The sequence below is a fragment of the Balaenoptera physalus genome (genome assembly GCF_965194825.1).
Source record: "Balaenoptera physalus genome assembly, chromosome: 20".
NCBI lineage: Eukaryota > Metazoa > Chordata > Mammalia > Artiodactyla > Balaenopteridae > Balaenoptera > Balaenoptera physalus.
Genome location: NC_138901.1, coordinates 12411165 through 12475830, shown reverse-complemented (window position 1 = coordinate 12475830; position 64666 = coordinate 12411165). Strand labels below are relative to the sequence as shown.

The window sequence follows — 64666 nt, the reverse complement described above, 5'->3', positions numbered from 1 at the left end:
TGTCCCCCCGCCAAGAAGGAGCAGAGGGCAGCCCTTCGAGGCGTGTGGCCTGCCGGTCTGCACCCCGGCTGGGTGCAGAGGTGGGCAGCCCCTCCCCATGAGGATCTCCAGCGATGCTTGGGTGCCCGGCCTGGCCTCCCTGGGGGCAGAGCCCCCACGGGTCCCTTTGAAAGTGTACCTTTCATGAATGTCATCTTGTTTATCAGGTTTTCAGGCTTTGATCTCTGTGGAATGAGGGAAGATCAAAATTTACACAGGCATATTGATGTCCTAACCACAGATGCACTGCTCATCCTGGGCGCAGTGCTTGGGGAGCTGCGGAGGCAATGGCAGGTCACTTCTGATGTGCCAGGAAGGAGCACGCTGGGAACAGCTTTGCTGCCGGGTGGCAGGGGTCTGTGTGCTCTGCTGTGTCTGGCATGTGGCCCTTTAAGTGAGGTGTTGCCATGACTTCCTTTAGATGAAAAAGTGAGGAGAGATGCCCTGTTGCTTTCCCTAGAAGCACTTCAGAGTCCATGAGTCTCCAGCCCTCTGTGGTGCAAACAAGGGTCTCAATCCCAGCCACCCAGCCTGTAATCGTCCCATCACCTGGGGTCCTGGCAGGCTGCAGTAAGCAGAGCCCCACTGACCAGCAGGAAGTGAGCCTAGGAAAGCTTAAGACACCAGGAGTTGGGGACTTCCCTGGTGGTCTAGTGGGTAAGACTCCATGCTCCCAATGCAGGGGGCCTGGGTTTGATCCCTGGTGGGGGGACTAGATCCTGCATGCCGATCCCGCATGCCACAACAAAGATTCCGAGTGCCACAACTGAAACCCGGCGCAGCCTAAATAAATAAATATTTTTAAATAAATAAGACGTGATCTTTAAAAAAAAAGACACCAAGGTTTGAGGGTGTTTGTGCAGCACGGTCCAGCCTCTCCTGGTCCAGGTTACCAGGTGTCTGAAAAGCTCTTAAGTAGGAAGGAAAAGAAAATCCCACAGAAAGGTTGTTCGGGACAGCAATTCAGCTGTGGGATCTCGGGGCCCTCTCTCCCCTTTTCCTGTCCTGCCCTTTATTCCACAGTGTGCGAACCAGAAGCCCCCAATGATGAAGCCAAGGGGAAGAATAGAGCAGGGAGTATGGAGCTGCCCTGGGACTACCTGGGGGCCTAGGGAGCACTGTGTGTGTGTGTCGAGGTGGGGGAGGGGCGGCGTGTGGCCACGTGAAGCCATGTTTTCTGGTTTGATGTGCCAGTCCCGTTCTGTGTTGTTCCTGAACATCCGCGGACAGTGCCACACTCCACTGACAGCCCCTGAGCTTCCGAGGGCAAGGCAAGAGGGGTTGCCAAGGAGCCAGGCGAGGAGCGCAGCATCGTTTGATTTCAAGACAATGAGGCTGCGGGGCACTAGCCCCAGGGAACTGCCAGGGCTCCTCTGGCCTCACAAGGGTCTGTCTGTGGCCCCAGAAGGTAGCCAGGGCGGTGCAGGGCGTGGCCACCAGGCTGGGAGGGCCGTCTTCCTGGACTCTCACTTGACCCCAAGACGGGATGTCTGTTTCTTTTTGGTCTGGAAGTTAAGGGTTTTTTGTAAATTCGGTAAACATTTGAGCAGGGGAATTACAAAGGAGGGCGCGCCGGTGAGCGGAGACGCAGAGTTCCGCCGGTGCGTGTGCGCGCCCGCGGGTGAGAATGGCCACGTGCGCGCGCGAGTGCCTCTGCCCAGGGAGAATCCTTTGTTCAAATCACACCAAGAGGTGTCCGTACAGAGCCCGCTCGCCAGATGGCCGCGCCCCGTCCCCGCAGCCGGCTGCGGGGAGCCCCCGCCCGGCCTCGGGAGCGTCCCCCCGGTTCCCGCGCCCGCCTTGCGAATTTGGGAGGCGAGGCAGGGAGGACCAGCCGCGCTGCGCTGCGGTGACCGGCAGTAACCCCGCGCGGGGCGCCCTCGGCCGGGTCAACGACCGCCCTCGCCCGCTGCGGCCCGCGCAGCACCAGAGGCCGCCCGGCCCATCACCCTATCGCCTAGCAACGCCCACTCGCGCGCCGCCATTGGTCCAGCGCGCACGCCCCCGGCCCCCGATTGGCTGCGGCTGCAGAGCGAGCCACGCCCCCGGCCCGGCTTTGCTCGGCCCGGACGCCGGCCCTTCAGTCCTTAGGCCCGGGGGTCCGTCCGGCCCCCAGTGTGGCCCCAGTATAACCCCCAGAGTGACCCAAGCAAGCCCCGTCCCGTTTCCACTGCGCGCCGTGCACACGTGTCCCCCGAGGCCCCCGGGGTGGGGGCGGCCCCGGGAGGCGTGGGGCGCAGAAGGGAAGTCGTGGGGCGGGGGTGACGCTGCGCCCCGCCCCGGCGCCCCCAGAGTCCCGGGGTCCCCAGCCCGGCGCCCCCCTGGCGCGCCCCCGCGCAGAGTCCCGGCGTCCGGCGGCGGCGCGCGGCATCACCCCACTGGCGGCGGCGCGCCTGGTCCCGGGGCGCAGCCCTGACGCTCATTGGCCTGGGCGGCGCAGCCAAGCTGTCAGCCCATGTGGCGTGTCCGCGCGGGGACGGCAGCGGTTAAATAGCGCCGGCGCGGGCCTAGAGGGAGCCAGAGAGACGGAAGCGGCCCGGCCTCCCCTCCGCCGCGCGCTCCATCCTCGCTCTCCCTCCGCCGCCCACGCCACCGCCCGCGCCCAGACCAGGTACGAGCGGCCAGGCCGGGCCGGGGTCTGGAGTTGGTTGCCGGGGACCGGAGTCCTGGGGCCGGGCAGGGGCCGGGGCGTGGGTGGTGCGGTCAGGCTCGAGGGGGCGCCGCCGGCCCTCATCTTCCGGCCTTGGGCGCGCGTCCTCTGGCGCGCCAGTGGTGAGGGGTCGCCCCGCACAGCCTGCCCTGGTCTCGGGGTCCGATCCCCCGGTCTGGATATTCGAGCCCCACGGGGCGCCCGAGGCCGGGCGGCGAAAGGCCCTCGCGGCATGCCCCAGGCCCGGCGGGGCAGGTGGGCGGATGGCGAGGGGCGGACGCCCAAGAGAGCCGCGAACAGCCATTTTGGTCTTGGGCTGGGCCGGGCGGCTGCGGACCCTCGAGGGCCTGTAGGAGCCCCCAGCCTCCCGTTGTGCGCCCAGCTCCCGCCGCCCACAAGGGCCTCGTTTTGGGCCAGGCCGCCGAGCCACTCCATCCGCGGCGTCCCCCCACCTCCGGGTGCGGGATAGCCGAGTCTCAGCCGACCGGAGGGCCTAAGAAGAAAGGAGGGTGGTGGGTGGAGGAAGCGCGGGGCCGGATGAGGACGGCTTCCCCACCACGTGGGCTCCGTTTGGAGCCCCGAGCCCCCGAAGTTCTGGGGGGAGAGCGGCTCCTGCCCCGTACAGCCTCGCGGCGGCGCATGCGAGGCCGTGCGCTCTGCAGGGGTCTCCACCCCCTTGCGTCGTCCCGCCGGACTCCGCGTGAATAGCAAGTAGGGGGAGAACAGAGCGGGCGCTTTCTGGAGAAGCAGGCGCCCCGGGAGCTGGTGCCTCTGGGGCGGCAAAGGGCTCTTTATTTGGCGCTGGGGGAGGGGGCTCCCTCTCTGCCGGGACAGCAGGGCGATCAGGGCACCCAAGGAAGACGCTCTCTCCACTTGCTTGTGCTTTCCCTTGCTCAGAGAGACGCTGGAGGGCCGCTGGTTGGCGAGTCCAGCGGTCATTAGCGCCATGAGGCCCTGGAGCCTTGGCGGAAGTGTGCAGGATCAACCCTGGCCTTGCCCCCTTCCTCAGGGGCTGTACAGGAGCCTCCATCCTGGACCCACAGTCTCAGGGTAGCCTAGGCTCCCTCGTTGGCGCCTTGGGGACCTGGGTCTGGGTAGGCAGGCAGGCTGCCTGGAGGTTGGCAAGCAGGACTCTGAGGCCTCAACCTGTGCAGGTGTGTGGGTCTGGGTAGCACTTGCCTGGCACCTGACCAGGAGTAGTTCTCCAGGTCGGAGCTCACTGGAGCGGCCATACAGGCTGGGTCTGTCCACTGTGGGGCAGGGACCAATTTTGCTCCAGAGCCCCATCAGGCCTTGGCACTCTCAGTGCCCGAGCCGTTGGCCCCAGCATGGAGGACAGTGTGGGGTGCTGAGTGCAGAGTCGGCCAGTCAGCGTGGGCGCCCCTTCTCACCCCCATGTTTGCCCTTTCTCCTTCACCTGCTAAATTCCCTTAGCCAGCTGTTAATAGGTTGACGGCCAGGCAGCCCCTTCCTAGGAAGGGTTTGGGCCCTTCTCTGGGCTGGCCCTGCCTGCCTCCCACTGTGAGGCCCCCTCCTGGGACCACTGCAGCAGGGAGTTGCAGCAGGGCCGTTTTGGGGTCATCCCAGGCCAGGGCCAATGCCCAGAGAGCCCAACACTCCCAGTGAGAGGTGCAGGCAGGCTGGACCAGAGTGGACTCCCCGCCTCCCAACCACCGTACACATACTTCACCCAGGGCATCCGTCCCGGCTGGCACACAGCGCAGGAGCTGGCCATGTGGATCTTTGTTGTGGGGCTTTCTGAGCTGCTGTTCTCAGACCCTTGGGTGGGCCAGATGGAGGAGGGGGGTCAGGAAGCTGGGGCCGGGGGAGCAGCTGGGCCTCCAGTGAGGCTGCAGACTGGGAATGTGGGAGCTGAGGTTGACCAGTGTCCAGACCCCCACACCACCCTCCCTGCAGAGAGAGCAACCATGGAGGAGGTGGTGATCGCTGGCATGTCCGGGAAGCTGCCTGAGTCGGAGAACTTGGAGGAGTTCTGGGCCAATCTCATCGGCGGTGTGGACATGGTGACGGATGATGACAGGCGGTGGAAGGCAGGTAAGTGGGCCTGGGTTCTCCTCTCGCTGCCGCTGGGTACACAGTCTCCAAGCTACCAGGACAGGCCCGCTCTGGCCTGAGCTCCCGTCCCACCTGCAGAGCCAACGGTCACCCAAGGTGAGGCCACGCTGCGGGCTCTTCCTGCGAGATGGTGCCAGGAGAAGGCTCAGGGCGAGAGAGAAACTGGGGCCTCTGGCCGGTGGGCTAGGGACTGAACTCCAGTCCGCAGGAGACTGAGGGCTGGCCCTGGGCATGGTCTTTGCCCACTTCACAGATGAGCTAGGTAAGCTGCTAGGGGGCAGATCCAGGGCCAGGCCAGGTGGGTGAGCACCTCCGGCCCCACTGCCCACCACCTGGTCCCTGCAGAGCCTGGCCAGCCACTGCTGGCCCACGTGTCCCAAACTGTCAGATAAGACATCAGGCTCTCCCAGGAAGCTGGTTTGACTCCCTCACGCCCAGTAGGTTCTTCTGCAGAGCGGCTCTACCTGATCTACGAGATGTGAGTCAGTGTGGCGGAGCCTGGCCTGGCCTCAGCCTCTGGGGCCAGTGGCAGGCCAGGCAGGGGGTCTCCAGCCGGGACAGGACAGTGGTGGGTAGGAGGAGGGGGCACTCCCCCCCCAGTGCTGTGCTCTGGGGCACCACCCATGAGGCTGCCCCTAGGGCCCCCTCTCAGAAGTGGGCCCACTCATCCCAGGGAGCCTTGGCTCCCTGTTGCCGCAGGGACGCCACTGTCAGTCACTCGGGGCTGTGAGGTTCTGTGGCTGGCCCCTCCATCTGCACGTGTTCCACAGGACTGTATGGCCTGCCCCGGCGGTTAGGCAAGCTGAAGGACCTGTCCCGGTTTGACGCCTCCTTCTTTGGGGTCCACCCCAAGCAGGCGAACACAATGGATCCCCAGCTGCGCTTGCTTCTGGAGGTCACCTATGAGGCCATTGTGGACGGAGGTGGGTCATCAGGAGGCTGACAGCCAACCTGGGACTTCTGAGGGCCCATCCCTGGGGTTCCTGCTGCCCCTCTTGAAAGCGTTTCTCCATTTTGCTTCTAAGAGCAGCACGTGTTCATAACAAAACATCCAAAACATAGAAGCTGTTGAGGAGGGAGCGGAGTCCTGGTCTGGGGCCGATGGGCTGGGGAGGCATTTGCCTTGGGCAGGTCACGTTTCACAAGTGCACACCAGAGGTGTCCCAGGCTTGTCCTAATGCCCCAGTTACCTCACTGCCCATTGCATGGCTGATCTTGGGGGCGAGGGCAGGGTGCCAGGCAGAGTAGGAGGTGAGATTTGGCCCCAGGACTCTTGCCCTCCACACTGTCCTCCGCCAGGTTGTGTCTGGCCTTGGACAAGTGCCTCGAGGCCAGCTGCCCCTTGTCCTGGGGCACAGACTTGTCCCAGGGACACCAGGGACATAGAAGTCCTGCCAGGTGGGAGAGGGGAGGCTGCCATGTGGGTGAGGCCCCTCAGTAGGTGAGTGGTGAGAGCTCAGCTCTGAGGGGGAACCTGGGGCCTGCCTGCTCCCACCTGTGGTCCACAGGGTGGGTATCCTGACCTTGCAGTCTCTTGTCCTGCAGCAGATGCTAAGTAGTCTCTGGGGTTGACACTGAGCGTGACGGGGTCATGGACACGTGCTGCCTGGGGTGGAGTGGAGGGGAGGTGAGAGGACCCTGGTAGGGGAAAGTGGAGGCCTTTCCACTGCCCAGGCCCCACCGGGAGACCTTGGATGCTGCTCCCCAGGGGCTGGCCAGTGTCCCTCCCTCCTTCCCAAGCCTGGACACTCGGCCTTTGTCTCTCTCTGTCTTCTTATCTTGGCCCGCCCAGGGCAGGCCGCCCTCAGGGCTCACCAGACCCTGCCAGCAACACCAGGGGCCAGGGGAGTAGCCTAGGGACAATGCTGCCCTCTGTCCCCACCTCCAGCTGTCTCTGGCCGCTGCCTGACCCAGAGCCTGGAGCCTCACCTGGCACCCCGCCCGTGCCTGGGCCCCGGTTCCTTGTGACCTGGTTATCCATTCTCAGCCCTACCTGGGCTGGCCGCCCCACTGTGGCTCTGCTCTCTTTTCCCTGGCCCACCTCGTCCCCTCCAGGGTCAGGCTGAGATGGAGCCTCCTCTCACCCAAGCCAGAGAGGCTGAGAGACAAGGCCTCACCTCCCAGAGCTGGGTGGTGGACTGGGTGCGTCACAGCAGCTAGGGCTGACCTCTGTCTCCTACAGGCATCAACCCAGCTTCCCTTCGTGGGACGAACACCGGTGTCTGGGTGGGTGTGAGCAGCTCTGAGGCCTCAGAGGCTCTGAGTCGAGACCCTGAGACCCTCATGGGCTACAGTATGGTGGGCTGCCAGCGCGCCATGATGGCCAACCGCCTGTCCTTTTTCTTCGACTTCAAAGGTGGGTGCACACACAGCTCCTCTGGGCCTCAGACTGGGGCAGGGTGGGGCCGGACGGCAACTGAGACCTTCCAGACTCTGACCTCCCCTCTCCGAGGAAGGCCTGCAGGGGCGAGGTCCCGGTGTCATAGGCTCCACATGGAGGGCACCTGCTAAAGCTGCCAGGGCCCCAAGGTTGGGGGAGTCCCACAGCTGCACTATGCCCTTGCCTGCAGGGCCCAGCGTTGCCCTGGACACAGCCTGCTCCTCCAGCCTGCTGGCCCTGCAGAGCGCCTACCAGGCCATCCGCAGTGGAGAGTGCCCCGCGGCCGTTGTGGGGGGCATCAACATCCTGCTGAAGCCCAACACCTCGGTGCAGTTCATGAAGTTGGGCATGCTCAGCCCTGAGGGCTCCTGCAAGTCCTTTGATGCAGCAGGTGAGGGCGGAGGGCGTGGGAGCACAGGATAGCACCCCCAGCCCCCGTTTCACCCTACACCAGCCCCTGAGCTCTGCCCTGAGCTCCTAGGCCTGAGGTGCCCTCTGCCCCCAGGGGACGGCTACTGCCGTGCAGAGGCTGTGGTGGCCGTCTTGCTGACCAAGAAGTCCCTGGCCCGACGGGTGTATGCCACCATCCTCAATGCTGGCACCAACACTGACGGCTTCAAAGAGCAAGGTGGGAGCGGGCCCGGGCAGGGTGAGGGTGGGGCTGCAGACGGTTAGGTGATTGGTGGTGTGCTGAGGCCTGGCCCCGCCCATAGGAGTCACCTTCCCCTCTGGAGAGGTGCAGGAGCAGCTCATCCGCTCCCTGTACGAGTCTGCTGGGCTGACCCCTGAGTCCCTGGAGTATATCGAAGCCCACGGCACTGGCACCAAGGTGAGAGCCCTGCCTGGCCCTGTGCACACCCCACACCCCATGCCAGAGAGGCGCCGGGGTGGAGTCCTGACGTCCCTGAGTCCCCCACAGGTGGGCGACCCCCAGGAGCTGAACAGCATCACGCGGGCCCTGTGTGCCACCCGCCAGGACCCCCTGCTGATCGGGTCCACCAAGTCAAACATGGGGCACGCGGAGCCCGCCTCGGGGCTTGCAGCACTGGTCAAGGTAGGCGGGCGGGTCTGGGGCCATCCTGCCCCTGCCTCCTCAGCTTCCTGCTGCCCGGTCGGGGGAGGATCCCCACAGGCTGTGCTGTGGAGCGTGGGCCACTGAGACCCAGAGAGCAGGGTGCCAGCATGTAGCCATTCCCTGCCTTAGTTCACCAGGCCAGACATTTTGCCCAGTACTGCTCCACAAGAGACCAAGCCAGAGGGTGCGGAAGCAGCGGGGCGGCCCCACCTCTCCGGGGCTGCCCTTCCCCATGGCCTGCTGACCAACTGGTAACCCAGAGCATCCCAGTCACCACTGCTCAGGCTCCCTGGGTCACTGTAGCCACCTGTCCGCAGCTCTTAGATCGGGACCTGGGGTGGGCTCTGGCTGAGGGACCTTTGTGTCTAGATCCACGGTCATTAGTCTGGAGGTGGCAGGGGCCCTAGGTGAGGCCCAAGGCCGAGAGGGGAAGGGGCCTGCGGCTTGGTCACCAGACCACTGCACTGGGGCTGGGCAAGGCTTGGGGGAAGGAAGTCTGTTGTAGTGGGCAGGTGGCCCTCAGAGTGTCCTCAGGAAGGGAAGTACCTGAAGCCCACCCTGACCAGCAGGGCAGGGAGCCCGGGGCTGGCCACCCCACTGACCATTAGGCACCCATAGGTGCTGCTGTCCCTGGAGCATGGGGTCTGGGCCCCCAACCTGCACTTCCACAGCCCGAACCCCCAGATCCCAGCACTGCAAGACGGGCAGCTGCAGGTAGTGGACCGGCCTTTGCCCGTTCTCGGGGGCAATGTGGGCATCAACTCCTTCGGCTTCGGCGGCTCCAACGTGCATGTCATCCTCCGGCCCAACTCCCAGCTGCCCCCGCCGCCTGCCCCGCACTCTGCCCTGCCCCGTCTGCTGCGGGCCAGCGGGCGCACCCTTGAGGCTGTGCAGGGCCTGCTGGAGCAGGGCCTCCAGCACAGCCAGGACCTGGCCTTCGTGAGCATGCTCAACGACATCGCAGCCACCCCCATGGCCACCATGCCCTTTCGTGGCTACGCTGTGCTGGGCGGCCAGGGCGGCGACCAGGAGGTGCACCAGGTGCCGGTTGGCAAGCGCCCGCTCTGGTTCATCTGCTCCGGTGAGCCCCTGGCTCCCCAGGTTGTCCCCGAGGGCAGTGGGGGCAGGGCCGCGCAGCCCTGCCCTGACGCCTCTCACTGGGACAGGGATGGGCGCACAGTGGCGCGGGATGGGGCTGAGCCTCATGCGCCTGGACAGCTTCCGCGACTCCATCCTGCGCTCAGACGAGGCCGTGAAGCCTTTGGGACTGCAGGTGTCGGACCTGTTGCTGAGCACAGATGAGGCCACCTTTGATGACACCGTCCAGTCCTTCGTGAGCCTCACTGCCATCCAGGTGCACCCCTGGGGTCTGGGGTGAGCGGGCCGGCAGGGCGGTCAGCCTGGCATCCCTGGGACTGGCATGACGTACCCTGTTCCCCCAGATTGCCCTCATAGACCTGCTGACCTCCATGGGCCTGCGGCCTGACGGCATCATTGGGCACTCCCTGGGCGAGGTAGCCTGCGGCTACGCCGACGGCTGCCTCTCTCAGGAGGAGGCTGTCCTCGCTGCCTACTGGAGGGCCCAGTGCATCAAGGAGGCCAACATCCCGCCCGGGGCCATGGCAGCTGTGGGTAGGTGTTGCCCTGTGCTCCCCCACCCCACTCCACCCATGGGCCTGAGGGTCTCCGTGGGAGGGGACGTCTACGCTGGCACCTTCGACATTGGTGCTGGGCAGAGGCAAGGTCCTGGAGTGACTCGCCAGCCACCGTCCTCCTCACTTCAGGGTGAGAGCGACCCTGCCAGCCTGTTCCAGTGTGCCCTGTATGGCCTCCCTGAGCCTGATGGCCTTGGTGCTCGGCACACTTGCCCATGGGCATCAGTAGAGGCCAGCCTGGTTTTCCCATGAGCCTGAGCTAAACCCCTAGGGGGCTGCAGGGGAAGGAGTGGGCCTGTTCGCACTTCAGGCAGACAGGGCTGGGGATGGGAGGACACCCGAGAAAGCCTGAGGGACTGGCAGGAGAGTGAGGCCAAGGTCCTCTGTGGTTGGTCAGACGTAGGAGCCTTTGGCGTCAGTACCGAGCCGAAACTGGCTCCCGCCTGTGGGGTAGCATTAACGACACCTCTGCCTGAGATCAGACACGGCAGGGGTGAAAGCGCCTCGTAAAGGTGCCGCTCTCTGTCGTTAGGGCCACCCCGGCAGCGTCTTCCTCCCCCTGGGGAGGGGCCGAGTGAGGGTGCCAGCTCCCTGTGGCCACTTTCTGAGGCTGTCTCTGCCCTCAGGCTTGTCCTGGGAAGAGTGTAAGCGGCGCTGCCCCCCTGGTATCGTGCCTGCCTGCCACAACTCCGAGGACTCTGTGACCATCTCTGGACCTCAGGTGGGCCCTGGGAGGCGAGGCCTCATCCCCAAGTCCCCTCCTATCCCTCAGGGTGAGCTCTGCATGGGGAGGCGGGCACAGGCCTAGGACTGCTCGTCCAGCGCCCCTGCCCCCTCCCCGCCCCCACCCCAGGCCGCAATGTCCGAGTTCGTGCAGCAGCTGAAGCAGGAGGGTGTGTTTGCCAAGGAGGTGCGGACAGGTGGCATAGCGTTCCACTCCTACTTCATGGACTCCATCGCCCCTGCGCTGCTGCAGGCCCTCAAGAAGGTGGGTTGCTGCCCCACGGGCTGCCTGGCGGGGGCTTCCCGGAGGACAGGCAGGCAGGCGGGCCCAAGCTCCCTCACGCCGACCCAGCCTGGCCATATGCGCAGGTGATCCGGGAGCCACGGCCCCGCTCCGCGTGCTGGCTCAGTACCTCCATCCCCGAGGGCCAGTGGCAGGGCCGCCTGGCCCGCACGTTCTCAGCTGAGTACAACGTTAACAACTTGGTGAGCCCCGTGCTATTCCAAGAGGCACTGAGGCACGTGCCTGAGCACGCCGTGGTGCTGGAGATCGCCCCCCATGCCCTGCTGCAGGTGCGCGCTGGTGGGGCAGGATGGTCAGGTCCGGGAGGGATGGCGGTTGGGGGCATGGCAGGGAGGCAGGCTGGCCGGGCTCTGTGTGGCCTTGTGGGGGTGGGTGGGAGCTAGTCAGAGGGAGGCCCAGCCTGTCTCTGCCTCGCAGGCTATCCTGAAGAGAGGCCTCAAGTCCAGCTGCACCGTCATCCCGCTGATGAAGAAGGACCACAGGGACAACCTGGAGTTCTTCCTCGGCAACGTGGGCAGGCTCCACCTGATGGGGTGTGTCCCCTCTCCCTGCTTGACCCCTGGGAGCCCCTCAGCCACAGGCTGGCCTTGAGATCGTCCCCAGGAAGTGGGCCTGTGGGTGCTGGGCCACCGTCACACCCTCGCTGCAGCCCCCACCCCACCCTGTCTCGGTCATCCCTGGGCTCGTAGGGGAGAAGGGTTGGCAGTGGGTCGGCAGTGGGTATAGCAGGGTGGTCCCGGGGACACGTGTGCTCCTCACATCTCCCCTCTCCACCCTCCAGCATTGACATCAACCCCAACGGTCTGTTCCCACCCGTGGAGTTCCCGGCTCCCCGGGGGACCCCCCTCATTTCCCCCCACATCAAGTGGGACCACAGCCAGACTTGGGATGTGCCCGCCGTGGAGGACTTCCCCAGCGGCTCCAGCTGCTCCTCTGTCACTGTTTATAAGATCGGTGAGTGAGATGCGGGCAGGCGGGGGCGGCTCCTTCCTCCTGGTCGCTGGCACTAAGGCCCATGCCCCACAGATGCCAGCCCTGAGACCCCTGACCACTACCTGTTGGATCACTGCATCGACGGCCGTGTAATCTTCCCCGCCACTGGCTACCTATTCCTGGTCTGGAAGACGCTGGCACGAGCCCTGGACCAAAACATGGAGCAGGTGCCTGTGGTGTTCGAGGACGTGACGCTACACCAGGCCACCATCCTGCCCAAGACAGGTGAGGCAGGCGGCTCAGGATGCGGGGCGGGAGTGCTGCCTGCTGACCCCTGCTGCTGACCTCTGACCCTGCTGCCTGCAGGGACCGTGGCCCTGGAAGTGCGGCTTCTGGAGGCTTCGTGCACCTTCGAGGTGTCTGAGAGCGGCAACCTGATCGTGAGCGGTGAGCAGGGGCACCCGCCCAGGCTGAAGAGTCCCTGGTGGGGGTCTCTGGGTGGACCCTGGCTGCCAGCTCAGCCCGGCCCTGCCCTCAGGCCCTTCTGCCACCCCTGCCCACAGGGCAGATACACCAGTGGAAGGACCCCGATCCCAGGCTCTTTGACAACCAGTATGGCATGGACCCCACACCTGTAGACCCCACTGCTGCGATCCACCTGAGCCAGAGCGACGTGTACAAGGAGCTGCGGCTGCGGGGCTACAACTACGGCCCCCACTTCCAGGGCATCCTCGAGGCCAACCTCGAAGGTGGGTGCAAGGAGGCCGCACTTTATACCCAGGAACGTGCTTTGGGGCTAACTCCTGCTGCCCAGCGTTAGATGCCCAAGCCGGGTGAAGGGAAGGCAGTTGCTGGTGTGAGGCGGCCACATGCAGGAGAGGGCCCAATGGGGGAGAGACCCAACCTGGCCGAGCTGACGGTCCCTCCATCCCAGGTAACACAGGCCGGCTGCTGTGGAAGGACAACTGGGTGACCTTCCTGGATACCATGCTGCAAATGTCCCTCCTGGTCCCGGGCCATCGCAACCTGCGCCTGCCCACGCGCATCACCGCCATCCACATCAACCCCACCACCCACCGGCAGAAGCTGTATGCGCTGCAGGGCGAGACACAAGGTAGCCCTGCCCTGGCCCCGCACACTTGTGTCCCTGCGCCAGGTGCTGCCCACACTTACCCAGCATATCCCCGCAGTGGCCGACGTGGTAGTGAACAGGTGTCTGAACAGCATAGTGGCCGGCAGCGTCCACATCTCGAGGCTCCATGCCTCGGTGGCCCCTCGGCGACAGCAGGAGCAGCTGGCACCCATCCTGGAAAAGTTCTGCTTCACACCGCACGTGGAGAGCGGGTGCCTGGCTGGGAGCCTGGCCCTGCAGGAGGAGCTGCAGCTGTGCAGGGGTGAGGCCTGCGCCCACCCCCTTCATCCCGGGGTCCAACTCCCAGTTCCTGTGCCCAGTCTGGCAAAGGGGAGCTCATCACCTCCCCTCATCGCCCCGTCACAGCCCCTCCTTCATGTGGAGCCCACATCTGCCTTCCCCTCATGAGTGCCCCCAGGCCTGGCTCCCCCCGCCCAGAGCTGATGTCTTCAGAGGAGGCCTAGGACACATAGGTGACAGATTTGTTCCCTCCTATCTGTGCCCCCAGCCAGCCGCACAGGCGTAATGCCATGAGACAGCTCCCTACACAGGGCTCACACCCAAGCTGATGGGTGGGGGGAGCTGGGGAGGGGCAGCAGGGCTGTCAAGGCACTGAACCCGCCCTCTGCAGAATCCACCCTCTGTGGGGCTCACACCTGGGTGGGAGGCAGAGCAGCCCTTCACCCACCTAGTGGTCCCGATGGTTGATGCCAGTTTCTAGCCCTGGAGGACCGGACTGCCCACTCCATCCCTCTATTTGCTGTCAGTGGGCAGAGCCGGGCGGTGGGTCCTGCTTACCTCCGAGTCCCTGCTCCAGGCAGACACCAGTTGCTGGGGGACCTTCAGGAACCCCAGCCCAGCTGAGGCTCTTCCCTAGCACCCGTCTCTCTCCTCCGCAGGGCTGGCACAGGCACTGCAGACAAAGGTGGCCCAGCAGGGGATGAAGATGGTGGTGCCCGGGCTGGACAGTGCCCAGGCTCCCAGGGAGGCCCCGCAGCAGGGCCTGCCTCGGCTGCTGGCCACCGCCTGCCAACTGCAACTCAATGGGAACCTACAGCAGGAACTGGGCCAGGTCCTGGCCCAGGAGAGGCCCCTGCTGTGTGACGACCCCCTGCTCAGCGGCCTCCTCGACTCCCCAGCACTCAAGGCGTGCGTGGACACTGCCCTGGAGAACACGGCCAGCCTCAGAATGAAGGTGGTGGAGGTGGGTGCCGAGCGCAGAGGCAAGCACTGTGCATGTGGACCCAGACGCAGGCAGCCCCAAGCATAAGGAGGGCCGGGGCCCCTCTGATACGAGGTTGCCCAGCTTGAGATGGTGCTGAGGCCGCTCAGACACTGAAGGGGAAGGGGCACAGAGAAGGGACTGAGGTGGGCTCCGCGGGTGCTGTGGACAGGGCAGCGCTGGCCAGTGGCCTCAGCGGAGTTGGTGGGTGGGTCTTTCTGGGAGACGCCCAGCTGAGGGGGTGGGTGCGCCTGCCCCGTGGCAGCTGATCCAAGAAGCTGTTCCACCCCAGGTGCTGGCTGGTGACGGCCGACTGTATTCCCGCATCCCGGCGCTGCTTAACACCCAGCCCCTGATGCAGCTGGACTACATAGCCACTGACCGCCACCCCCAGGCCCTGGAGGCTGCCCAAGCCAAGCTGCAGCAGCTCGACCTGACCCAGGGCCAGTGGGACCCTGTGGACCCGGCCCCCAGCAGCCTGGGCAGGGCTGATCTCCTGGTGTGCAACTGTGCCCTGGCCACCCTTGGTGACCCGGCCACGGCCGTCGGCAACATGGCGGCTACCCTGAAGGAGGGAGGCTTCCTGCTGCTGCACACGCTGCTCGGAGGTTACTCCCTGGGGGAGACTGTCGCCTTTCTCACCTGCTCTGAGCCGCATCAAGGGGGGCAGCACCTCCTGAGCCAGGTGTGGGGCGGGGCCGGGATGGGGAGGGGCTGGGATGGGGAGGGGCCAGGAGGCTGCTGAGCACTGACCCCCCCTGCAACGCACAGGACGAGTGGGAGAGCCTATTTACCGGGGCATCCCTGCACCTGGTGGCCCTGAAGAGGTCCTTCTACGGCTCTGTGCTCTTCCTGTGCCGCCGGCCGGCCCCGCAGGACAGCCCAGTCTTCCTGTCCGTGGAGGACGCCAGCTTCGGATGGGTCGACTCACTGAAGGTCAGTCCCTCCCAGCCCTGGCCAGGCCTGACTGACGCAGCTCTAACGCTGGGGCCTGGGGAGCCCCCAGAAGCCAACCCCTCCCTCGTTCTACAGAACATCCTGGCTGACGACTCCTCCCGGCCCGTGTGGCTCATGGCCATTGGCTGCACTACCTCAGGTGTCGTGGGCATGGTGAACTGTCTCCGAAAAGAGCCTGGCGGGCACCAGATTCGGTGAGATGCCCACTGAGCTGCATGCCCCTTGCTCCTGCCCTCCAAGCCCCCCCCAGCTTCCCCTCACCTGTCTGGCTGCCCATAGGTGCGTCCTGGTGTCCAACCTCAGTAGCACATCCCCCATCCCTGAGATGGACCCAAACTCCTTGGAGCTGCAGAAGGTGCTGCAGGGGGACCTGGTGATGAACGTCTACCGGGACGGGGCCTGGGGGGCGTTCCGCCACTTCCCACTGGAAAAGGGTGAGCCCCCAATGTGCCACCCTGCCCCCCCAGGCTCCTCACCTCGCAGCTGGGTGGGCTGAGAAGGAGAGGGCAGGGGGACCCTGGCCGGAAGCCCTGCCCAGCCCAGGGCTGCACGTGACCCTGTGGCAGCTCCACTTTCTGTCACCCACAGAGCGGCCAGAGGAGCAGACGGAGCACGCCTTTGTAAACATCCTCACCCGAGGGGACCTCTCCTCCATCCGCTGGGTCTGCTCTCCTCTGCGCCACGCCCAGCCCACTGGCTCTGGAGTCCAGCTCTGTACCATCTATTATGCCTCCCTCAACTTCCGAGACATCATGCTGGCCACGGGCAAGCTGTCCCCCGATGCCATCCCAGGTACAGGCAGCACACAGTGGAGGGACCAGAACAGAGACCTTCGGGGCCAGGACCTGGGAAGAGGGGGTCCTCACCCCGCAATGCTCAGGAACCTGAGAGGCTCCTCGAACCCAAGCTCACACACTGGGGTCCTCCTGGGGAGATAAGGGCCTCATCCGCCATCTGCCCCCAGGAAAATGGGTCGCTCGAGACTGCATGCTGGGCATGGAGTTCTCCGGCCGAGATGCCAGAGGCAAGCGTGTGATGGGGCTGGTGCCCGCCGAAGGCCTGGCCACCTCCATTCTGGTGTCTCAGGACTTCCTGTGGGACGTGCCTTCCAACTGGTGAGTCAGTCAGGGCTGTGACCTGGGGCCCAACATGGATGTGGCCAGGGGTCAGGCCAGAACTGACCCCTGCGCTGTGCCCATAGGACCCTGGAGGAGGCAGCTTCAGTGCCCGTCGTCTATACCACAGCCTATTACGCATTGGTAGTGCGCGGACGCATGCAGCCTGGGGAGACAGTGCTCATCCACTCGGGCTCGGGCGGTGTGGGTCAGGCCGCCATTGCCATCGCGCTCAGCCTGGGCTGCCGCGTCTTCACCACCGTGGGTAAGCCTACAGCCCTTCCCAGAGCCCAGGACTGCCCCTCCAACGCCTGACGCCCAGACTTACCAGCAGCGTCTCTCCCCACCAGGGTCAGCTGAAAAGCGGGCATACCTCCAGGCCAGGTTCCCACAGCTCAACGAAGCCAGCTTTGCCAACTCCCGGGACACGTCCTTCGAGCAGCACGTGCTTTGGCACACGGCCGGGAAGGGTGAGTGGCTCCCATCACTAGCCAACCACCATCCACCCATATTCTCAGCCCCTTCCTTCTTCCTCCCATCCCCCCCTCTCCGGCCAAGCTGGAGGAGACACCGGCCCAGGCAGGGACAGGGTCTGGCCTTCCGGACTTGTGCCACGTTGGCTGGGCAGTGGTCTTGACTGTGAGGACCCCTCTTGCCCCCCAACCCCAAGGTGTTGACCTCGTCCTGAATTCCCTGGCGGAAGAGAAGCTGCAGGCCAGCGTGCGGTGCCTGGCCCAGCATGGTCGATTCCTGGAAATTGGCAAATTTGACCTTTCCAACAACCACCCCCTGGGTGAGGCTGGGCAGCAGGCCGGGTGGGCAGGGGGCTGTTGGGCAGAGCGGGGGTCCACAGGGTGGGCTGTCAGCTGAGTGGTGAGGCCCCCACGTGCCCACCTGTCCAGGCATGGCCATCTTCCTGAAGAACGTGACTTTCCACGGGATCCTGCTGGACGCAATCTTTGATGAAGACAGCGCCACCTGGCGGGAGGTGTCGGCGCTGCTGCAGGCGGGCATCCGGGACGGCGTGGTGCAGCCCCTCAAGCGCACCGTGTTCCCCAAGACCCAGGTGGAGGACGCCTTCCGCTACATGGCCCAGGGCAAACACATCGGCAAAGTGGTCCTCCAGGTGAGTAGGGGGCCCCAGGCACCCCCAGCTCCGGCCCCTGCCGGCAGTGTGTGAACAGGGATGCTGCTTGGGCTGCAGGTGCGCGAGGAGGAGCAGGAGGCGGTGCTGCAAGGGACCAAGCCCACCCTGACGGCGGCCTTGTCCAAGACCTACTGCGCAGCCCACAAGACCTACATCATCACAGGGGGCCTGGGTGGCTTCGGCCTAGAGCTGTCCCAGTGGCTCATGCTGCGAGGGGCCCAGAAGCTGGTGCTGACCTCCCGCTCCGGGATCCGCACAGGTGACCGGCCCCAGGGAGCACGAGGGTGGGGCGGTGGGAGAGGCCTCAGTCAGCTCCCCCTCATGTTGCTCTCTGGGCACCTGGGCTTAGGGCCAGAGCCCTGATTTGCCCATCCCCACCATCTGTGTCCCGCAGGCTACCAGGCCAGGCAGGTCCGTGAGTGGAGACGCCAGGGTGTGCAGGTCCTGGTGTCCACCAGCAACGCCAACTCGCTGGATGGTGCCCGGAGCCTTATCACTGAGGCCACCCAGCTTGGGCCTGTAGGAGGCGTCTTCAACCTGGCCATGGTGAGGACGGCTCTGAAGGGGCTGGAGCCAGCTGCCCAGGGAAGCCCCCCGCCCCGAGCAAGCCCTCCAAAGCCCTGGGGCAAAGGCAGGTGCTAAGATCCCCTCACCCCAGGTCCTGAGAGACGCCATGCTGGAGAACCAGACCCCTGAGTTCTTCCAGGACGTCAACAAACCCAAGTACAGTGGCACCCTGAACTTGGACAGGTGGGCTCCTCCCTTCTCTCTCTCCTTCTCCCAGCCCTCCCCCACACGGCCCTCACACTGCTGTCCAGAGACCAGGCCACAGGCCTCTGCCGGGGTCTGAACCAAGGGTCCGGGGAAGTGGAGGCGGTTTGGCAGGCGAGCCAGGGATCCTGCGCATGTCGGCCGGTGGGCTGGGGAGGCCGGCTGGGGGTGACTCAAGAACCCACAGGGTGACCCGCGAGGCATGCCCCGAGCTGGACTACTTCGTGGTCTTCTCCTCGGTGAGCTGCGGGCGTGGCAACGCCAGCCAGACCAACTACGGGTTCGCCAACTCCGCCATGGAGCGCATATGTGAGAAGCGCCGGCATGACGGCCTCCCAGGTGGGCCTGCCCGCCCCTCCTCCCCCACTCCTGCGGTGCCACCCTCACTTGTGCCCCTTCTCACCCCAGCCCCCCACCCTCCCTCACCCGCAGGCCTCGCCGTGCAGTGGGGCGCCATTGGCGATGTGGGCGTCGTGCTGGAGACCATGGGTACCAACGACACAGTCATTGGCGGGACGCTGCCCCAACGCATCATCTCTTGCATGGAGGTGCTGGACCTCTTCCTGAACCAGCCCCACCCCGTCCTGAGCAGCTTTGTGCTGGCGGAGAAGAAGGCCGCAGCCCACGGTGACGGCGGCAGCCAGCAGGACCTGGTGAAGGCTGTGGCTCACATCCTGGGTGAGGAAGCACCCTGCACCCCCCACTGGCAGACACTCAGCTCCCCTGAGTCTGGTCTCCCTGGCCGCGGAAGGGGGCATGCCGGCTTGCTCGTGGAGGGAGAGACACAGGTGGTCTGTGCAGAGCTGGGTGGGTGCTGCGTGCCGTGACCATAGTGATGATGGTTTGTGAAGACCCAGCCACCAGGGTAGAGTACCCACCAAGGCCCATCCCCCATTGCCAACTGAGTGCCTCTCCCCAGGCATCCGTGACTTGGCCACTGTCAACTTGGACAGCTCACTGGCAGACCTGGGCCTAGATTCACTCATGGGCGTGGAGGTGCGCCAGATGCTGGAGCGAGAACATGACCGGGTGCTGTCCATGCGCGAAATCCAGCAGCTCACACTCCGGAAGCTGCAGGAACTTTCCTCGCAGGCTGGCACAGCTGATGGTAGGTGTGGAGAGGGGTATCCCCGAAGCAGCACAGGTCCTCTCAGTGCTGCTGGCCTGTGAGCAGCCTGGACCGTCCCCAGGTCAGGGCTCGTCCATCGGGCCCCGTCCTGAGAGACCCTCAGTGGGAGCCCAGTGCCCCCACCCACCTCCTGCCCTAGCCACCAGCAGCCCCAGTCAGGTGTGTGCGTGTATATGTGTGCATGCTGGGGGTTTGTAGCAGGGGACCCCATGTGGCCCCAGCCCTCCCTGGCATCTGCCCCTCTTCACAGAGCTGGTGGCCCCCACACCCAAGGAGGACAGCCCGGCCCGGCAGCAGGCCCAGCTGAACCTGAGCACCCTGCTGGTGAACCCTGAGGGCCCGACCTTGACTCCGCTCAACTCTGTGCAGAGCTCCGAGCGGCCCCTATTCCTGGTGCACCCCATCGAGGGCTCCATCACGGTGTTCCACAGCCTGGCTGCCAAGCTCAGCATTCCCACCTACGGCCTGCAGTGCACGGGAGGTGTGTCAGGGTCCCGCGGGGCCGTCCCCACAGCGGGCCTCCTCCGTCCCCCAGTGGGTTGGGGGTGACGTGCACGTCCAGACGAGGGCTAAGCCTCGTGCTGTCCCTGCAGCTGCACCCCTGGACAGCATCCAGAGCCTGGCCACCTACTACATCGAGTGCATCAGGCAGGTGCAGCCCGAGGGGCCCTACCGCATCGCTGGCTACTCCTATGGGGCCTGCGTGGCCTTCGAGATGTGCTCACAGCTGCAGGCACAGCAGAGCGCCGGCCCCACGAACAATAGCCTCTTCCTGTTCGATGGCTCGCACACCTACGTGCTGGCCTACACGCAGGTGAGGGCGGCAACGGCGCCCCTGGGGCCAGGTCTGGAGTCCCAGCCCCTTGTGCCGCCACTGCAGCAGCCCCTCCTCCCTTTGCAGAGCTACCGCGCCAAGATGACCCCTGGCTGCGAGGCGGAGGCCGAGGCCGAGGCCATGTGCTTCTTCGTACAGCAGTTCACTGACGCGGAGCACGGCAGGGTGAGTCTGCAGATACCGCGTGGCCGGGCCTCCCGACACCCCTGCCCCCCATTCATGTGCCTGGCGCCACTCATTGTCCTGTCCTCCAGGTGCTGGAGGCGCTACTGCCCCTCGAGGGCCTGGAGGAGCGCGTGGCGGCCGCCGTGGAGCTGATCGCACAGAGCCATGCGGGCCTGGACCGCCATGCCGTCCGCTTCGCGGCGCGCTCCTTCTACCAGAAGCTGCGGGCGGCCGAGAAGTACACACCACAGGCCACCTACCATGGCAACGTGACACTGCTGCGTGCCAAGACAGGCGGCACCTACGGCGAGGACCTGGGCGCTGACTACAACCTGTCCCAGGTGTGCGACGGCAAGGTGTCCGTGCACGTCATTGAGGGTGACCACCGCACGCTGCTGGAGGGCAGCGGCCTGGAATCCATCCTCAGCATCATCCACAGCTCCCTGGCCGAGCCACGTGTCAGCGTGCGGGAGGGCTAGGCCAGAGGGTCCTGCATGTGGGACCCACCCCGCCGGCCCCCGCACCCCACGTGCAGCCACCAGTAGGACCAGCGCCCTCCGCTCTCCCACCCCCCACCCCGGCTGCCCTGGGCGCGGGGCTGGGACCCGCGCCGCCGACTCGGAGACCTGCCCGGTCTGTGAAGAGTCGGCTGAGCCGCCAGCCAGGCCGAGCTTCCTGAATCGCGCGGGCTCTGCCATGCAGGTCCATTTGTCGTTTCTCCGTTTGGATTCTCCTATTTATTGGGTCGCCAGGGAGACGCCGGTTGGTCCACCTGTGAGGCCGGCGCACGGGAGCCGGGCCGGGGCCCCATGATGCCGGCAGTGGAGCGGAGCAGCCCCGGGCACTGGGCACCCACCCTATTCGTCTGTGTTCATTTTTCAAGAAACAACATTCAAACTGCTGCTTGGATTTTGAAATTTACTGTAATTGTCTGTGTAAAGAACCATGTCTGGACCCTGTTTCATTTTTACACCAACCTGGTAGAAATGTTGTCTACTCTGGAGCCTCCCCACGATTAAACCGCACGTGCGCTCTGGCCTCTGGGCATCCTTTCTTCCCTCCTCCCTGACCAGCGCTGTGAGCCTGCGCTGTCCTGGCCAAGTCCTGGTGGCCTGGAGGAGACCACCCTCTGCTCCCAGCAGGAGGGAGGGGGCAACGCCTGGCTTCTGAAAGCAGGCTGGACACCTTGAGGCAGGGGCCCCTCTATCAGGGAAGCTTGACCAGGAGGAGACAGGTATGCAGTCTGATAATCCACTGGCCTAATTGTGGGGTACCCCCTAGGGTACCCTTGCCAGATTTCCATATCCCTCAGGGAAACCTCAGGTTTTCTCTCCTGGGCCTCAACTGAGTGGAGGATGCCCACCCACATTATTGAGAGTAAACTTTATTTGAAGTCACCTGATCATAGACGTGAAGCACACGGACCAAATACCTTCACAGCAACACCTAGGTGAGTGTTTGCTTAACTGGCCTAGTCCAGCGGGAGACTGACCATCACACAGGTTTAGGCAGAAGGAATGAAGGCTGCATGGAAGGAAGTAGTGGGGCAGGGAGGCCCCTGAGCATCAACCTCACCAAGCCGAGGGATGAGGTGGACACACTGGGCTGGAAGCTTCTGGGCCAACAGCAGAGGTGAGCTGGAGCAGGGAGAGAGGTGGGCCCTGCAATGGGCCAGGACTGAATCTGGGGCCAGGGGAGCAGGCCCACTGCTAGACTTCTAGAAGGATGTGTTGAACCCAGAACATCCAGGGGCCCTTATATGTTCCTCAGAAAGTTCAACATAGAATTACCACGTGAGCCAGTAATTCCACTCCTAGGTATAACTCAAAAGAATTGGAAACGGACTCAGATACTTGTACACCAATGCTCATAGTAAGCAGTGTTACTCATCTACAACTGCTGAAAGGTGGAAATAATTCAAGAGTCTGTGAACAGATGAATGAATATACAAATGTGGTCTACCCACATAATGGATATTATTCAGCCTTAAAAAGGAATGAAGTTCTGATACATGCTACAACATGTATCAGAATATAGTGAAAAGGTTTCTGGAGCACGTATGTTAATATCAGAAAAAGGTTTCGGAGCAAAGAATAGGTTAGATATAAAGGATCATTTCATAATGATAAAAGTGTCAACTAATCCAAAGGACGTGAGAACTCGTACTCCTATAACAGAGCTCCAAATTACAGAAAGTAAAAGATCTGGAAGAAGAATCGGAATTCCCTGGCAGTCCCGTGATTAGGACTCCATGCTCCCACTGCAGGGGGTGTGGGTTCAATCCCCGGTCAGGGAATTAAGATCCTGCATGCTGCATGGTGCAGCCAAAAAAAAATCAGGCAACCTACAATTACAGTTGGAGATTTTCAAAACCCTTCTCAATAAGTGAACAAGTAGAAAATCAGTGAGGATATGTAAGACTTGAGCAATACAATCAACCAACTGACATTTATAGACCAGCCAACAATAGCAGAATGTACATTCTTTTCAGATTCACATAGAACATCTACTAAGATGGTTCACATTCTGTGTCATAAAACCAGTCTCAATAAGTTGAAAAGAGCTCAGCTTCTATAAAATATTTTCTTTGACCACAATTGAATAAAATTAGAATCAATAGCAAAAACATCTCTAGAATATCCTCAAATATTTAGAAACCAAATAACATACTTCCAATGACCCATGGGTTGAAGAAGAAATCAAAATCAGAAAATATTTTGAACTGACTGAAAATGAAGACGGCATGCCAAAATTTGTAGTATACAGCTAAAGCAGTGTAGGGGAAATACATAACAATAAAGGCCTATGTCAAAAAAGAAGAAATTTCTCAAATTAATGACTTCAAATTCTGCCTTAAGAAACTAAAAAAGGAGCAAATGAAACCCAAACTAAGCAGAATAGAGGAAATAATACAAACCAGAGTGAAAGTCAAATAGGAAACAGAAAAGCAGAAAATGAAATTAAAGTCTTCTTTGAGAAGACCAGTAATTCATAAACCTTAAAACAGATTGAGCTGGGAAAAAAAAATAGAAAAAACACAAATTACCAATGGTACCAGGAACGACAGAGGTGACATCACTAAGATTCTACATATATTAAAAGGCTACTAAGGGAATATTATGAACAACTTTATGCCAAACAATTGGACAACTTAGAAATGAACAAATCCCACACAAAACACAAAGTCAAGAAGAAATAGACAACCCAAATAACCCTACATCTATTGAAGAAAATGAGTTTGTAGTTAAAAACCTTTCCACAAAGAAAACTCCAGTCCTGAATGGCAAATTCTACCCACTATTTAACAGGAAAATGTTACCAATTCTACTCAAACTCTCAGAATTTTAGAAAGGAAACGAGTCTCGGTAAGTTCAAAAGAATTCAACTTATATAAAATATTTTTGGGATGTCTTCACCTGCTCAGACAGCCATAACAGAATACCATAGACTGAGTGGCTTAACAGGAATTTGTCTTCTCACAATTCTAGAGGCTGGGAAGTCCAAGATCAAGGTTCCTGCCCATCTGATTCCTGGTGAGAACACCTCTTCCTGGTCTTCAGACGGCTGCCTTTTTGCCTCGCTGTGTCCTTTGGCAGAGTGAGCACAAGCCCTAGTGTCTCTCCCTCTTCTGGTAAGGACGTCCATCGTGTTGGGTCAGGACTCCACCCTTATGACCTTTTGACCTCATTTAACCTTTTTACCTCCTGATAGGCCTCATCTCTAAATAGTCACATTCCACATGAATGGAGAGGGGGACGCAATTCAGTCCATAGCAAGGGGATAATTTACCACTCTTCTGTGAGACCAGCATTACTTTTGATACCAAAACCTGACAAAGACATTACAGGAAAACTACCAATATCTATCATGATCATATATGCAAAAATTCAAAAAAAATTTTAGCAAATAGAATCATATAGTATAAAACATTATGACAAAATGGGGTTTTCCTAGGAATGCAAGGCTGGTTTAACATTCAAAAATCAATCAATATAACTCACCGTATTAATAATAAAAAAAAATGATCGTCTTGGGACTTCCCTGGTGGCACAGTGGTTAAGAATCTGCCTGCCAATGCAGGGGACACAGGTTCGAGCCCTGGTCCAGGAAGATCCCGCATGCCACAGAGCAACTAAGCCCATGTGCCACAACTACTTAGCCTGCACTCTAGAGCCCATGAGCCACAACTACTGAGCCCACGTGCCACAACTACTGAAGCCTGCACACCTAGAGCCTATGCTCTACAACAAGAGAAGCCACCGCAGTGAGAAGCCATGCACCGCAACGAAGAGTAGACCCTGCTCACCGCAACTAGAGAAAGCCCACGCACAGCAATGAAGACCCAACGCAGACAAAAATTTTTTTAAAAAATGATCATCTCAGTGGATGTAGAAAGCAGGATCTATTGAACACAGATACACAAATCCACCACCCATTTATGAGAAAAACTCTCAACCAACTAGGAATAGAAGGAAACTCCCTCAACCTGATAAGACTTCTATGAAAAACATACAGCTATCATCAAACTTAATGGTGAAAGATGACATGTTGTCCAAGATCAGGAACAAAACAGAGATTTCTAGTGTCACCATTTCTACTCAACATTGTATCAGAAGTTCTAGCCAGTGCAGTAAACCCAAGAAAGGAAATAAAAGGCATACAGATTAGAAAGGAAGAAATAAAACTTCCCCTATTTGCAAATGACATAATTGTCTTTGTAGAAAAGCTGATGAAATCTACAAAATCTACTAGAACTAATGAGTGTGTTTAGGAAGATTGCAGGAGAGATCAAAATATAAAACCCAATTATATAGTTATGTGCAGGGAATGAACAAGCAGAAATTGATATTTTAAAAATCAACACCATTTACAACAGCAACAAAAAATAAGAAATGATAAATACAATAAAAGATGTGTAAGACTACACTGAAAACTATAATACATCACTGAAAAAAATTAAAGAAGGCCCAAGTAAATAGATACACTGTATTCATGGATTAGAAAATTCAATATTGGGACTTCTCTGGTGGTCCAGTGGTAAAGAATCGCCTTACAGTGCAGAGGACTCAGGTTCAATCCCTGGTCAGAGAACTAAGATCCCACATGCTGTGGGGCAACTAAGCCTGCGTGCCGCAACTACTGAGTTCACGCGCCTCAACTAGAGAGCCTGCATGCCACAAACTACAGAGCCCATATGCTCTGGAACCCGCGCGCCACAACTACAGAGCCCACGCGCCCTGGAGCCTGTGCGCCACAACTAGAGAAGAGAAAAACCCGCACACCACAACTAGAGAGAAACCCACACGACACAACGAAGAGCCTGCATGCTGCAACTAAGACCTGATGCAGCCAAAAATAAATAAATAAAAATAATAAATCTTTTAAAGTAAATAACAGCCCAGAAATTGATAAAAATTGATTTTTAAAAAAAGAAAATTCAATATTAAGATGTAAATTCTTCCCAAATTGATCTATAGATTCAATGCAATCTCTATCAACTTCCCAACGGGCTTTCTGTAGGAATTGACAAGCTGATTCTAAAATCCCTATGGCAATACAAAGGACCTAGGATGGACAATACAACTTGATGTAGAGCAACAAATCTGGAGACATTGCATTGATTGATTTCAAGGTTTTTCAAGATTTATTATAAAGCTACAATAATCAAGTCAGTGTGTTATAGATATCAAGATACCTAAGTAGATCAATGGAACGAAGCAGTAAAGGAATAGATTCACACATGTATGGATAACCGATTTTCAACAAAGATGAAAAGGCAATTCCATGTAGAAAGGATTGTCTTTTCAACAAATGGTTCTGGAATTGGCTATCCATATGCAAAAGAAAAAAAAAAAGGAAAAAGAACTTAGGTCAGTCCCTCACAACACATACAAAAATTAATTCAAAATGGATCATAGACTTAAATGTGAATCTTAAAACTATAAAACTTCTAGAAGTAAATATAGGAAAAAATCTTTGTTAACTTGGGTTAGGCAAAGATTTCTTAGATATGACACTGAAAGCACAATAAATAAGAGAGTAAATTGTTAGATTGGATTTCATCAAAGTTTGATCATTTCTACTCTTTGAAAAACACTGTTAAAAGACTTAAAAATAAGTCACAGATTGTTAGAAAGTACTTGCAAATCACATATCTGATAAAGGACTCTCAAAATTCAACATAAAGAGAACAGTTTAATTTTTTTTTAATGGGCAGAAGATTTGAAACACATTTTAGCAATGAAAGTATACAGAGAGCAAATAAGCACATAAAGAGATGGCATTATTAGTCATAGAGAAATGAAAATTAAAAGCACGTTGAGTGGAACCTCCCCGGTGGTCCAGTGGTTAAGAATCCGTCTTGCAATGCAGGGGACGCTGGCTCGATACCCGGTTGGGGAACTTAGATCCCGCAGGCCACAGGGCAACTCTAGAGAGCCTGCGTGCCTCAGCGAAAGATCCTTCGAGCCGCAACAAAGACCCGATGCAGCCAAAAAAAACAAAACCAAAAAGCACATTGAGGGACTTCCTTGGTGGTCCAGTGGTTAAGACTCCGCGCTCCCAATGCAGGGGACCCAGGTTGGATCCCTGGTTAGAGAACTAGATCCCGCATGCCGCAACTAAAAGATCCCACGAGCCGCAACTAAGACATGGCACAGCCAAATAAATAAATATATATTTTTTAAAAGCACACTGAGATATCGCACACGTATTTGCATGGCTAAAATTAAGAATACTAAGTGTTGGTGAGGATGTGGAGAAACTGGAACTTTTCTACATTGCTGGTGGGAATGCAAAATGGTGGAACCACACTGGAAAACAGTTTGGCAATCTCTTTGAAAGGTTAAACACGCACCTACCATATGCCCCAGCCATTCCACTCCTAGGCATTTACCCGAGAGAAACGGAGCATATGTCCACACAAAGACTTGTCCGTGAATGTTTCCTGGAGCTTTATTTGGAATAGCCAAAAACTAGAAACAACAATCCTTCACAGGTGAATAGGCAGACAAATTGTGGTTCATTTCTGAAATGGAATACCACTCCACAATAAAAAGGAATGAACTACTACTGATACACACAGAAGCATGGATGAATCTCAAAATAATTATGCTGAGTGAAAGACACCAGACCAGAGAAGAGCACAGCTTTTCCTTGACTTACGATGGGATTATGCCCAATAAACCCATCATAAATTGAAAATGCCGTGAGCTGAAAATGCATTTGCTATACCTAAACTACCGAACATCACAGCTGAGCCTCGCCCACCTCAAATGTGCTCAGAACACCAACATCAGTGGGCAGTGAGGCAAAATCATCTAACACAAGCTCTATTTTATAATAAAGTGTTGACTATCTCACGTAACGGATTAAATACCGTACTGACAGTGAAAATCAGAATGGTTGTCTGGGTCCAGGATGCTTGTTCACCCGCGTATCGCGGGCTGACTGGGGACTGCGCTCGCTGCCGCTGCCCAACATCACGGGAGAGGACCAGACTGCATATTGCTAACCTGGAAAAGAGCAACATTCAAAATTTGAAATATGGTTCCTACTGAATGTGTATTGCTTTCACACCATCATAAAGTAAAAAAATCGTAAGTTGACGCATCATAAGTTGGGGACCATCTGTCCATGTAATATGACTCCATTTATACAAAGTTCTAGAAAGGCAAACTAATCTGCAACAGAAAATGGATCAGTGCTTGCTAGGGATAGGAGGGGTGAGGGGAGGGAGGACTTACAAAGGGGTAGAGGAAGCATGGGGGATAATAAATATTTCCATTATTTTGATTGTGGTAGTTTTACTGTTTACATACATGTCAAAACTTATTTCATTGTCACCTTATGTGCCGTTTTAAACTGTTAATTATACCTCAATAAAGCTGTTAAAAAGTTTATATATATATATACCAAATAAAAGTCACTTAGACACCTAACATATAATAAGACACTTCTCTCATTCTAAGAGAAATGCAAATGACAACCACACTGAGCTATCTCATACCTTACCCATCAGACAGGCACAAATTGAGAGCACCGCCTACATCCTCTGATGGTGAGGCCGTGGGGAGACAGGGACTCGTGCGCTGCTGGTGGCAATGCAAAAGAGCACAAATCCTCTGGAAGGAATTTGGCAATCTGCAGAAAGATTACCTATGCATTCCCATGTCTTGTAATTTATCCTAAATGTATATCTACAGCAATTTTTGTAAAAAACCGTACCACGCATACACAAGCAGATTCATTGCAGCATCATTATTATTATTATTATTATTTTTGGCCGTGTTGGGTCTTCGTTGCCGCGCACAGGGTTTCTCTAGTTGTGGCGAGTGGGGGCTACTCTTCGTTGAAGTGCACGGGCTTCTCATTGCGGTGGCTTCTCCCGTTGTGGAGCACGGGCTCCAGGCACACGGGCTTCAGCAGTTGTGGCACATGGGCTCAGTAGTTGTGGCTCGCAGGCTCTAGAGTACAGGCTCAGTAGTTGTGGTGCATGGGCTTAGTTGCTCCGCGGCATGTGGGATCCTCCCAGAACAGGACTCGAACCCGTGTCCCCTGCGTTGGCAGGCGGACTCCCAACCACCGTGCCACCAGGGAAGTCCCTATACCATTTTAAGATAATTATCTATGTAATTATCTTTACTGGTGTTCCTTTTATCTTCATGTGGATTCATGGCACCATCTGATGTCATTTCCTTTATCCTAAAAGACTTCCTTTAGTATTTTATGTAAGGCAGGTCTGCTAGCAACACATTCTCTCCATCTCTGTTTATCTGGGAATATCTTTATTTTGCCTTCATTTTTGAAAGATAATTTTGCTGGATGTAGAATTATTGCTTGACTGTTTTTTTTTTCAGAATTTTAATTACTCCTCTTCTCTTTGATATCCATTATTTTACGAGAAGTCATCTTTTATCTTACTGCAGTTCTCTTGTATCTGATGAGTTGCTTTCTCCTACTACTTTCAAGATTCTGTTTGTCTTTCAGCAGTTTGACTGTAATGTGTCTAGGTGTGAATATATTTGTATTTATCCTATTAAGATTCTTGGATTGGTAAATTAATGTTTTTCATCAAATTTGGAAAGTTTGGGACCATTACTTTTTCAAAACCCTTTTTCCTGCTCCTCTTTCTCTTTCCTTTCTTCTGGATGTGAATGTATTGTATGTGTATGCTTGATGGTATCCCGTGGGTCTCTGAGGTACTGTTCATTTTTCTTTATGCTTTTTCCTTTCTGTTCTTCAGATTGGATAATATTTACTGATCTATCCTCAAGTTCACTAATTCTTCCTTTTTCCAGTTCATATCTGCTGTTGAGGCTCTCTAGTGAAATTTTCATTGTAGTTATTGTGTTTTTCCACTCTTAATTTCCATTGGCTTTTTTTATACTTTATTTTTTAAACTATTTATTTATTTATTTATTTATTTATTTGGTTGCACCTGGTCTTAGTTACGGCAGGTGGGCTCCTTAGTTGTGGCTCCAAGGCTTCTTAGCTGTGGCATGTGAATTCTTAGTTGTGGCATGCATGTGGGATCTAGTTCCCTGACCAGGGATCAAACCCGGGCCCCCTGTATTGGGAACACGGAGTCTTATCCACTGCACCACCAGGGAAGTCCCTCCATTGGCTTTTTAAAATCATTTCTTTTTATTGATAATCTTAACTTGATGAGTCATTGTCATATATATTTTTTAAATCTTTAAACATGGTTTCTTTTTGTCCTTTGAACATATTTACAACAGCTGCTTTAATTCTTTGTCTGCTAAACCCATCATCTGAGCCCCCTCAGGGACAGTTTCTAGGAACCACTTTTTTCCCTGTGTATGGCTTAAATTTCTATTTCCTTGACTGTCTCATACTTTCTTATTAAATACTGGGCATTTATAATATGTTGTAGAAACTCTGGATTCTGACCCCCTTCCTACCTTACTGGATGTTTTTATTGATGCTAGTATTTGTTTGCTCAGTACCTGGCCTGGATGAATTCTGTAGAGTCTGTCCCCTCTGCAGTGTGTGGTCACTGATAACTCTACTAGATTTTTTTTCTTTTTGGACACGCTGCATGGCATGTGGGGTCTTAGTACCTCGACCAGGGATTGAACCCTTGCCCCCTGCGTTGGAAGTGCAGAGTCTTAACCACTGGACCGCCAGGGAAGTCCTCTACTAGATTTTTTTTTAATCTTTTTTTTAGGGAATTCCCCGTCAGTCCAGTGGTTAGGACTCTGTACTCTCACTGCGGAGGGCCCAGGTTCAATCCCTGGTTGGGGAACTAAGATCCCACAAGCCATGCGGCGTGGCCAAAAAAAAAAAATAATCTTTTTTTATATGTAAGCTTGGCTTCCCAAGACTTGCCCCTGGGTCATTATAGTTTAATGGCCAGCCAGTTATTGGTTAGAGATTATGCTTAAGTCTACTGAACCAGTAAGGCCTCCACCCTTTGCTGACAGCTATGTGTATGGGTTGGTTTAAGCAGTTTACAATTTGGGCCTGGCTTTTTCCTTGCACAAAGCCTCATATTCAGCCAGAGAGGAGTATATAGCTGGGGCATCTCTGGTCTTTCCTTACTACATGCACAGCCTCGCAGACCACTATCTTATCAAGGCCCACCATGGCTATCTCATTTACTGAATTTCCTTGTTAAATTTCTGGCTGGACTATTGCTTGCTGCAACCACTATCATGGCCGCGGGTAGCTGAGATACAGGCCTCTACCCAGTTGTTTGCTACTGTGATTGCAATTGTTCTTTGGGGCTTTCCCCCTCCCCCAATCAAGCCAGCTCTCTCCAGTGTCTGTAGGAACTTGAGATCCTCAAGGCCTACCTGGCTCCGGTGGAATTACCATGGGGAGGGAGGAAATAAAAGTAGTTCAATACTGAAACTCCACAGAGTCCCATTGTTCTTCTTACAGATGTTCAGTACTTTTTTTTTAATAAGTGCTTTTCAAATATTGTATGCCTTTGGTCAACTTCCAGAGTCCTGGAATGGTTGCTTTTAACAGTTCTGCCCAGTTTTATCACTGCTTTTTGGGGAGGAGATTTGGTGAGCTCCTCAATCTGCTATTCCAGAAATCCCACCCACATGCATAAATATAAATTTTCTAGTAGCCACATTGAGAAAGATAAAAAGATAAAATTATTTTCAATAATGTATTTAACCTAACTTAATATAAAAATATTATTTCGACATGTCATCAATATTCTTTAAATTATGAATTCTTTTACTTTTTTTTTGTTTCCTACTAAATCTTTGAAATCTGGTGTGTCTTTTTACTGTTACAGCACGTCTTAATTCAGACCAGTCACATTCGAGCACTCAAGATATGACAGCTGGCTGCCATATTGGACACACAAGGATGGATATTTGATATTAGGAAATTGTTATTTTTCAGGTGTGTTAATGATATTGTGGTTGTTTCTCTAAAAACTCCTGTCCTTTGGGGATGTTGAAATACTTAAGGATGAAATGATACAATGAAACTTGGTTCTGCCAGAGGAAAAACTTTCCCTCTTCCCTTTTGGGACTGTGCTTGGAGGTCCTGAAAATTAAATTGACAAAAGACAGGTGAACAGGAAGAAAGCAAAGTGTATTCACACCCTCTGGCGGGTACAGAAGACATGCACGCAGTAATCAGAGGTAGGGGTTTCTGTACCTCAGGTAATAGGAGAAAGGGAGGGAGGGGAAAGAGAAGACCAATCGGTTTCTTTAGGAAAGAGAAGCGGGTGTTTAGGGGAACAAGCAGGAGGTAAGTTTGTCATCACATTTGCTAAGCAGGTGACTCGCACGTCTTGGGTTTAAAACGAAGAATTCTGTGGGTCTGGGCAGCCAAGCGCCGCGCTATGGGGGCCAGGAAGTTCGCGCAGTTGTTTGCTTTCCGCGATAAAACAGTGATTTCGGTCCTTCGAAGGTTTTTACGAGGTTCCGCGCGCGGGGCCGAGGCGAGGACTTTAGCTCCGAGATCTTCTGAGGGGAAAGGCGGGAGCTCAAGCCGGGCGATACCCGCCGCGAGCGATAGGCGACTCTCGACACTCCCTGCCCGGCCCGGCCCGACCCCCGCGAACCCGCCCCACCGCGCCGGGCGGAGCCAACCTCCGGCCTGCGACCCCCGACCCCGCGCACCGCCACCCCCGCCGCCGGGCGCGGTTTCCCGGGGACGCATTTCTCGCCGCACCGCGGGCCGCCCGGACCGCCCTGGCGGAGCACCTTCCGGCGGACCCAGCGCGGAGCCTTGGGCTCGGCTGCGGTCCGGCGGCAACCCAGGTGTGGCGGCCTCAGGACGCGGCGTGAGCACAGGAGCCGCACCCCGCGGGACCCCGGCCGCACCCCCGGAGCTCCAGGCCGCCCCGCCCCCGGCTCCGAAGGGCGTAGCTGCGTCGGGAGGAGCCTCAGCCTGGCTCGGGCGCTCAGGTGGCCCGGGTCCGCCCAAGTAGGTTCCCTGCGGATTTGACCCGCGGTTCTCGGGTTCCCGGGGCTCTTCCTTCAGGTGGGGGTGGAGGGTGCCCCGCTGGGCAACACATTGGCGACCTAGGTGATTTTTACATGTAACTTCACAATTTCCGAAATTCTCAAACCCACAACTGGGCACTTAGGCAGTTGTTAAGCCGATGACCATGCTTAATAATTCCCAAACTAGGTACAGGAGGTGAGTGTTCTCTGAAAGTAAGCCTCCCTCATAGTCCGTTCTCCGGTGTTTCGGATTGTAATCGTTTCTCGGCTACCACCTGTTAAGCCTCTGTAGGGAATGATGGCTCCTACAAGGTTGGCCGGGCATAGGTAAGATAAGACAGAGGGGAAAGTACTCTTAGTGCTTTTATACACCTGACACCCAGAGGAGAGCACAGAGTGTCCAGGTGACTGCCCTGGGCCCCTTGGTGGGCAGGGAGGGCAGGCATTTTTAGGCTTCCAGCAGTGTCGCCGCTGGGTGGTCCTGCTTTGGTGGGGGTCCCCGAGTCTTCTGGGTTGTAGCTGCCTTTTAAGGTAGCTTCCTCTGGGCTAGGCACTGACAGGACGTACTGTTCCATTTACTCTTCACGCCAGTCCTGCCAGGGAGACATCTTAATCCTGCTAAGAAGTAAGGGGTTAAAGCTCAGAGAGGTTGAGTGATCTGCCCAAGGTTTCCACTGGAAGGCGACCAGCACTGGGGCTTCAGTTCCTGGCCTGCACCAGCTGACACCCTTAGTGTCCACATTTGTGACCATCGGGCAGCACTGGAGCGGCCTCGAGGAGGGTCGGCTCCTACACCTGCGCTCCGTTGGCCGCGGCTGAGCCCCTGGTCTTACCCCTCAGTGTGGAGACGATGCCAAAGCTGCAGGGCTTCGAGTTCTGGAGCTGTACCCTGGGGGGGGCCCGCCACGTGGTGGCCCCCATGGTGGACCAAAGCGAGCTGGCCTGGAGGCTGCTGAGCCGCCGCCACGGGGCCCAGCTGTGCTACACACCCATGCTGCACGCCCAGGTCTTCATTCGAGATGCCAACTACCGCAAGGAGAACCTGTACTGCGACGTGTGCCCCGAGGACCGGCCTCTCATTGTGCAGGTGGGCGGCCCGGCCCAGAATGCTGGCCGAGCACCTCTCCCTGGGCCTTTCCGGAAAAGGCTTCCTGAGATCGGAGGGGCGGGGGTGGGCCAGTTCTCCCAGAGATTGACTTCTTCTGGGAGCTGCCTCAGGCTTTTGGTGAACGGACGACCTGGGTGTGTGGAGGTCGTGGAAGATTCGCAGCCCCCTCCCCAGCATCACCCCAAGTGCTCCCTCTTTATCAGAACAGTTAGAGAGAATGGCTCTGCTCTTCGCAAAGTCAGTGATACTGGCTTTCTGCTACAACTGGGAGAACTGTGTGAATTCATAACTCGCTCTCCTGGTGGCATGGGAACGCATCCTAGCTTGGTTACATTGTAAACATCTAAGATAGGATGCCATCCTGTGGTCATCCCCTCGGGCAACACCCCCACTGGTCACCTATGAACCCGTGTGGGACTGGCTTGGGCTCGTGGTGACTTTCATGTCTCTTCCAGTTCTGTGCCAATGACCCGGAGGTGTTTGTCCAGGCAGCTCTCCTGGCTCAGGACTACTGCGACGCCATCGACCTGAATTTGGGCTGCCCGCAGATGATAGCCAAGCGAGGTGAGTTCCCGTTCTGGGGTTCTGTGTCATTGCACAAGCTTTTGGCTGGGGTGGGCTCCAAGCCCAGAGGTGCCCAGTGTGTGGGTGAGCTGGCCAGGGGCCTGGCCCTGCCTCTGATGGCAGCAGCTCAGGGGGCCACCGGCCCTTTCTTCACTCCTCTTTCTGGAGGGCGGCCCTTCTCAGGCACTGAGGGCAGGGGACAGGGTTCAGCTGGCTGTCAGGGGCTCATCACGTCCTGGGAAGTTGTTGGGCTCCCTCTGGATAAATGTGTTTTGCTGAAAAGTCCCCACCATGCCCTCGTGCTGCCTCAGGGACCAGTGGCTGCTGCCCTGGCATTTCAGCCTGTCTCCCTCACTGGGCCTGAGGAGTTGCTGGTTGGTCAGAGACCGTGTGGGGTGGGCATTCCATTCAGCACCCTTAAGCTCAGGCCACCGGGCTAATAGAACCTGGCCAGGCAGCTCGAGGCCCAGGTGGACTCGAGAGGGTGGTGCAGAGGGCGTGCTTGTTCTTCGCAGGTCACTATGGCGCCTTCCTGCAGGAGGAGTGGGACCTCCTCCAAAGAATGAGTGAGTTGGCCACACACTACCTGCGGGGACTTGGGGCCGCGTTGTGGTTGGGTGGCAGGCCTGAGACAGCCTGTCAGGGTTCAGGAGAGGACAGTGGCTGGCAGAGTCCTCTTGGCTGTGGCGACCCCCGCGCCTTTGCACTGTAGAAGGTGGCTGTGAAGTCGCCTGTCCCACTCCTGCTGCCCCCACGTTGAACCAGATAATAGGTGCTGGAGGGCGGCATCCTCGCCCGGTCCTGGCCTCTCCAATGCCCTAGGGTCAGAGGTGCAACTCTCAGCTGCCATCGAGAGGGAGCCAGCGCGGGGCGTCTGCAGGGCCTGTGCTCCTTTGGGGGCTTAGCCATGGGTCCCCACAGCCTGCCTGAAGGTGGCACCACAGTTCTCTCAGGAGCTGACTCTGCCTTTCCCTAGTTCTGCTAGCCCACGAAAAACTTTCTGTCCCTGTCACATGCAAGATCCGTGTCTTCCCAGAGATTGACAAGACCGTAAGGTACGCCCAGATGCTGGAAAAGGCTGGCTGCCAGGTGAGGGCTATGGGCTCCCAGGGCCCTGCACTGTTCCCCCGCCTCCAGGAGTGCCCCTTGAGGGTTTACCCTCTGGGGTGGGCAGGAATCAGTGACCTTTAGGTGAGGCCTGACGAGGGGAGGGGAGCCCCATGCTTGGGCCCAGGAGGCCAGTATTGGGCAGGGGGAGGTGCTGGGCCTCAACCACCTTCCCACCCACCCCCACCAGCCCTGGGGTCAGGCTGGTGCCTATTCCTCCCTCACACCTTTGGCCTTGGGCAGCGGGGGTGCTGCCACTACAGAGAGGACTGGCCTTTGAAAGGGTCTGGGCCTCTCACCTCCACATCCTGGGTGGTGTAGTAGGCTGGCTCTGATGTGCAAGCCCCAGGCAGCACCCCCAGGGTGTCAGCTGGCTTCAAGTGCAGCACTGAGTGAGCGAGGCACAGGGCGGCCTTTCCTCTGCTCTGCATGGGAAGCTGATACCCCAAAAGCCAAAGGCAGAGGGTCCCCTGGAGTTGGTTTGGGGGCCGCAGTTGAGAGTGGGGCTGAGCCAGGCGCTGCTGTGTCCTAGTTGCTGACTGTCCACGGGCGCACCAAGGAGCAGAAGGGGCCCTTGTCGGGCACCGCATCCTGGGAGCACATCAAGGCTGTGAGGTGAGTGGACACGGGGTGAACCCAGGGCAGGGAGACAGCCCAGCCCCAAGGCAAGGCCCTCAGCCCTTTGGGCACCAGGAGGGGTGCTGGGCCTGGGGGTGAGCAGCACAGTGGGAAGATGGAGTTTGGGGGCCTGGCCCTCCCCCCAGGGTTGTGGGGGGAAACAGCATCCTTCTGAGCGTCTGCCCATCCTGTTCCCCGACAGGAAGGCAGTGGCCATCCCCGTGTTTGCCAATGGGAACATCCAGTGCCTGCGGGACGTGGAACGCTGCATCCAGGACACGGGGGTGCAAGGGGTCATGAGTGCAGGTGAGGCTGTGCCCTTGCCCACAGCTGGGCCACCACTGGCAGATGCTGGAGGGGCCTGTTTGCATCATGGCACCACTGGCCCAGCTGAAGAGTCTCAGGCTGCACGCTGTCATCACTGAAGTCTCTATCTGCCTGATGGGCCAGAGCTGTCAGGCCAGTGGCTAGCCTTGCCCTTGGAGTGGCGAGGCACGGGGGCCCCTGAGCCTCGCATTCCCTTCCTCCTGCAGAGGGAAACCTGCACAACCCTGCCCTGTTTGAGGGCCGCAGTCCTGCCGTGTGGGAGCTGGCCGAGGAATACCTGGACATCGTGCGGCAGCACCCCTGCCCTCTGTCCTACGTCCGGGCCCATCTCTTTAAGCTGTGGCACCACACGTGAGTTGCCCCCCCCGAGGGCAAACGCTGTCTGGTCTGAGGCCTGCCTGGGGCATTGGGGTTTGTTTGTGTTTTTTTCCTAAATTTTTTTAAAATATTTATTTATTTATTTTTGGCTGCGTTGGGTCTTCGTTGCTGCGTGTGAGCTTTCTCTAGTTGCGGCGAGCGGGGGCTACGCTTTTTTGAGGTGCGCAGGCTTCTCATTGCAATGGCTTCTCGTTGCGGAGCACGGGCTCTAGGCGCGTGGGCTTCAGTAGTTGTGGCTTGCGGGCTGCAGGCTCAGTAGTTGTGGCGTACGGGCTTAGTTGCTCCGCAGCATGTGGGATCTTCCCGGACCAGGGCTTGAACACTTGTCCCCTGCATTGGCAGGAGGATTCTTAACCACTGTGCCACCAGGGAAGCCCTGCATTGGGGTTTTTAAGACGAGCTCTCCACAAACATTTACAAAACCACCTGCCACCGAGTCTGGGAGGGCCGCGGTGACATGGTGAGGTTGGATGGGAGGAGAGACCATGCTCCTCTGTGCCCAGGGCTCAGGGTTGGTGGTTGGGAGCTGGGTGCTGGGCTGGCTTTCTGATGGGGCGTCTGTATCAGGCTGCAGGTGCATCAGCAGCTTCGGGAGGAGCTCGCCAAAGTGAAGACCCTGGAGGGCATTGCCGCGGTGAGCCAGGACCTGAAGCTGCGGTGTCAGGTAGGTGCTGGGCTGCTGTGTAGTGGGAAAGAGGCTTGGGCCTTGGGCCTCTGACTGAGGGCCCTCTGGGCTTTTGCAGGAGGATATATCCAGGCAGAAGGAGGGAGAGAAGCCTTCAGGCGGCTTGCCTTTCTTCCACTGGATCTGCCAGCCCTACTTCCGGCCAGGGTGAGCCTTCCGCATGTGGGCTGGCAGGGGGGTGGGGGGGTGCAAGGGGGTTACATGGTGGAGGGGGCTGTTCTGCCTGCTGCCCTCCTTGGCTGGGGTGCTTCATCCCTCAGGGGCCAGGGGCCTCTTCCTTGTCAGCCTGTGCTCAGGTTTTAAATGGCTTTTTTCATAAGATGCTTCTCTAAGCTCCTCTGATCCGGAGTGGATTTGTCCTGGGGTCAAGAGGTTGACCCTTCCTAGCTTCCTCTGGCTTTTCTGAGGTGAGGCTAGGCTGTCATCTGTAGCCACAGCCCCGCCCAGGACTCAGTGGCTCAGACACTGGTGTCCCAGCCTCCATGCCGGCTGCTGGGGCCTCAGCGGAGTTGCACACACATCCTCACCCGGGGACTGCAGCTGGCGGGCTGCCTCTCACGAGTGTCCCTCAGCTCTGCCCGCTGCTTCTCCCTTTCAGGCCCAGGGAGGGGAGCAAGGAGAGCGGGGGTGCCCGTAGCAAGCGGGCCCTGGAGGAGGAGGAGGGCAGTACAGACGTCTTGTCCAAGAACAAGCAGAAGAAGAAACTGAGGAACCCCCACAAAACCTTTGACCCCTCGCTGAAGCGTAAGACGCTCCCACCACTGGAGCCCTGGGAGGAGGCCAGCCCCCCCCCGCCCCGGGTCCCCCAGGGTCAGGTGGCTCTGCTGCTTCCTAAGCCATGGAGAGTACACCAAGAAGGGCCCTGTGACCCTTCCACGTGCCCCCAAGGAGACTGGCGGGTCCCACAAGGCCACAGCCAGCCAGCCTCCCTGCCTGCTGTGGTCCCTGAGCTGCTGCCCTGAGGCAGCTGGAGAGGAAGGGAGTGGGGCCTGGGGCAGCTTTCCCAAGAAGGACCTTGAAGTGGGAGGTGGTGGGCATGGAGCCCGTGCATCTCGGGCAGATGGGATGAGGTTTCCCAGCGCAATCGTGAGTACTACATCCTCTGCCCTCCGCAAGCCACCTGGCCTGGCCAGCTGCAGGGAGCAGGGATACCTGCCAGGGGCCACATGTAGGAAATGGCTGTGGTGGGTGGGCTCACCTAGTTCAACCAGCACCTCCTTTTGTTCTTTTCCCAGCAAAATATGCAAAGTGTGATCAGTGTGGAAACCCAAAGGTGAGTCCGTCCTAGCCACACCGCCCAGGGCAGAGCTCCGCCCTGGGAGGGATGGGCAACCTGTGCAAGAGGTCCTCTTCCTGTCTGTTTTGGGGGCAGCCTGGGCACAGCCCAAGGTGGGTTGGCTTCTGTCGTGTGAGGGGCTCTGCCTATCTTCAGGAGAGCCCCACCTGTGCTCGGGGCCCACTCACTCAGGCTGCAGCCCGGCCAGGGGAGGAGCATTATCCCCAGGCTCACAAGCTTTCCTGTGTCCAGGGCAACAGGTGTGTGTTTAACCTGTGCCGGGGCTGCTGCAAGAAGCGAGCTTTCAAAGAGACGGCTGACTGTCCAGGTGAGGCGTGCCCGCTGCCACCAGGTGCCCGCCCCCACTGTAGTGGGCCATGGACCCTCAGCCTCCTGAGCCCCATTTCCCTCCTCTTGCCCCTCTGCCAGGTCATGGACTGCTTTTTAAAACCAAACTGGAGAAGTCTCTGGCCTGGAAGGGGGCCCAGCCGCGGCTGCAGGAAGCACAGCAGGCCAGGCCTGGAGAACCAGGTGGCTTCCCGGAGGTCGTGGGCAGTGCCCTGGCCTGAAGGGCAGCTGCAGCCCCATGTGCCACCCCCCAGGCCCGATGCTGAAGCCTTGAAACGTCCCACTTAAGGAAACTCCTTTACTCAGGGAACCTCCTGCTACTTCACACGGAAGGACAAGCTGGTCTTCCCTTCAGCCCATGCTGGGGGCCCAGAGATGCTGCACCAGGGAGCAGGCTCCCAGGCTGGACCTGCCCCATCCTCACGGCCCACGTGTGTTCAAGATGAACAATAAATCATTTCAAAGACACGACGTTCCCACTCAGGTTCTTTGAGACCTGAGTGTCGTTGGGGTCAACAGGGACGTCAGAACAGGGGAAATAAGCAAGGCACCTCCTGCCTTCATTTTCTTAACCATGGAGACCTGCTTAAAGGAGGGCCATGCACTGGCCTCAGCCCTGCAAAGCCAAGTGGAGTGTGAGAAAGGGGAGCCCAAGGAGGTGGGGACTGGGCCAGGGGGCCCCATGGAGACAGGAAGGAGTGGTGCGAGGGGCTGTTCTCAGGCTGCCCTTTAATGGACTAAGATTCAATAATGCTACAACCCCAAATGACACATCAACATGGAGGCTGGGAGACAGTGCTGCCGGGTGGGGGCCCCAGCGCCACGTGGGTGAGCCCAGCAGGCCTCTCCTTCCAGGAAAGCCCACCCCCTCCCCAGCGCCCCCAGCACAGGGTGCAGCAAGGGGGAGGTGGGGCACAAGAATCTGGGCACATGGAAGCCCAGGCAGGGGGCCGAGGGCTAGCATCAGCCAGCAGCCAGGCCCCTACAAGTGGGCCACAGGCAACACCTCTGGAAGTGCTGCTGGAGCAGATGGGAGGCCCAGGAGTCCGAGGGTGGGGGGCGGGGCAGGGTGGGAGGTGTGCAGACCATCCTGGAGGCCGAGGGTGCCCTCACATGTTGGTGCTCATCCGGGACTGGCTGTTGGCCGGCGTCAGCTCTCCTTGGCTCCCTTCCCGGGGAGGGGACTGCAGTGGAGACAGCCACTTAGCCCAGAGGGGCACGTGTGCCCATCCCATCCCTCCAACCCCAGGGCCCCGCTGCCCGCACCTTGACGTGGATCTGGTTGCGTAGCACAGCCGCCCGCAGGATCATGGCTTTGGCACGGCGCTGGAACTCCTTGCCCATCAGCAGAGACTTCTCGAAGGTGGTGCTGCGCTGATCCACGTCCCGGGCATATAGGATCTGTGGGGGTGCAGGGCTCAGTGGGGCCCAGAGTCTCCCTCCCACACCCCACAGCCCTGAGGCCGGCCACCTTGCTGTGGGAGTCGATGCGGGCGTTGATGAGCCCCTCCAGGATGAGCTGCGTCAGCTCATCCTCCAGCGCCGCCACTGTGGTGTTGAAGGCTGTGGCCATCTTGCGCATGTCAGCTGACACATAGGGGCTGAAATACTGCAAAGCGAAGGGGACATGAGCTACCCGCAGGCACATGCAAAGCACCCTGCCTTGGCCTCAGCCTCTGCCCCTGTGTTTACCTGGATGAGGGCCCGGTTGCGAATCTGTGTGTACAGGGTCCTGACGTGGGGGGCCAGGTACATGTCTAGGAGCAGGTTGTCCTGGCGAGGAGAGCCAGTCAGGGACAGCTGCCCCAGGCCTTCCGCACTCGCCCACCTCCAAGCCAGGCCAGGCCCCTCACCTTCATCTCGTCCAGCATCTTCAGGCACGAGGCATACTTGGACTCATAGAATTTGAAGATAATGTCCCGAACCTGTGGCTCCAGCTCCAAGAACAACTTGAAGGAGCTGCAGATGCCAGACTCCTCAGAGCCGGCCCTGCCTGCCCACCCGCCTGAAGGTGGCTGGGGGCACAGGAGCAGGGCTGCAGTGCCCAGTACCCCACCTTCCACCCACCTGCTGGAGATGACATTGCGCTGCAGCTCCTGCCGGTCAAAGGTGGCCAAGGCGCACAGGCCACCGTACACGGCCACGTTGCTGGGGGAGAGCAGCTGAGGAGCAAGAAGGGAGATGGGTCAGAGTCCTAGGGTCACTGGCAGTCAGTACAGAAGTCTGGGCTGGGTCCACCCTACCTCACCCACCGCCCACTCAGAATGCCTAGGACCCCATGGGGGTGACCGCCCAACAGAAAGCCCAACTCTCGAGCCCTCACCCTGCTTCCCAAGCCCCAGTGAAGTTCTCCTCCCCAGAGACCCTCATGCCCCTCACCTCGGGGAAGTCGCAGTGATCGAAGGAAGCCAGCAGGAAGCACTTGGCAGCCTGCTTGTACTTGCGTGCGGCCAACTCAGCCAGGCCTAGAGGGGGGGCAGAGGGAAAAAGGATGAAGCCCGGCATCCAGAGGAAGCTGCCAGGGCCCTGTGGGGCCATCAACGGGCGCGCACCTGCGACAAACGCTGGCAAGTGAGAAGTAACCTTGCCAGTGAGCACCGGCAGCACGCTCCGTGAGCCAGGCGCGCAGGGAGGCTGAGCAGCTGCTATTCCTACTGCAAAGGGCACCCGAGCTGTTCAGCTGACGGGGTAGGGGTGGGAGCAGGGGTAACCAGCCACGGCAGCAGCTGTCAGAAAGAAGGCACTGCCTCTACTCCCAACCACTGGTCACCACTCCCTAGCCTCCCCAAGGGGGACCTGAGCCGGGTAGGTGTCAGGTACAGCATAGGTGTGGGGCTTATGGGTTTCCCTGGCTGGGATGAGGTCAGCTAGGGTGCCCTCCTGCCCCTGTGCCCCAGGGCCCTCACCTGCTGCACACTTGAGCTTGGTGAGGATGGCCTGAGTCTGGGTGTCACGCTCCCCACGCTGCTGCAGGAGAAGGTCGCACTTGTGAGCAACCCCCCGCCCTCCATACCTTCATCAGCCCCCAGGCACCCAGCCCCAGCCTAAGAGCAGCAGAGGCCGACTCCAGGAGGACAAGGCCCACCAGGGCCAGGAGTGGTCAGGGATCCTGGGGCAAGTTCCAAGGGGCACAGAGCCATCATTACCTCGGCAATTTCCGGGGTGGACTCCGCCTTGCTGACATAGCTCAGCACGTGAGACCAATTCTGCAAGTAGACGCTGACCTGGTGGGCAGGTGGAATGCACTCAGCCTGGGGTGCCCACTCCTGGCCCACGGGCATTGCTGCCCTATGCCCCCCTCCCATGCCACCCACCCCAGGGCCCACCTTGATAACGTTGAGGCACATGTTAATGACGTGCTTGGCGCTGGTGCAGTAGTCCCGGGCCCGGGAGTAACACTTGAGGGCGTTGCTAAGGTCCCCACAGTCCAGATAGTGGTCACCCAGGTCGTCATGGCCACGCCTGTGGGTCCGGCCGCAAGTGGACACAGGTCGGTCCATGGGCCTGGCTGCCCAACCCTCCACCCCAAGGGTGCACCTGATCCTCCCTCTGATGGAGCCCGCCCCCCAGCCCCTGGGCACACCTGATGCTCTCCTTGATGGAGCCCACCCCCCAGCCCCTGGGCACACCTGATGCTCTCCTTGATGGAGCCCACCCCCCAGCCCCTGGGCACACCTGATGCTCTCCTTGATGGAGCCCACCCCCCAGCCCCTGGGCACACCTGATGCTCTCCTTGATGGAGCCCACCCCCCAGCCCCTGGGCACACCTGATGCTCTCCTTGATGGAGCCCACCCCCCAGCCCCTGGGCACACCTGATGCTCTCCTTGATGGAGCCCGCCCCCCAGCCCCTGGGCACACCTGATGCTCTCCTTGATAGAATTGCCCTTGTAGTTCTTCAGATCTGTGTCCAGCTTCTCCAGCTTCAGCAAGGCCTTCTTCCGCGTGGCCTCCACCCAGGCTGTGTCCAAGGGTGGGGGCTCCACACCACTCTCAGGGATGGCGTCGGGTGCATTCTGCAGCTCCCTAAGGGAGGACCTGGCCATTAGGGGCCCGTGTGCAGGGCGGGCAGCTGCCTCCCAGCAGCCCTCACCCCCATCAGGAGGGCACCCAGTTGGCACAGGGGCAGTTGTGACAGCAGGAGCCCGCAGCCTGGCGGGAGAGCCCAGCGAGAAATAAGTCACACAGCCGTGCTGAGAAGCAAAAAGCACGTTGCCATCTCCACAGGGTCTGCTCGGTGTTGGAACTGCACATGCATGCAAATGTGGAGGGAGCCTGAATTCTCAGCGAGGAGACTGAGAGTCTAGCCCGTTGGGCCGTTTCTGCCACTCCTGGCTTTTCAACAAGAAAGCCAGATCACTGTGTTATGGGGCCAGGCACTGCAGGAGCACAGGGAAGGCCCTTGCCCAGACTGGCCATACAGCACACGCAATCCCTGCCCCACCTCACTGAGCCCCGGCCTCACCTGGCAGCCTCCAGGAGTTTGCGGTGGATCTCCTCGTACATGTCCACGTTGAAGGTCCTCTGCACGAAGGACAGGGCCATCTTCAGGGCCTCCACCCGCAGCGGGGGGCAGTGGTCAGCAATGAACTGCAGTCGTTCGATGCGCATCAGGCCACTGTAGCTGGCCGCGTACTGCTCCAGATCCTGGGGGCGGGGGTGGATTGTGCAAGCTGGGACCCTAGACCTCAAGCCCCAGCCAGTGAGTCAGGAGTAGTGGCATGTGGGCACCAAATAAACCACTGTCCAGGGGCTGATGAAAGGCCACTCGGGATGGGCCAGTGCAAGGGCCTCTGGAGTAAATCTCTGCCCTGGGGGGTGAACAGCCAGAGCCACATGGGCAGCCAGTCACCAAGCTGAACAGTGAGGAGACAGTGCTTCCCAGGCTGGGTCCCAAGGAAGACCTGTCCTCGCAGTGAGACTCAACCTGCAGGGTGGCCTAGCACACAGGGCTCCTCCGTGTGGGGGAGAAGCAGGTGCAGAGTCTGGAACCGACTAGCAACCCATTATAAGCGCGCAACTAGAAACCCTAAAAGTTTCTGAGTCAGAAAAAGATGCGGTGGGAGCGGGGAGCCTAGCCTGGACCTCCCAGCAAGACTGACAGACCCAAACAGTCCCCGACGCCCCGTGAGTGCCCGCCGGGCTCCGTACCAGGGTGGGGTTCTCCACAACGTAGTTGACATCGGGCGCGTTCTGCGGGTCCTCCTGGGGGTCCACATCAATCTGCATAGGCTCCACGGCCCCCTGCAACACGGGCCAGCACCTTGGCACCTCGAGCAGGGGACGCCCAGGGAGGGCGAGTGACCCTCACTGTGCCCCAGCTCAGCTCTGCCCTCCATCTCCCGGGCGGTGGGATCCTGTCCCCGGAGCCCCTCCCCACTGCCCGCCAAGTCCAGCGCCGCCACATGAGGGAGGGGGCTCCTAGTGAGACTGTTGGCTCAAGAGCAGAACGCTCAGCCCGACCGTGATGGCCCACCTGTGGGGCGGGAACCAGAGCCGAAAGACCACTACCCAGGGACCCCAGAGGGTCCCTACGTGCTCCCAGCCACCGTCCTGACGCAGCCTCCTCCGAGCCATAGGGAAAACATGGGCGGCCTCGACCCAGGCGCGGCTGAGCAGCCGGAGCCGCAGCGCCGGGCGAGTACCGCCGATGGACCGGGAGGCGGGAGGGGGCCGCCCGGGCGCCCTGCGCGGCCCGGCGGGCGTGCGGGCTGGTCCCGGCCCCTGTCCTGGAAGGTACCTCATAAAGCAGCGTACAGGCCGACAGGCTGGCGCTCAGGCTGAAGTCCCCGGCCGTGCCCGGCAGGAAGAGCTCTGACCTACCGCTGGGAGGGGCGCAGTGCACATCTGCCACTGACGACGCGGCCGCGCGGGGGGCCGGGCCACCCCGCATTCTGTCCTGACTCTCTGCACCCCCCGACCCTGACACAGAGCTGGCTGGCTGCTGAAGGAGAGAGAGCGTTAGCGCGCCGGGCCTGCCGGGCTGCCGGGGCCGACGGGCGGGACGCTGCGGCCGGAGCCCGGGCGCAGGGAGGACGCCGCGCGGGGGGGTGCGCACGGCCGGCCCCGCTCCGGCCCAGCGGCGGGAGCGCGGGGGGCCGCCGGCCGCGGCTCGTTACCTGCAAGTTAAACACCTGAACCGGCAGCGGCATCTTCGCCCACCCCGCCGCGGCGCGCCGTTCACTTCCGGGGCAGCGCAGCCGCCGCTTCCGGGTCGTGGCGTGGGCGGGGCGGCTCTTAAAGGGGCCGCGGCGCGCCTGGCCGGGCGGTGCCCGCGGGTCCCGCGGCCGCATGAGCCGCGCGAGGGGGGCGCTGTGCCGGGCCTGCCTCGCGCTGGCCGCGGCCCTGGCCGCGCTGCTGCTGCTGCCACTGCCGCTACCCCGCGCGCCCGCGCCGGCCCCGACCCGGGCCCCGGCCCCCGGCCCCGGCCCCGGCCCACGCGCTCCCCCTGCCCGGCCCGCCACCGCCCCCCGCCTGCGGCCCGACGACGTCTTCATCGCGGTCAAGACCACCCGGAAGAACCACGGGCCGCGCCTGGGGCTGCTGCTGCGCACCTGGATCTCCCGGGCCCGACGGCAGGTAGGCCCCGTCCCGAGACCCCGCGGACCCCGGGACCCCCGCCCCCGGCACCCTCCCATGCCCCGAGATCCCAGCTCCCCTGATTCCTGACCTTGGGACCCCGGGCCCGGGACCTTCCCCATCCCTAGTCCCGGCACAGCCGCCCCCCGGACTCCGCCCTCAGGACTTCCACCGCCGGGATCCTCCACCCGGGACTCCTACCCTGGCATCCTTGCCTTGGGACCCCGCTCCCTCATCCCCAAACTGGCAACCCCGCCCTGGACCCCACCCAGGATCCCCACCCCAGGACCCCCTACCCACTGCTGTGTCCCTAGCATGGCAGTCAGGCCCCAGGCCTGAGTATGCAGGGACCCAGGACCCTCAGTGCCCACTCTTTCCTGTCCTTTTTCGGGCTCCAGGCTTGGGTGGGTTTTCCCAGCTGACACTGGGCTGAGACCACAGAAACTCCTCCAGCAAGAGCAAGCCTGGCCCCAGCAGCACTGGGGATGCTGAGAGTACTAGAAGACTGTCACTGGGACACCGCCCTCCCTCCTCCTGGACCCCATCCCGTCCAAGCCCACCCTCGCCTCTCCAGCTTCACCCTTGCTCACAGGGCCAAGGCCCTGCCAGGCCCAGAGTCCCTGGGAGGTGCCTCTTGAAACCTCACAGGTTATTTCTCTATAGACGTTCATCTTTACCGACGGGGATGACCCTGAGCTACAGCTCCAGGAAGGTGAGTGCCCTCCCCAGCCCAGCCCTGCTGGCATGTCCGAGGGCCTCCTTCTCAGCTATCCCTTGGTTCAGTGCCACATGGACCCCTGCTGTGTACAAAGGCCCGGGGTAGGGGGGGTGTTAAGGCACCTGCCTAGAGTTGCACAGCTGGTAGAGGACAGAGCCTGGAGTCCAGGGCCCCACCCTACCAGCCATGCTCTGCCTCCCTCAGCCACTGGCTGACTTCCCAGGGCCTCTGGCTGGAGTTATGTCCCCTGAAGATGGGCCAGCAGGGAACCATCCTTTCCAGTCCTGCCCAGAGCAGTGTGGTCCTGCCCCAGTCCTATTTCCTGGTGGGTTTTCTCCCATGAGATTCCAAGTGGTTGTCATCTGCCTGGACCTCGGAGGGCAGCAACAGGATCAGCTGAAGGAGGTCAAGACAGAGCTGTGATTGGGTCCGACTTCCGGGCCTTGAACAGGACAGGCCCTGTGCCGACCAGCCAGCCGCATTTTGCCCGACTTCAGTGGGGTGGGCTGGCAGCGGGCCTCACCCCAGTCCTCATGCTTCCGTCTCTCCAACGGACAGGCAGCCACGTCGTCAACACCAACTGCTCAGCCGTGCACACACGCCAGGCTCTGTGCTGCAAGATGTCAGTGGAATACGACAAGTTCATTGAGTCTGGACGCAAGTATGTGGTGACCACACCCGTGCCCCCTGGAGACCCCAGAGCTGAGTGAGAGTCCAGGCCCCCACCTGGGCCAGGGGCTCCCCCACCCCCACCCCCTGGGCCCGGCTCGCTCCAGAGACTGCACGTTCCCAGGTGGTTCTGCCATGTGGACGATGACAACTACGTAAACCCCGAAGGCCTGCTGCAGCTGCTGTCCACCTTCTCACCCAGCCAGGACGTCTACCTGGGGCGGCCCAGCCTGGACCACCCCATCGAGGCCACAGAGAGGGTCCAAGGAGGTGGAACCGTGAGTGCTGGGGCCGGGGAGGGGCAGCTGAGACTATGGAGACCCCAGCAGGGAAGGGCTGGGACAGGTGCCCGATCCACCCAGATGCAGTGTTTCAGGAACTGGGGTAAGTGAGGTGGGGCTGCGGGAGGGGCTGGGGCCACAGGCAACTGGGCTGTGGAAGCCCCGGTGCCCTTGTGCCCTGGGAAGCTTCTGCCAATCGACCAGGGAGTCATTAAGGAGCAGCTTAAGGACGACCCTTGGAGTGCCCAGATGAAGAGTTGGGGTGAGGAGACCTGATTGGTGGCTCCCTTCCCTTCAGGTGACCACGGTCAAGTTCTGGTTTGCTACCGGAGGGGCCGGGTTCTGCTTGAGCAGAGGCCTTGCACTCAAGATGAGCCCATGGGCCAGGTGAGTGGAGGCCAGGCAGGCGCTGGCTGCCGCAGGTGGAGCTGCCCAGGGCTCGGGAGGCGCTGACCTGTCCCCCCTCCGCTCCCCAGCCTGGGCAGTTTCATGAGCACAGCCGAGCGGGTTCGGCTGCCGGACGACTGCACGGTGGGCTACATTGTGGAGGGGCTGCTGGGCGCCCGCCTGCTGCACAGCTCGCTGTTCCACTCCCACCTGGAGAGCCTGCAGAGGCTGCCGCCCGACACCCTGCTCCAGCAGGTAGGCGCGCTGGGCCCGTTGCCTCCGCAGGTGTCCCTGCCTCGGGCCCCTGCCTGCACTCGGCTCCCCGGCTGAACAAGGGCTCAGGGCGGGGGTGGGTTCCAGCTCTGCGGCAAAGTTGCCGTGGACCCTGGACCCTGGCTGCTGTGACCCAGGGTCCTGCCTGTAGGGGGCTCCCAGGCTCACGTGGGGGCTCTTTTGTAAAGAACAGCTGCTGCGCCTTCCCAGGCGGGCGGGTCCAGGGCACCAGGGCCATGGGCAGTGGTTCAGGGGCGACAGGAGTTACAGACCTGGCCCAGGGAGGGGGGATCAGCTTTGGGCAGGGGATGGGGGACCTCTCGCCCCTAGACTTGCGCCAGCCACCTCCCTGAGGTGTCTTCTGTGCTGGCCACGCCTCTCATTCCCCATCACTCTTCAGTGCTGTTCCTGAGCCTGCCCTGAGAGCGCTGAGTGGGGGGCGCTAGGGAACCAGGAGGCCGAATGGCATCTCCTGTGAAGGACGGGATGGGAGGCACTGGCCCGGAGAGTGACTCTCCCTCCTCCTCTCTCCCAGGTCACCTTGAGCTACGGGGGTCCTGAGAACCCACATAATGTGGTGAACGTGGCCGGAGGCTTCAGCCTGCAGCAGGACCCCACGCGGTGAGCCGGCAGTGGGGAGGAGTGCTGGGGCCAGCCCACCCGTCTTGCAGCCTGACTCCCACTTCCCTCCCAGGTTTAAGTCTGTCCACTGCCTTCTTTACCCGGACACGGACTGGTGTCCTGTGCAGAAGCAGAGTGACCTCGCCTCTCGGTGAACTTCGACATCCGACCCAAATATGCCTCTGGCTCTGCCCCAGGTGCAAGTGGGCGCCGCCTGCCTGAGGGAGCAGGAACAGTGCTTTCCCCTCCTGGGCTCCAGGCGGCCACAGCCATGGCCTCATCCAGGGAGATAAGGGCGCCCAGCAAATGCTCCAACTGGCTTGGAGGCCTCCCCACAGCCCCGGGCAGGCCCGGGTGACCTGGCACTGTGGGAGAGGAGGACAGCGCTGTGTGCCTGCCCAGGGGCCCAGCCCCAGCTCTCACAGGAAAGGTCTCACCCTAGGGTCTGGGGGCCTGGGAGGGGGCTGACATCTGACTCCCAGGGCTCCATCCTGCTCCCCTCACCTGTTGGAGAGGGGACTCCAGGCCAGGGTCGTGTGTGAGATGCTGCAGCTTAGCAAAGGTGACTGCAGATGCTTCACTCTCCGTTCTCTTGGGAAGCCGCCCTCCCCACACCAGGCTTTGGAGCCCAGACAGGACCTCTCTGTTTCTGAGGGGAGCCGCACTCAAGGATGCAGGCCCTCTGGCTGGCTGTGCTCTTGGGCACAGCTTACTGCTAGCCAGGGCATCTCCATTCAGAGGCCACCTTCTTGGGGGCCATCGGCCAAGGGGTTCTTACTGAGGGAACTTGAAGAACTTTCCTCCACTCTGACTCATTGCTCAGTACTTGTCCTCCCTTCCTCCACCCTGGGCCCCAAGTCCATGAAACAGCAGGAGCCTTTTGTGTGGGGCCCTCTCTGCAGTGAGGCATCCCCATCCCACCAGCTGACCCACCTTGACCTTGACAGTGCCTTTCCATGGGAGGAGGAAACAGAACAAGGGGAGCCAGCGCCTGCCTTCTGGTCTCTCGCTCTGCTATTGCAACGAGTGAATAAAGCCTTGATTGTTACTCTCTGTCGGTCATTGTCTTAATTAACCAGTGGCACCTGGCAGCTCAGCTCCCGATAGGGCCACACAGCATCCAGCTCCTCCCCCTGAAGGCTCTGCCCCAGACCAGCTCCACGCCAGGCAGATCTGCATTCCTTACGGCACTGCCAGCGCAGCCAAGCCTTAAGCTGCCCACTGGGCTCTTCAGTGTGAGTTGAAGAGTATGTGTGTGTGGGGGGGAGACCTGCAGGGAATGATGGAAACATGACAGACCTTGCCCCAGGAGGCAGACTGCCTGAGTGTCATGCTTGCTTTTTCAGCACACTGTGGAACTAGCATGTGTTTGTGCATGTGTGGGTGAGCACATGTGTGCGTGCGTGTATGTGGGAGTTGCTGTGTAAACGTATGCATGTGGGTATGAACATGTGTGGCTGTGTACGTGTGGGCAGGGGTGTGTGTGTGTGTGTGTGTGTGTGTGTGTGTGTGTGTGTGTGTGTGTGTGTGTGTGTGTGTGTGTGTGTGTGTGTGTGTGTGTGTGTGTGTGTGTGTGTAGGGCAGGCCAGCAATACCCAGTAAGCAGGTTAGAGTCAGCATGGGCTGAGTGGTCGGACCGAGGTCCCTTGGAGAGGGGTTTATGGCAGGTCACTGGGAACTGTCCATGCTCAGCAGTCACCTCCCCTCACATTCCCAGATGTGAATTTGTAACAGCCCCCGAGACCTAGACACACACTGAGCCTCCCAGACCGCAGCCCATTGGGGCATCCACACAGCACAGACCCAGGACAGCATCAGTTGGACCAAATGGCCCCTCCCCCAGCTGGAGCCGCCTGAGGTCTGGGTCGCCAGCCTCGACCACCTCGGAGGCACAGAGTCCTCCCTCACCAGGTCCAGAGGAATAGTCACCCCCATCCCCCCAGCACCCCCTAAGGGGAGGTGGGACTGACTAGCACCCTGAGGCTGCCTGAGTGGGCATTTATTGTTCAGAGAGAAAAAAGCTTGGAAGGAAACACACCAAAATGTTTATGTGATTGTCCCTGAAAAGTGCAAAAATTGGTAAAAATGGTTTTTTTTCTTCCCATTTTTTGTTATTTTACAAACAAAATATGTCGTATAGTAGACATATAATAGATGTATAATCAAAGTTAAAATTTTGTTAATTAAGGTTCAAAATTAAATTGTGTGTACTTGGCCCTCCATCTAACATTTTTTTGGACAACTATTTACTCAGCATCAGTCCATCCCATGTCATTGCATGCCAGGCACTGAGCAAGCACAGAGGAATGGTGACCTGCAAAATGGACCAGCTCCCCAGGGCTGGGGAGAGTTGGGGTGTATGGGGCATAACCACTGATGGGTATGGGCTTATTTTGAGGGGATGAAAAGTTAATCCTCGTTATTTGCAGGTTCTGTGTTTCCAAATTCACACACATGATAAAACTTATTTGTAACCCCAAAATCAGCACCTACTTTCCTGGTCATTCTCAGACACGCAAACAACGGTGAAAAAAATTTGAGTTGCCAGACGTGCCCATCCCCAGCTGAGGCTTAACTAGGTGAGGCTTGGCCCCAGAGACTCCGAGAACATGGAAACAGTAGGGGGCAGTGCAGAGTAAAGCAAGAAAGCCAATGGGAATTAACATCATTCTGGAATTAGATTATGGTGATGGTTACACAATTCTGTGAATGTAATAAAAAAAACTAGTGAATTATACACTTCAAAACTGTACATTTTTTGATGTGTGAGTGATGTCTCAATAAAGATGTTATTTTAAAAGTAGCCAAGATGAAATTAAAAATTGAAATAGCCCTATATTTATTACATAATTTGAATTGAACAAAAACGTTCCCATAAAGAAATCTCCAGGATCAGATGGTTTCACTGGTGAATTCTATCAAACATGTAGGGAAGGAATAACATCAATCTTACACACAGTCTTCCAGAAAATAGATGAGGACATTTCCCAATTCGTTTTATGAGGCCAGCATTACTCTGGTACCAAAGTCAGACAAACACATTACCAAAAAAACTGACCAGCTGAATCTAAACTTTACATGGAAATGCTAAACACATAGAATATAAAAAGCAACCTTGAAAAAGAACAAAGTTGAAGGACTTACACAGCCTGACTTCAAGACCTACTATGAAGTGCCAAAAAATTAATCTGTAGGGACTTCCCTAGTGTGCAGTGGTTAAGAACCCGCCTGCTAGTGCAGGGGACACGGATTCGAGCCCTGGTCCAGGGAAATCCCACGTGCCACGGAGCAACCAAGCCCGTGCACCGAAACTACTGAGCCTGCGCTCTAGAGCCCAAGAGCCACAACTACTGAGCCCTTGTGCCACAACTACTGAAGCCCGCGCGCCTAGAGCCCCTGCTCCACAGCAAAAGCCAGTGCAAGGAGAAGCCCGCACATCACAGCAAAGAGTAGTCCCCGCTCGCCACAACTAGAGAAAGCCCGTGTGCAGCAACGAAGACCCAAGGCAGCCAAAAATATTTTTAAATATTAAAAAATATATATATATTAATCTGTCGATCTAAGAAAGAAATGGAAATTTTTATTTGAGCCAAATTTGAGGATTATAACCCAGGAAGAGCATCTCAGAAAGCTCTGAGAACTGTTCCACCCATTAGAATTCAAGGCACAGTTATGTAAGTTTTTTGAGACAGAAGGCTGCACATCAAATGACGTATTATAGACAATTTACATGATCCAAATCTAAGTGTCATCCTGGTGGGTCACGTGACCCCATACAAGATGAGGAAGAAATGCTATCCCTGGGCTTCCCTGGTGGCACAGTGGTTAAGAATCCGCCTGCCAATGCAGGGGACACAGGTTCGAGCCCTGGTCCGGGAAGACCCCAAATGCCACGGAGCGACTAAGCCTGTGAGCCACAACTACTGAGCCTGCGCTCTAGAGCTCATAAACCACAACTACTGAAGCCCACGCGCCTAGAGCCCATGCTCCGCGACAAGAGAAGCCACTGCAATGAGAAGCCTGCACATTGCAACAAATAGTAACCCCCACTCGCCACAACTAGAGAAAGCCCGCGTGCAGTAACGAAGACCCAACACAGCCAAAAATAAATAAATTAAATTAAATTAATTTTAAAAAACATTAAAAAAAGAAATACTACCCCTTAAGGAGTTGTCTTGTTGATGCTGGGAGAATGTTGGTCTTTACAGTTGAGCAGGTATTCCTGCTGATGGGGGAGGTTTGGTTGATGCCTAATGCAGATACACGATGCACAGTGAGGGGAGAAGGGAGGTCGAAGAGCAGAGAAGATTTTTTGTTTGAATATCTCTTGTCTTGCCATAAAAATATGACTTTCATTTCACAAAACTACAGTATGGAGACTGTGACGCTGGCACTGGGACCAACAGATGGATCCGTGGGACACACAGCAGAGCCCAGCCACAGATACGCGCTTCTACTATCATAGAGTTCCCAACAGAGTCACCAGAGCAATTCAAGGGGGGAAAGTCTTTTCAACAAATGATGCCAGAATTAGTTTACTAATTAATTTTTTATACTTAAAAAAAAAAATGAAGCCAACCTGGAGAATGTATGTCAGGATGCGCCAGGCTGTGCTGCAGAAACCACTAAGCCCTGGAAGTGTATTTGTTCACATCATACTGTGACATGCATGGGTGGTGAGTCAGGAACTCAGGCTGCTTATATCCTTGGGGCCCAGCATCCTTGGATCGTCTAGGTGAAATGGAGGAGAAAGCGGGATGAAGGCATACTAGATACACACCATCTGAGCCCAGTAGGGATGTTAATTTCCCATATGTCACTGGCTTGAAGAAGTCACATGGCCACCATAATAGCCAGGGAAGCTGGAACAGGTAAAGAGTGCTGTGGCACTGATGTTACTGAAAGCAAATTCATGTGCCCGATGAGTGAGGCCAAACATACCGAAACATCGGAGTTTGGAGCAGAGAAAGGTTGATTGCAGGGTCAAGCAAGGAGAACAAGAAAGGGTTACTCATGCTCAAAAAAACCTGAACTCCCAGATGGTTTTCCAGGAGAAGATTTTAATAGGTGAAATTTGGGGTGAAGGCTGCAGGGTGTGACTTTCTTCTGATTGGTTGGTGGTGAGGTAGCAGGGCAGTATTCCAGGAATCTTGGCTCAGCCTGAGGTTACAATCCTCTAACTCGGTGGGGGCCTTAGTTCCTGCAGAAGAGCTCAAAGATATTGTTACGTATATTCCTTGAGGAGGAACCAAGACCCTGCCCCAAGGCTGCACTATTGTTTCTTGACTGCTCCTCCTTTGTTTCTGCATTCCCTCCCTTCCCTGATTAGCAACTCTTTGAATCTGCCCTTTGGAACTCAGGGAAGGCCAAGGAAGCTGAATGAAACCTATTTCCAACAAACAAGAAACAGGGGACAGGGAAAGGATTTGTACTCGGGAGGGCCCTCAGGGTCCTGGCTCCGTCTCACCGAGTGGACAGAGGGAAAGATCCTGGGTCTCTGATGTTGCTGGTGCCACGTTCTCATCATGCATTTGTTATTATGAGAGAAACGTTTCAGCCAGTGTTAATCACCTTGTTTGCAGCTAGAAGCACTCCTAACTCATATGGAATGTGAAGCAAAGTCCGTAAGTACAAATCGTTTTTGGAAGGAGTAGTAAGGGGAAGAAAAATGAAATAAAAGAGGTGTTGTGCTGCACCCCACAGGCCTACAAGGCCTGTGCTTGCCCAGCTTCAAGATCAAAGAAAGAGCCCGGAGTCAGTGGTTTAATGGGTGGGGGAACTTACGTGTCCAAGACAACATCCTAGAACGACACCGCACCGTGTGCAGCGGGGCGGCAAGCAGGACATGGCAGCAGCCTTCGCTCCCAGGCCGATGTGTGTGTGTGTGGGGTGGTGATGGGACAGGGCGGGGAGATTGCCAGTTATAGGGGGAATTGACATCAGGTGGGCTCATTAGTTACCAGGGAAACCAGTAGAGGGGCACGCCCCTCACCACCCCTTTGGTAAGAATGATCTCTAGCTGGGGCCTAGCGCAAGTATGTAAGAAGGTCAGTCATGTGAGTAGGGTGTAAGTGAAGCAGGCACTGGTCCTGCGGGGGATGTACAGAGAGCAAGAGGACAGCCATCTTGAGTGTCCTGACCACACAGGAGGAATATAAAAAATAGAGGAGATATGGAAGGAAGGCCCCTCAGGTTGAGAGGGCGGCTCTGTTACCGAGTCCAAGCTCGAACTGCTCACTGCACGAAAGGCCAATAAATTGAGAGACGAGGTGTTGGGGCAAAGGAACAGCAACTATTCAGAAAGCCAGCAGATCAAGAAGATGGTGGACTAGTGTCCCAAAGAACCATCTTCCCCGAGTTAGAATTCAGGCTTCTTATACTAAAAGGGGAGGGGGGAGAGTTCTGGTTCTGCCAGACTCTGGAAGGGATGTGTTAATTTCTTCCTTCCTTCAGCCATTCACAGGTGGGCCTGGTTGGGATATTTCATGTCAGCTAAACAAAGGTATTTTAGCTTCACGCTCTTTACCTGGGAGGCAGGGTTCCTAGTGATGGGCCATTATGTGTAATTTAAGCTAATAGGCAACATCCCTTTAGTAATTACCTTGTCAGAACACAAGGCTCTTCCCTATTACAGCTCCTGGGTGCTGCACACAGTTATAAGGGAAAGTCATCATTCTTTTTTTATAAATTTATTTATTATTTTTGGCTGTGCTGGGTCTTCATTGCTGTGCGGGTTCTCTCTAGTTGCGGCGAGCGGGGGCTACTCTTCCTTGCGGTGCACGGATTTCTCATTGCGGTGGCTTCTCTTTGTTGCCGAGCACGGGCTCTAGGCACACGGGCTTCAGTAGTTGTGGCATGCAGGCTCAGTAGTTGTGGCACACGGGCTTAGTTGCTCCACGGCATGTGGGATCTTCCCGGACCAGGGATCGAACCCGTGTCCCCTGCACTGGCAGGCGGATTCTTAACCACTGCACCATCAGGGAAGTCCCAATTCCACACACTTAATCCCCAAAGACAACTTGGTCACACTTGCCACAATGGTAGCAGATTCAAAGCAGGAATCAAAATGTGTACCCTCAGAGATCTGACTCCACCTGGCAGTGGAGGACAAGAGAATATGGGCAGTGTAAGAAGATAAGCAGTAGTTATGGCCATGTGACCATGTGACCAGTTGCAGAAAAGAGAACTATAATAATTTCATCCTCATTTTTACACAAATATATTTGTGTACATATTAACCAATTTTTTTTCTCTTCTCTTGTCCCTCTCACTCACCATCTATCATAATATGTGTTAATAGTGGTTATCTTTCTACATCAGCATATAAGTTGCAGGATATATAAGGGGGGTGCGACTCAGTTGGAAGAGGAATGAACATCACCCAGAGATGGATAAAGGGACTTTACGTCACCTTCTGGGGAGAGGGTAGCATGTATTTGGTTGTGTGTTGTTGGTTGAATTATGTCAGGCCGACTTTGCTATTGGCTTTACTTGGAAGTGAAGTTAGACGGACTGGGGTGGATTTGTATTGGTCAATGTAAATTGTGCAAGGCTGAACCTAGGGTTCCAGACTCCTTTCCCCGCACAGTTCCGAGTTGGTGTGGAACACAGGGGACATTTCGTCCAGGATTTGCAGCCGTGTTCTTTTTGCACCTGGAAGGGCGATGCAGTGATTGAAGTGGTGTCCTAGTGATGTCCGCTTCCATCCCATGATCAGAGTTAACATCACCAGTGATGGGACCGATCAAAATGGTGCCAGCTGATGGGATGCTGTGAGGACGTAGTGTCACTTCCATGGTGCTCAAGACAGAGATGCACAGCCTGCATCTAATTACAAGGAAACACTGGGAAAGCCGAATTGAGGGACTTTCTACAAAATAACTGATCTATATTCTTCAAAAGTATCAAGGTCATAAAGGGGACTTTCTACAAAATAACTGATCTATATTCTTCAAAAGTATCAAGGTCATAAGGGTCAAGGAAAGACTAAGGAGTGTTCCAGAGTGAGGGAGACAGAGAGACGGGACCTCCAAAGACAACATGTGACCCTGGACTGGACCCTTTGGCCATAAAGAACAGGAGTGGAAGTCTCAGCTATGCCAGACAAGCAGGTTGTAGAGACCTGTAGTTCACAGTTGGTACTGAGCACTGGGATTCTGTGTGAGAGGTGCCCTCACCACAAACACAAAACCAATGGGTATGAGGAAACTTGGGGGTGATGGATATGCTCATGACCTTGACTATGGTGATGGTTTCACAGGTGTTTGCATATGTCTAAACTCATCAAACTGTATACATTAAATATGCATAGTCATATATATCAATTAAACCTTGATATAGCTTTTTCTTTTTTTTTTTTAAAGAACATCATTGCGACAACTTATGAAAGTTGAATGGGAGCTAGGGATCACGTGGTAGGGACGCATGGTGTTACTCTTCTGACTCTGACAGTTGTGCTGTGTTGTGATGGTGTGTGTTATGTTGTGGTTGTGTTGCATGTATTGTGTGTTTTTGTGGTTGCGTAGGACAATGTCTTTATTCCAAGGAAACGGACACTAAGCTATTTAGGGGTGATGGAGTGTTAGTTTTGCAAATTACTCTCAAATCGCTCAGGGGAAAAGAATTCTTACTATCCTTGCAACTGTGAAACTTTTATTTCAAAATAAAAATTATCTTTGGCATTTGAAAATGTGTCTGGAGTGTAGTGATGGCCTTGGCTGAGTGAAGCAAGTGCTGCTGGGTTTTGATCTGGGTGAGGGTTGATGGAGGTAGGGAGATTTTTTAAGCTGTGGGTGTTTGGGAGAACACTCCCCAGAGGGACCTCTGTGTGGCCTCGGCCATCACCCAGGGGCATCAGGCCCAGGGCTTGCAGGGACCAGTTCCAGGGCACCTGTCCCCAGCCAGCCAGGAAGGGGCATGTTCCCCACCCCAGGGTTTATTTTTAGTTTCTTTTCCAAAACCCAGGATGGCGCTTCTGGCTGACACCTTTGGGTTGTGGGTGAGGACGGTGGCCCCTTCTAAGGAGACAGGTTTCTGCGAACAAGGAAGCAGAAGCTGCACTGATGCCTGGCCCCGCCTAGTGCCCCCAGTCTTCCCTCCTCCAGCCAGACCCCACACCCCCATCACACACAAACCTGCCTGGCCACCCAGCCTGCCCCAGCCTGGGCTTATAAACCCCCCACGCCCTCACCTCCTGTTGTACAGAGGCTGGGAGTTGGCACCATGCTGCTGAATTTCAGTGGCCTTCAGGCCCTGGTGACGGGGCAGGGAAAGATGGGTGTGAGCGAGGCAGGTGGGGGTGTGTGAGGGGCCGAGGTTAGAGAGCAAGGTGGCCAGACCCAGAGCCTCACAGGCCCATGCTGGGGCCTGCAAGTCCCTTTGTGCCTGAGCCAGCTGATCTGGGCCTGGACTGCTCCCTACCACCCAGCAGGCCCCATTGGGACATGATGCTAGCCTCTCCCTGGTCAATGCAAGAGCCCTCCTGCGAGGGAGGCCCTCAGAATCACTCTGGGCAGATGGGGGGATCCAGCCAAGGCCTCTTCCCTTGGCCCAGCAGGAAGGGGCTGCCCTCTGGGCCTCCTTTGGCCGGATCCTGGCTGGCCGGACCCCTGACCCCCGGGCCACCACCCTCTGGCCAGCACTGTCTCACCGCTCTTTCCTGAGCAGCAAATCTGCTGCCCCCACCCGCAGCCTTGGCCCAGACATATTGCACCATCTGGCTGCCCCGTGCACCCCTGCAGGGATCGGGTGGGACACCGTGAAGGCCCTGCACGCCCCAGGAGCCCGAGTGGTGGCTGTGAGCAGTACCATGCCGACCTGGTCAGCCTCTCCAAGGAGGTGAGGTGTGCAGCCCCATCATGGCCCAGGCCTGTGACCCTCCGGGATGCCTCACCAGCCTGCCAGGACGCTCCCTTTGGTCACTGGCCAATGTCTTCCCACAGGGCCCCAGGGTAGAGCCCGTGTGCGTGGACCTGGGTGACTGGGAGGTCATGGAGCGGGCACTGGGCAGCGTGGGCCCTGTGGACGTGCTGGTGAACAATGCCGCCGTGGCGCTGCTGCAGCCCTTCCTGCAGACCACCAAGGAGGCCTTTGACAGGTGAGGAGTAGGAGAGGAGGTGGACTGGGGAGGGCTGCTGAGGAAGTGGACGGGCGTGGCCATGGTCTGTCTGACTGTCCCCTCTCCCCCCAGGTCCTTCAGTGTGAAACTGCGCTGTTCCAGGTGTCTCAGGTGAGCCAGTGGGAGGATGTGGCCCAGTGCAGACATGGCCCAAGCGGGGGTGCGGTGGGGTCAGGCTGCCCCCTCTCTTGGCTTCCAGATTGTGGCCTGGGCATGATCAGCCACGGAGTGCCTGGCTCCAGCGTGAACGTCTCCAGCATGGCGGCCCATGTCACCCTTCCCAACCTAGCTGCCTACAGTGAGTCCCTCTGCCCAACCTTGAGTCCCCATTCCATGCAGGAGCAGCTGGGCCTCATGCAAAGTGGGCTGAATCCTTAAGGGTCCTCGGTGCTGCCCTCTTCCCACAGGCTCCACCAAGGGTGAAATGACCATCCTGACCAAAGCCATGGCCATGGAGCTGGGGCCGCACAAGGTAGGCATGGGGGAGCTGTGGGTGCCAGGAGCCCCGGCCTGGGAAGGCACGAGGTAGGCGCAGGGTGGGGGTGAGGTGGGGCTGGGGATGAAAACGGGGGTAGGGGGCGCCAGGGGGTGAATAAGCAAGCTCAGTGGGGTCTGTGAGGGCTGGGTTCGTGCGCCGGCTGAGACCGCCCCTCCGGCCCCTCGGCCCCAGATCCGGGTGAACTCGGTAAACCCCACGGTGATGCTGACCGCCATGGGCCAGCAAGCCTTGTCTGACCCCGAGTTCGCCCGGAAGCTGAAGGAGCGCCACCCGCTGAGGCAGTTTGCAGGTCAGCTGGGCTTCGTGGAGTGGCGGGCGCGGCTGGGGCGGCCGGGCCCAGACAGCCGGGCCGAGCCGTGCTGACCCCGCCCGCCACCCGCCGCAGAGGTGGAGGACGTGGTCAACAGCATCCTCTTCCTGCTCAGCGACCGCAGCGCCCCCACCAGCGGCTCGGGAATCTTTGTGGATGCCGGGTACCTGGCCTCCTAAGAGCGCGGTGCTCTGAGCGGCCAGAGGGATGTTGCTCGGCTCCGCCCGACCCCGCCCGGCCCCGCTTCCACGCCCCACCGCCCCGCCCCCAGACCGCCAAGGCCACCAGCCCACCACGCCCCTGGCCCCATCCACGCCCACGCCCTGACCCTCCCCGCATCTCCCACTGCCCGGCCTGCTGCCCCCGCCCCGCGGCTTGGCCCCACCTCCACGACACACCGCGGCTCCGCCCCACCAGCCCATCCCGCATCCACACCCACGTGCCAGGAGACCCGCCCCTGTTGTCCCCACCCACTGTCTCCTCAGCTGTGCTGGAGTGGATTTGCCTAATTAAATGGAGGCCATTTTCTTGCAGCTAGCCGTGCCAGGGCTCTGGCTGGGCACGCCGCGAGGCTGGGGAGGGGAGGATCAGGGACTGGGGGGCACCGGTTAACCTTCGAAGAAGTAAAGAGAGGGCAGATCCGAAGCCCGCCGGATTCCACCGCTGACCTTGCCCTTGAGCTGAAGGGCCGAGATTCCTTGCAAGAAGATTCCTTGCAAGAAGATTCCTCGCAAGAAGATTCCTCGTGTCCACGCCCTAACCGCAGCACCCAACCTTCTGTGGGCCGAGGGCAGAAGGCAGCCTGCAGCCACCTTTCCTCCCCTGAGTCTCTGGCTCCACTCTTCAGCCCAGCATGCCCCCCCAACCCGCCCCCACTACCGCCGGCCGGAGAGGGTAGAGGGTCTGAGGAGCTGCGGGGAGATGCTCTGGACCATAGGCTATCCCTAGGGAAGATGGGGCTGAGCGCTCAGCCCCCGGCATGAGGGGTGGGGTGCTGGACCATTATAGCTTATCCAACCCTGAGCAATCAGCTCCGCCTTGGGGCACACCTTCCCCCACAAGACCACCCATGAGAGGGCAGCCCCAGCTGGGGAAGGGTCCACAGCTGCTGCTCTACCTACTGTCCCTGGCCTGACTCCAGACACAACAGCCCTGCAGCTGGGGCAGATAGAGGGTTTTGCAGGCCCTGCTGGGATTCAGCTGTGCTTGCCTCCTGGGTCAGGTTCCACATGACCCATGCCTTCTGAGTGTGGGTGTGATGAGGCCTGAGGTGGTCAGTCAGCTGGACTGGTGCAGTATCCAACTCTGGGCAAGGGGGCAAGGGATGAGGGGCTGGGGTGGGGCGCTCCAGGCAATGGTACCACTGGGCTGAGAGCGAAGGGCACGTTGCAGGGATGGGGAGTGCTGAGGGCACTTCTAGCCAGCCTCAGGGCCTCCCAGAGCAAGGTTTGTGCCAAAGCTGGCTTGGCTCAGTCCAGCTGGTCCACCGAGGATCACAGGGCAAGTGAAATGATTTGGACACCATTCTGGGGGCCAGGTAAAGCCAGTGAAGGGACCTAAGCAGATGTGCCTTTCAGGAAGGACAGGTTGGGGGCTGTTCCCCCCCTCCCCTTGGCTTCTGGCAGGCAGAGGGCAGGGTCCAAGGTTAGGAGCAGAAGGCAGGGTTTGCCCAGTGCCTAGAGGGTGTCGGCTGCACCACAGGGCCAGGTCTGGTAGGGAGGACTCACTTGGCTATCCTCCAGGGGCTTCTCAAACCTGTGCCTCCTGCTGTCCCCGGCCACCCTCTCCTCCAGACTGTCCACCTCTCTGGGCCTAAAGCCACAGTGACCCAGAGGCCCTGCAATCACCACTTCCTTACTCCTGTCCACAGAAGGTCCTCAAGGGCAGTGTTTCTAGACTTTCCCACCATGACCCACAGAACAAAGTAGCTTTTACAGGAGGAGCCAATGCACATGTGGACACATGAGCACACATATATCTCTGACCATAAAGCTGCAGGAAGCAATGTTTGCCCTTGCTGGCCACTGGGTACCCCATGACACCAAGCCTATCCCTTCCCATCCTATCCAAGTTTTTAAAGTCCTGGTGGCCTTCTGTGGGTTGGTCTGGTGAGTCAGCGTTTCAACTCCCTTTGAGGCTAAAGCGCACCTTTGTTAGTCTTGGCCTCTTCTTCGGGCTTATTGGGTTGTCCAAACCCTTTCCCTCTAAGCACAGGTGAGCCTGCGTGAGCTACTCCCAGGTCTGGGGGAGGGGAGCATGTGATTCTTTTTCCCAAACTTTTCTTCTCAGAAACAAAAGAAAAAAATGTTAGCCCTGAGATCTCTTTCACGCACAGCTACGTATAATTACGTATTAATTACCACATCTGTTTTTTTGTAATAATCATCTTGGCAGGGGAAATATGCTAGCGGGGCCCGCTAAACCTATTTCACGCCGGGTCTAAGGGTCACCACAGGGCAGTTTGAAAAACCCCGCCCAAGAGTCCAGCGGGGACCCCGCCTGCCCCGCCCCGGCCGCGCCCACTCCTTTCGGCCAATCGCCCCCGTGGGGAAGCCGCTATTTGAATATTCCCTCCCTCCCCAGGACACCGCCCTGCGATTGGCCCGCCGCGTCCCGCCCCGCCCCGCGCCCTCCCGGACGGTCGCGCGCAGCTGAACCCGAGCAGGCAGTTGCGCCTCGGCAGTGCGCAGGGTCGGTCTGAATCTCATGGAGTTGAGCTTCGCGGGGCGCCGGGCGCTCGTCACTGGGGCGGGCAAAGGTGGGCCCGGGGCGGCGGCCAAAGGTGGGCCTGGGAGGGGGCGGCCGGGGAGGGGCGCCCGCACTGAGCCGCGCTCCTTGCAGGCATCGGGCGCAGCACTGTCCAGGCGCTGCACGCGGCGGGTGCACAAGTGGTGGCTGTGAGCCGCACCCAGGCCGACCTGGACAGCCTGGTCCGCGAGGTAGGCGTCGCCCTGTCCCAGCCCAGCGGGCGGCGGGCGAGGCTGAGGGCGGGCCGGGACACGCGGGCGCCGGGCGCTAGGGTTCGCCAAGGACTCTTGCACACCCTCCCCCACGCCGGGCGCACGGCCTCTGTTGGGTACCGACGGGTCGGGAGAACGACGACTCCCCCTGGGCTTAGGAGGAGGCAGAAATGGCTGCCTTGCAGGCCCGGGGCCAGAGGCGTTCGGGCGCTGGGAGGAAGTAGACTGGCCGGAGGCGGGGCCAGACTCCAGTTCCCGAAGCCCCGAGTGGCCCAGAGGCCGAGTTAACTACCCTCCCCCTGCAGCAGCCTGGGATTCTGAGCCCCAGGAAGGTGACTGGCTCCTCTGGAACCCCTAACCCCAACCCCTGTCGAACTGAAAGGCCATGCAAACCCAGCCCTTCTCCCTCGCACGTCAGAGGCCCAGCTGTACCCATTCTTGGGCATGAATCCTCTGGTAGATGTGCCCCCTTACCACCTAATACACACAGTGCCCTGGGGTAGAGCCCGTGTGTGTGGACCTGGGTGACTGGGAGGCCACGGAGCGAGCGCTGGGCGGCGTGGGCCCTGTGGATCTGCTGGTGAACAATGCTGCCGTGGCACTGCTGCAGCCCTTCCTGGAGGTCACCAAGGAGGCGTGTGACACGTGAGCCAGGGTGGGGTGGAGGAACTCCCAGGGGGAAGGGCTGTCTCCTGCTGCAGCAGTCCGAGTCCCTGACCAGGGTCTATCCATCTGCTTCCAGGTCTTTCGACGTGAACCTTCGGGCTGTCATCCAGGTGTCCCAGGTGAGCTGCCTTCAGGGCAGGAGTGGGAACTGGGGGGTGACACCAGTTCTGCCTCATGCTTCCTCTGCAATTACAGATCGTGGCCCGAGGCTTAATAGCTCGGGGAGCCCCGGGGTCCATCGTGAATGTCTCTAGCCAGGCCTCCCAGCGCGCAGTGACTAACCACAGCGTCTACTGTGAGCAAGCCCCGGCTGTGCCCTGCCCCCCCACCCCCCCAGCCTGAGCAGCCAGCTCAGGCTCCACACAGGCTGTCTCTCCTCACAGGCTCCACCAAGGGTGCCTTGGACATGCTGACCAAGGTGATGGCTCTGGAGCTTGGGCCACACCAGGTGAGCCCTACTGGGATGCCTCCCATCACCCAGCCCACATGCCCAGAGAGCCTCAGCCCACCCAGCTGACCCCCTGCCTGTCCCAGTGCAGATCCGTGTGAATGCACTCAACCCCACAGTGGTGATGACACCCATGGGCCAGGCCAACTGGAGCGACCCCCAGAAGGCCAAGACCATGCTGGATCGCATCCCGCTTGGCAGGTTTGCCGGTGAGTCGGGTGGGAGCCCAGCTGGGAGTTGAATCAGTGGCTTGCTCAGGTGAGGGGTGGGAGGGAAGGATGAAGGGCAGCTCCTTTCAACCACGTCCTGAACCCCACCCCGCCCACAGAGGTGGAGAACGTGGTAGACACCATCCTCTTCCTGCTGAGTGACCGCAGCAGCATGACCACGGGCTCCACTGTGCCGGTGGATGGAGGCTTCCTGGCTACCTGAGCCCCTCCACCCACACACACCCGTGTTCCATGCTGAGCCCACTTTTACCCCCACCCCCCTTCCCCATCCCTCCAATAAACATGATTCTTCTGCCCAGCCTGCACACTCATTCCTAGGCTGCAGTCAAGTGGCCGGAAGATGTAGCGCTCAGGGCTGGGTGTGGGGATGAGTCCCAGGTAGAGACAACCATTCAACTCACATCCTGGGCCAGTGGCAGCCTGTCCCTCCTGCGAGAGATTTTCAGGCCTGGCTAAGTCCCTGACAGGACTGGGAGGCAGGACCTTCCAGAAAACCAGCTCCTGATGAGGGTGGTGAATTTGACCGAGGATGGCCTTTGGCCCTGTCCAGAGGTCTCTGGTGTGGAAGCAGTGGTGTTTTTAACATGAATGTTGGCTGGCATTCCTGAAGTCCATGCATAAGACAAAAGTGAACTGAGGATGCTGTGTGTTGGGACTTCATTACTTTGTTGATGACTTGAGCGACTTCTTTGCTGAATCAGATGACAGTTTTCAATTTTCATTCCCTCAACTTTGTGAGTTATTCACCACA

At 58.2% G+C, this 64666-nt stretch overlaps 6 protein-coding genes across 13 annotated transcripts; 5 read left to right on the top strand and 1 right to left on the bottom strand.

The window, feature by feature from the left end:
- Positions 1 to 2506: 2506 nt before the first annotated feature.
- FASN (fatty acid synthase) lies at positions 2507 to 21344 on the top strand. The gene is made up of 42 exons (XM_082441988.1): positions 2507 to 2650; positions 4607 to 4744; positions 5536 to 5688; positions 6948 to 7121; positions 7336 to 7536; positions 7651 to 7773; positions 7859 to 7974; positions 8065 to 8199; positions 8839 to 9301; positions 9387 to 9574; positions 9663 to 9852; positions 10502 to 10596; positions 10729 to 10863; positions 10968 to 11171; positions 11320 to 11435; positions 11684 to 11856; positions 11929 to 12120; positions 12202 to 12282; positions 12399 to 12584; positions 12770 to 12949; positions 13026 to 13229; positions 13867 to 14171; positions 14482 to 14874; positions 14961 to 15125; positions 15222 to 15340; positions 15426 to 15580; positions 15735 to 15938; positions 16111 to 16261; positions 16348 to 16526; positions 16612 to 16731; positions 16932 to 17054; positions 17164 to 17387; positions 17466 to 17667; positions 17803 to 17954; positions 18067 to 18158; positions 18367 to 18518; positions 18612 to 18857; positions 19099 to 19287; positions 19559 to 19789; positions 19902 to 20122; positions 20210 to 20308; positions 20398 to 21344. The coding sequence occupies exons 2-42, from the start codon at positions 4618 to 4620 to the stop codon at positions 20785 to 20787; spliced, it is 7548 nt and encodes a 2515-aa protein (XP_082298114.1). The 5' UTR covers positions 2507 to 2650; positions 4607 to 4617; the 3' UTR covers positions 20788 to 21344.
- An 11125-nt stretch (positions 21345 to 32469) lies between these two features.
- Positions 32470 to 39627, top strand: DUS1L (dihydrouridine synthase 1 like). 3 transcript variants are annotated; one of them, XM_082442050.1, is made up of 14 exons: positions 32470 to 32728; positions 33589 to 33835; positions 34312 to 34420; positions 34936 to 34986; positions 35397 to 35509; positions 36060 to 36142; positions 36348 to 36451; positions 36679 to 36823; positions 37418 to 37484; positions 37594 to 37682; positions 38134 to 38279; positions 38771 to 38808; positions 39064 to 39139; positions 39241 to 39627. In XM_082442050.1, exons 2-14 carry the CDS (start codon positions 33599 to 33601, stop codon positions 39378 to 39380), a joined length of 1398 nt encoding a protein of 465 aa, XP_082298176.1. In that variant the 5' UTR covers positions 32470 to 32728; positions 33589 to 33598; the 3' UTR covers positions 39381 to 39627. The 3 variants fall into 3 exon arrangements, with proteins under 3 accessions (XP_082298176.1, XP_082298177.1, XP_082298175.1); XM_082442051.1 differs by having other exon boundaries at positions 32471 to 32728; positions 35457 to 35509; positions 37418 to 37514; XM_082442049.1 differs by having other exon boundaries at positions 32473 to 32728; positions 37418 to 37514.
- Positions 39628 to 39871: 244 nt separating this feature from the next.
- Positions 39872 to 45365, bottom strand: GPS1 (G protein pathway suppressor 1). 5 transcript variants are annotated; one of them, XM_082442053.1, is made up of 15 exons: positions 45277 to 45365; positions 44898 to 45098; positions 44309 to 44401; positions 43623 to 43804; positions 43019 to 43183; positions 42486 to 42621; positions 42306 to 42383; positions 42066 to 42126; positions 41539 to 41624; positions 41227 to 41321; positions 41013 to 41118; positions 40852 to 40932; positions 40631 to 40768; positions 40426 to 40560; positions 39872 to 40343 (listed from the first exon to the last, which is right to left on the bottom strand). In XM_082442053.1, the coding sequence occupies exons 1-15, from the start codon at positions 45307 to 45309 to the stop codon at positions 40269 to 40271; spliced, it is 1665 nt and encodes a 554-aa protein (XP_082298179.1). In that variant the 5' UTR covers positions 45310 to 45365; the 3' UTR covers positions 39872 to 40268. The 5 variants fall into 5 exon arrangements, with proteins under 5 accessions (XP_082298179.1, XP_082298180.1, XP_082298178.1 ...); XM_082442054.1 differs by having other exon boundaries at positions 42066 to 42123; positions 44898 to 45101; positions 45277 to 45361; XM_082442052.1 differs by having other exon boundaries at positions 44898 to 45101; positions 45277 to 45359.
- A 17-nt stretch (positions 45366 to 45382) lies between these two features.
- On the top strand, positions 45383 to 49733 carry RFNG (RFNG O-fucosylpeptide 3-beta-N-acetylglucosaminyltransferase). Of its 2 annotated transcripts, none has more exons than XR_014257619.1 (8): positions 45383 to 45736; positions 46400 to 46448; positions 47013 to 47115; positions 47248 to 47507; positions 47703 to 47791; positions 47881 to 48046; positions 48600 to 48685; positions 48759 to 49733. XR_014257619.1 is itself a non-coding variant. In XM_082442156.1 (8 exons), the coding sequence occupies exons 1-8, from the start codon at positions 45449 to 45451 to the stop codon at positions 48838 to 48840; spliced, it is 1017 nt and encodes a 338-aa protein (XP_082298282.1). In that variant the 5' UTR covers positions 45385 to 45448; the 3' UTR covers positions 48841 to 49733. The 2 variants fall into 2 exon arrangements, 1 of the variants encoding a protein (XP_082298282.1); XM_082442156.1 differs by having other exon boundaries at positions 45385 to 45736; positions 47248 to 47401.
- A 4730-nt stretch (positions 49734 to 54463) lies between these two features.
- On the top strand, positions 54464 to 59790 carry LOC309650599 (carbonyl reductase [NADPH] 2-like; the record flags this gene model as incomplete). Its single annotated transcript, XM_082442212.1, is given in 8 exon segments — positions 54464 to 57962; positions 58426 to 58491; positions 58494 to 58522; positions 58627 to 58783; positions 58786 to 59100; positions 59210 to 59274; positions 59473 to 59590; positions 59687 to 59790. Coding segments are annotated over 8 exon segments (909 nt in total). The 5' UTR covers positions 54464 to 57907.
- A 2438-nt stretch (positions 59791 to 62228) lies between these two features.
- DCXR (dicarbonyl and L-xylulose reductase) lies at positions 62229 to 64213 on the top strand. The gene is made up of 8 exons (XM_082442189.1): positions 62229 to 62369; positions 62453 to 62550; positions 63062 to 63216; positions 63314 to 63356; positions 63433 to 63532; positions 63621 to 63685; positions 63777 to 63894; positions 64014 to 64213. The coding sequence occupies exons 1-8, from the start codon at positions 62318 to 62320 to the stop codon at positions 64115 to 64117; spliced, it is 735 nt and encodes a 244-aa protein (XP_082298315.1). The 5' UTR covers positions 62229 to 62317; the 3' UTR covers positions 64118 to 64213.
- Positions 64214 to 64666: the final 453 nt, after the last annotated feature.

Coding starts and splice junctions, on each gene's coding strand:
- FASN (XM_082441988.1), top strand. CDS start 4,618: ATGGAGGAGGTGGTGATCGCTGGCATGTCCGGGAAGCTGCCTGAGTCG. Junction 12,283..12,398: donor CGGCAACCTGATCGTGAGCG/GTGAGCAGGGGC, acceptor CCCTGCCCACAG/GGCAGATACACCAGTGGAAG. Junction 15,939..16,110: donor GTCCCCCGATGCCATCCCAG/GTACAGGCAGCA, acceptor ATCTGCCCCCAG/GAAAATGGGTCGCTCGAGAC.
- DUS1L (XM_082442049.1), top strand. CDS start 33,599: ATGCCAAAGCTGCAGGGCTTCGAGTTCTGGAGCTGTACCCTGGGGGGG. Junction 36,824..37,417: donor TTTAAGCTGTGGCACCACAC/GTGAGTTGCCCC, acceptor CGTCTGTATCAG/GCTGCAGGTGCATCAGCAGC. Junction 38,280..38,770: donor CTTTGACCCCTCGCTGAAGC/GTAAGACGCTCC, acceptor TTCTTTTCCCAG/CAAAATATGCAAAGTGTGAT.
- GPS1 (XM_082442052.1), bottom strand. CDS start 45,309: ATGCCGCTGCCGGTTCAGGTGTTTAACTTGCAG. Junction 44,402..44,897: donor CCTGTACGCTGCTTTATGAG/GTACCTTCCAGG, acceptor CCCGTGTTGCAG/GGGGCCGTGGAGCCTATGCA. Junction 43,805..44,308: donor TTGTGGAGAACCCCACCCTG/GTACGGAGCCCG, acceptor CCCCGCCCCCAG/GATCTGGAGCAGTACGCGGC.
- RFNG (XM_082442156.1), top strand. CDS start 45,449: ATGAGCCGCGCGAGGGGGGCGCTGTGCCGGGCCTGCCTCGCGCTGGCC. Junction 45,737..46,399: donor TCTCCCGGGCCCGACGGCAG/GTAGGCCCCGTC, acceptor ATTTCTCTATAG/ACGTTCATCTTTACCGACGG. Junction 48,686..48,758: donor CTGCAGCAGGACCCCACGCG/GTGAGCCGGCAG, acceptor CTTCCCTCCCAG/GTTTAAGTCTGTCCACTGCC.
- DCXR (XM_082442189.1), top strand. CDS start 62,318: ATGGAGTTGAGCTTCGCGGGGCGCCGGGCGCTCGTCACTGGGGCGGGC. Junction 62,370..62,452: donor CGTCACTGGGGCGGGCAAAG/GTGGGCCCGGGG, acceptor CGCTCCTTGCAG/GCATCGGGCGCAGCACTGTC. Junction 62,551..63,061: donor TGGACAGCCTGGTCCGCGAG/GTAGGCGTCGCC, acceptor TAATACACACAG/TGCCCTGGGGTAGAGCCCGT.